The 70,312-nt window shown below is 51.4% G+C and overlaps 1 protein-coding gene across 3 annotated transcripts; it reads left to right on the plus strand.

Annotated features, from left to right (window-relative positions):
* Window positions 1-25,041: 25,041 nt before the first annotated feature.
* Window positions 25,042-59,021, plus strand: LOC105464422 (synaptogyrin 1). 3 transcript variants are annotated; one of them, XM_071080615.1, is made up of 4 exons: window positions 25,042-25,198; window positions 47,178-47,415; window positions 48,901-49,046; window positions 55,152-59,021. In XM_071080615.1, exons 1-4 carry the CDS (start codon window positions 25,100-25,102, stop codon window positions 55,371-55,373), a joined length of 705 nt encoding a protein of 234 aa, XP_070936716.1. In that variant the 5' UTR covers window positions 25,042-25,099; the 3' UTR covers window positions 55,374-59,021. The 3 variants fall into 3 exon arrangements, with proteins under 3 accessions (XP_070936716.1, XP_070936717.1, XP_070936718.1); XM_071080616.1 differs by having other exon boundaries at window positions 55,218-59,021; XM_071080617.1 differs by lacking the exon at window positions 55,152-59,021 and adding an exon at window positions 50,448-50,761.
* Window positions 59,022-70,312: the final 11,291 nt, after the last annotated feature.

Here is a 70,312-nt window from a genome sequence, read left to right on the forward strand (position 1 = left end):
TCACTGCAACCTCTGCCTCCCGGGTTCAAGCGATTCTCCTGCCTCAGCCTTCCAAGTAGCTGGGATTACAGGCACCCATCACCACGCCCAGGTAAATTTTTTTTGTATTTTAGTAGAGACCGGGTTTCACCATGTTGGCCGGGCTGGTCTCAACTCCTGACCTCAAGTGATACACCCGCCTAAGCCTCCCAAAGTGCATGGATTACAGGCGTGAACCACCGTGCCTGGCCCATCCCTGCCTTTCTTTACCTACGTCTGTCTTGGTAAATTATTTTACCACCAGAGACACCAGCCCCAGCCAGTTGCACAGGGGATGAAAGTTAATTTCTGTTCACCAATCCATTCATTCTCCCTGGTAATCCTTTATTGAGAGGCTCAGTAGAATTCCCCTTCTCCCCACTTCCATAACCTGTTTTGCCAGGATGGTAACAAGCTTCTGAACCCTGTTGGGCAAGGTAGAAATCACTCCGTGGTTCTCCCATGTACACATCAAGAAGATGTGTATGCCTTTTGTCCAATTAATCTGCCTTTTTTGGTTTCTTTGAGACAGCATGTTGCTCTGTCACTCAGGCTGGAGTGCAGTGGCGCTATCATGGTTCATTGTAACCACGAACTCCTGGGCTTAAGCAATCCTCCCACCTCAGCCTTCTGAGTAGCTGAGACCACGGTGCCCACCACCATGCCCAGCTAATTAAAAAAAAATTTTTTTTTTGGTAGAGCAAGGTCTCCCTCTGTTGCCCAGGCTGGTTTTGAACCCCTGGCCTAAAAGGATCCTCCCTGTTGGCCTCCCAAAGTTCTGGGATTACAAGTGTGAGCCACCGTACCCGGCATGATCTGCTTTCTGTGAGTTAATTCTTCAGGGAAACTTCATATGGGGAAGGGAGAGCATTCCCTTGTCCCCTGCAATACACACTTAATCCACAGGGTGTGTGCACAGTCCTCCTTACATATGTTAAGTACAGCCTAAAGGTTTTCCTTTTTTTTGAGACAGAGCCTCAGCCTCCCAAAGTGCTGGGATTACAGACGTGAGCCACGGTGCCCGCCCATGAAAAGATATTCAAGACACATCATTAACTTAAAAAAGCAAGTTAGGGAACAATACAAATGCTATGATCCCATTTATTTAAAAATTAGAGACATAGCTGTTTAGGAAAAAAAGGTGTTTCTTTCCCTACATTAGCTAAAGGAAAATACTGGCGTTTCCCCCCCTCCCCCCCATCTCTGTGCTGCACAAATACCTCTGGCCACTTCACTTCTTACACCAGATGGGGGAGCTAGTGGGGGCATTCTTCCTACATCAAGCGATTCTCCGGTCCTCTGCAGACACCAGCAGGGTGTACACTACAATTCAATTCCGTTCTATTAGCTGGGGCCTGGCGCGGTGGATCACACCTGTAATCCCAGTGCTTTGGGAGGTGGAGGCAGGAGGATTGCTTGAGGCTAGGAGCTCGAGACTTTGCCTCTAAAAAAAAAACTTCATAAAAACCCTGTCTCTAAAAAAAAAAAAAAAAAAAAAAAAAATTTATGGGCCGGGCACAGGGGCTCACGCCTGTAATCCCAACACTTTGGGAGGCCAAGGTGGGCGGATCACGAGGTTAGGAGTTCGAGACCAGCCTGGCCAACATGGAGGAAGCCTGTCTCTACTAAAACTACAAAATATATATATATATATTATTTTTATATAAATTTATATAAATATAAATATATATATATGTACTAGCCAGGCGTGATGGCGGGTGTCTGTAATCCCAGCTACTCGGGAGGCTGAAGCGGGAGAATCGCTTGAACCCGGGAGGCGGAGGTTGCAGTGAGCCGAGATCGCGCCACTGCACTCCAGCCTGGGCAACAAGAGCGAAACTCTGTCTCAAAAAAAAAAGACCATTTTGCCTTTTAGTGCGTACGCCTGAGCCCACTCACCCAACTACCCAACTCCGTTTTTTTGTTGTTGTTGTGATTGTGTTTTTTTTTTGTTTTGTTTTGCTTTTTTGTGAGATGGAATCTCGCTCTGTCACCCCGGCTGGAGTCCAGTGGCATGATCTCAGCTCACTGCAACCTCTGCCTCCTGGGTTCAAGCGATTCTCAGCCTCCCTAGTAGCTGGGATTACAGGAGCCTGCCACCACACCTGGCTAATTTCTGTATTTTTAGTAGAGACGGGGTTTCACCAGGTTGTCCGGGCTGGTCTTGAACTCCTGACCTCCTGATCCTCCGGCCTTGGCCTCCCAAATTGCTAGGATTACAGGCGTGAGCCACCATGCCCAGCCCCAACTCCTGAGATCTTATCGGGAAGCTGCTAGTTAACAGCTTCAGGTATTTTCTGTCTATTGGAAAACTGCCTTTTCTTGGTGCCACTGCAACCAAGGTTTTTTTTTTTTTTTTTTTTTTTTTTTTTAATTTTTGTTATCCCATACTTAAATACTAAACCAATTATTTTATTTTATTTTATTTATTTTTTGAGATGGAGTTTTGCTCTTGTCACCCAAGCTAGAGTGCAATGGCACAGTCTTGGCTCACTGTGACCTCCGTCTCCCGGGTTCAAGCGATTCTCTTGCCTCAACCTCCCTAGTAGGTGGGATTACAGGCACACACTACCACACCCGACTAATTTTTGTATTTTTAGTAGAGATGGGGTTTCACCATGTTGGTCAGGCTGGTCTCAACTCCTGACCTCAGGTGATCTGCCCACCTGGGCCTCCCCAGGTTCTGGGATTACAGGCGTGAGCCACCACACCCTACCATAAACCTGCTTGTCTTGTATTAAACTGCGTTTTGTTCTTGTAGTCTGTCCCAGCCCTAAAAGGGTTGAGATGGATCTCACTCTATTGCCCAGGCTGAAGTGCAGTGGTGCTGTGGCAGGCCAAACCTCCCTGATACTCACACAGAGAAGCCTGCATAGCACTCCAGTTACCCAGACAAATTTCCACAGTGCTGCTTTAACATTGAGCAAATAGTTAAACCTAGGGAAATCGGTGCCCAAATATCAAAGCTAGAAATGAAACATATGATCAATAGGAACCTTGCAGGGGCTTCTCCCTAACCTGGAGCACGTCAAAATAATAGACAGCCTTACATTCCTAGTGCCAGGACCTGACTTAGGTCAACTAAATCTGAGGTGAGTCAGGGTAACAGAGGCAGCTGTTTGAATGGATTCACCGGAGAGCCTAAGGCAGCTCTCCAGACCAAGCCGTAAAACAGATAACAAAGAAGGAATCACTCTGGTACCACAGTAGATAGGCTTTGAAGATACTTGGGCCCTCACAGCTTAATTGGACTTAAAAAACGTTTCTCTGGCCGGGCGCGGTGGCTCAAGCCTGTAATCCCAGCACTTTGGGAGGCTGAGACGGGCGGATCACGAGGTCAGGAGATCGAGACCATCCTGGCTAACACGGTGAAACTCCATCTCTACTAAAAAATACAAAAAACTAGCCGGGCGAAGTGGCGGGCGCCTGTGGTCCCAGCTACTCGGGAGGCTGAGGCAGGAGAATGGCGTGAACCCGGGAGGCGGAGCTTGCAGTGAGCTGAGATCCGGCCACTGCACTCCAGCCTGGGCGACAGAGCCAGACTCAGTCTCAAAAAAAAAAAAAAAAACGTTTCTCTGTCTCTGACCTAGTTGAAACAAAATTAGTTACCTGTAGACTTCCGCCAGTGCTATACTGCAGTTAGGCACATAACCCCAGCCTACATAAACACTAAGAAAATTGTAACACTTTGAGTTGTTCTGGTGGCATTATCTCCCACCTTCTCCCTGTATCCAGTTACAGCAAGAAATTCCCTTCTTTCCTAGTTTGTCTGCTTCCTGTTACTGGGCCCGAGAAAACGCAGCCAGACCCGGCCTGTTTCTGAGGACAGTGCAATCACAGCTCACTGCAGCCTCTACTTCCCAGGCTGAGGTGATCCTCCCACCACAGCTTCTCGAGCAGCTGAGACTACAGGCACAGACCATCGCGCCTGGCTAATTTTTTTTTTTTTTTTTTTTTTGAGACAGAATCTCACTCTGTCGCCCAGGCTGGAGTACAGTGGCATGATCTCGGCTCACTGCAATCTCTGCCTCCTGGATTCAAGCGATTGTCCTGCCTCAGCCTCCCAAGTAGCTGGGGTTACAGGCGCCTGCCACTACGCCCAGCTAATTTTTTGTATTTTTAGTAGAGACGGGGTTTCACTGTGTTGGCCAGGCTGGTCTCGAACTTCTAACCTTGTGATTCGCCCGCCTCAGCCTTCCAAAGTGTTGGGATTACAAGCGTGAGCCACTGCGCCCGGCCATTTTTTTTTTTTTTTTTTTTTTTGAGACGGAGTCTCGCTCTGTCACCCAGGCTGGAGTGCTGTGGCCGGATCTCAGCTCACTGCAAGCTCCGCCTCCCGGGTTCCCGCCATTCTCCTGCCTCAGCCTCCCGAGTAGCCGGGACTACAGGCGCCCGCCACCTCGCCCGGCTAGTTTTTTTTTTGTATTTTTTAGTAGAGACGGGGTTTCACCGTGTTAGCCAGGATGGTCTCGATCTCCTGACCTCGTGATCCGCCCGTCTCGGCCTCCCAAAGTGCTGGGATTACAGGCTTGAGCCACCGCGCCCGGCCTGCGCCCGGCCATTTTTAAATTTTTTGTAGAGATGGGGTCCCCCTATGTTGTCCAGGTTGGTCTCAAATTCCTGGGTTCAAGCAGTCCTCCCACCTCAGCCACCCATAGTGCTGACATTACGGGTGCGAGTCAATGTGCCTAGCCAACATTGTTACTTACTAGCGAAATATTTAAAAATAAAAATAAAAGTGAACTTCAAAGAAAATCCAAAACAAAGAAATCATCTGGGCTTTTTCAAAATATAGATACCACCCCAGCGCCTGCTGAGTCAGAAGCTGGGGGAAGAGGAAGCACAGGCGTTCTATAAAAGATTCCCAGGTAACTCAGATGGGCACGCCTGGTTAAGCACCATGCAGCTAGGGAGAGTTTGGGCAAATCGTTTAAACTTAATGTCCAAGTAATTGCGAACCAAATAGCTCTTCTGGGACATTAACAACTCACATTGGGAGACTTTGAGTGAGTCCTTTCCTATCTCTGGGCCTGAGTCCCTTCTGGAAAGTGAAGGGGCTGGATGAGAATCTCTTTAATGGATGGCCTGAGACTCCTTCCACGTACTTACCTTTTAGAATTCTGATGAGCTGTGTTTCTTTTTCTTTCTTTTTTCTTTTTTTGAGCCCGAGTCTTGCTCGGTCTCCCAGGATGGAGTGCAGTGGCGCGATCTCAGCTCACTGAAACCTCTGCCTCTCGGGTTCAAGAGATTCTCCAGCCTCAGCCTCCTGAGTAGCTGGGATTACAGGCGCACGCCACCACGCCTGGCTAATTTTTGTAATTCTTTAGTAGAGACGGGGTTTTGCCATGTTGGCCAGGCTGGTCTTGAACTCCTGACCTCAGGGGATCTGCCCAGACCGGTATGAGAGTACAGGAGGATTGTTTATTTTAGGTACGCACCAGCTCAGTGGGCTCACATCCAAAAAGCAGAGCCTAGATCAAAGACGCAGCAGGGTTTTTACAAGCTGGCTTACAAAAGTAAAGCAAAAGCAGCTAATCATACGATAGGTCACATAATCTATAGCATAGCATAACTTGTGGCCTTGCATAGCAGGTGGCCTTGTAGCTGCATTGAAAGAAAAACATGAACTGGCTAAATACAGACATTTGTAAAACATAATCATGCTTAAGAAACTAGGGAAAGGAGTAACAGTAAAAAAAATTTCTTTCTCTCTTTTTTTTCCTTCAACCTTACTCTGGAGAGGAGGTGTCTGGAGCACACTCCTCTGGCCTTGGCTTCTCAAACAGTGTTATCATATAACTGTCCTTGAAGTGCGCTTGCTGTTCTTTCCTTTCCTGGGCAGAGGAAAACGTGTTATTTTCCTTTTAACCCTTGCTTTGCCTGTTACTTTTCTTAGAGTGAATGAATGCATATTTGTTTTTAAATTTCTGCCTCAGTAGTATTGTTACGGGAAAGGGGTCCAGTCCAGATCCAGGCCCCAAGAGACGGTTCTTGGATCTTGTGCAAGAAAGAATTCAGGGTGAGTCCGCAGAGTAAGGTGAAAGCAAGTTTATTAAGAAAGTAGAGGAATAAAAGAATAGCTACACCATAGACAGAGCAGCCCCAAGGGCTGCTGATTGCCCATTTTTATGGTTATTTCTTGATTACATGCTAAACAAGGGGTAGATTATTCATACCTCCCTTTTTAAAATTTTTTATTTTTTACCTTTTATTTATTTATTTATTTAAGATGCAGTTTTGCTCTTTCACCCAGGCTGGAGTGAAATGGCACAATCTCGGCTCACTGCGATCTCCACCCTCCGGGTTCAAGCGATTCTCCTGCCTCAGCCTCCCAAGTAACTGGGATTATAGGCACCTGCCGCCATGCCCAGCTAATTTTTGTTTTTTGTTTTTTGTTTTTTTTTTTTGAGACGGAGTCTCGCTCTGCTGCCCAGGCTGGAGTGCAGTGGCCGGATCTCAGCTCACTGCAAGCTCCGCCTCCCGGGTTTACGCCATTCTCCTGCCTCAGCCTCCCGAGTAGCTGGGACTACAGGCGCCCGCCACCTCGCCCGGCTAGTTTTTTGTATTTTTTAGTAGAGACGGGGTTTCACCATGTTAGCCAGGATGGTCTTGATCTCCCGACCTCGTGATCCGCCCGTCTCGGCCTCCCAAAGTGCTGGGATTACAGGCTTGAGCCACCGCGCCCGGCCTGTATTTTTATTTATTTGTTCTTTTCGAGACAGAATTTCACTCTTTTTCCTCAGGCTGGAGTGCAGTGGTGCGATCTCAGCTCACCGCAACCTCCACCTCCTGGGTTCAAGCTATTCTCCTGCCTCAGCCTCCTGAGTAGCTGGGATTACAAGCATGCGCCACCAAGCCTGGCTAATTTTTGTATTTTTAGCACAGATGAGGTTTCTCCATGTTGGCCAGGCTGGTCTCAAACTCCCGACCTCAAGTGATCCGCCTGCCTCAGCCTCCCAAAGTGCTGGGAATACAGGCATGAGCCACCAAGCCTGGCCAATTTTTGTATTTTTAGTAGAGACAGGTTTTTGCCATGTTGGCCAAACTGATCTTGAACCCCTGACCTCAGGTGATCCACCCGCCTCCCAAAGTGCTAAGATTACAGGCGTGAGGCACTGCGCCCAGCCTGTTTTGTTTTTTTTTTTTTTTTTTGAGATAGAGTTTCACTGTTGTCACCCGGGCTGGAGTATAATGGTGCAATCTTGGCTCACTGCAACATCCGCCTCCCTGGTTCAAGCAATTCTTCTGCCTCAGCCTCCCAAGTAGCTGAGATTACAGGCGTGTGCCACCACACCAGTCTAATTTTGTTTTTTTTTTTTTTTTTTTTTTTTTTTGAGGCAGAGTCTTCACTCTGTCGCCCAGGCTGGAGTGCAGTGGCACCATCTCGGCTCACTGCAAGCTCCGCCTCCCAGGTTCGCGCCATTCTCCTGCCTCAGCCTCCCGAGTAGCTGGGACTACAGGCGCCCGCCACCGCGCCCGGCTAATTTTTTGTATTTTAGTAGAGACGGGGTTTCACCGTGTTAGCCAGGATGGTCTCGATCTCCTGACCTCGTGATCCGCCCGCCTCGGCCTCCCAAAGTGCAGGGATTACAGGCGTGAGCCACCGTGCCCGGCCTAATTTTGTATTCTTACTAGAGACAGAGTTTCACCATTTTGGCCAGGCTGGCCTCAAACTCCTGACCTCAGGTAATCTGCCCGCCTTGGCCTCCCAAAGTGCTGGAATTACAGGCGTGAATCACCATGCCTGGCCATGCCTCCCCTTTTTACATACCATATAGGGTAACTTCCTGTCGTTGCCATGGCATTTGTAAACTTTCACTGCGTTGGTGGGAGTATAGCAGTGAGGACCACCAGGGGTTACTTGCCATCTTGGTTTTGGTGGGATTTAGCCGGCTTCTTTACTGCAGCCTGTTTTATCAGCAAGTTCTTTATGACCTGTATCTTGTGCCATCCTCCTATCTCATCCTATGACTTAGAATGCCTTAATCATCTGGGAATGCAGCCCAGTAGGTGCCAGCCTCATTTTACCCAGCCCCCACTCAAGATGCAGTTGCTCTGGTTCGCACACCTCTGACAGTTTTGCCTTTGGAAGGTGGAGCCTTTGGGAGGCCCTTGTGTATGTAATTAGTGCCCCAGAGAGAGCTGCCTTGCTCGCTTCTACCGTGTGAGGATACAGTGGGAAGGCACCAGGTGGGAATTAGGAAATGGGCCTTAGTAGATGCTGAGTCTGCTGGGGCTTGATCTTTGACTTCCCAGCCTCCAGACCTGCAAGAAATACATTTTTGTTGCTTAGAACCCACCCAGTCTATAGTATTTTGTTATAGCAACCCAAACGGAATAAGATTGTTATTAAAAACAAGACACCCAATGACTGCCCTCCTGATAAACACAGAGGAAAAGCAGAAACTCATCCCTTTGTAATCTCCAATTGAGTCAGTCGAGGATTACCAAGAGATGCTAAAACCACTGAGTGAAATACAGGTGTTAACCACCGTGCCCGGTCAATACTCTATAATCCCAACACTTTGGAAGCCCAAAGCAGAAGGATTATTTGAAGCCAGGAATTCCAAACCAGCCTAGGTAACATAGAAGGCCCTGTTTCTACAAAAAAATACAAAAAATACAAAAAATGACCCAGGTGTGGTGGTGTGCACCTGTAGTCCTACCTACTGAGGAGATTGAGGTGAGAGGATTATTTGAGCCCAGGAATCTGAGGTTACAGTGAGCTATAATCATGCCATTGCACACCAGCCTGGGCAACAGAGTGAGACGCTGTCTATTAAAAAAAAATAATATAGGCCGGGCGCGGTGGCTCATGCCTGTAATCCCAGCACTTTGGGAGGCCGAGGCGGGCGGATCACGAGGTCAGGAGATCGAGACCATCCTGGCTAACACGGTGAAACCCCGTCTCTACTAAAAATGCAAAAAATTAGCCGGGCGAGGCGGCGGGCGCCTGTAGTCCCAGCTACTCGGGAGGCTGAGGCAGGAGAATGGCGTGAACCCGGGAGGCAGAGCTTGCAGTGAGCCGAGATCGCGCCATTGCACTCCAGCCTGGGCGACTAAGCGAGACTCTGTCTCAAAAAAAAAAAAAAAAAAAAATAATAATAATAATAATAATAATATATATATATCACTTTTAAAGTCAAAGTTGGACATGGGGAGAAAATTCTCACTTTAAATATAATGATGGAGGTAGGTTAAATGTGAAAGGATGGAAAAAGAAATATCGTGAAAACACTAGTTTTACAAAAGTGTTTACTAGTTTTAAAAAGTGTTGCACTCTTTTTAAGAGTGTGGCTGGACATGGGCTCACGCCTATAACCCAATCACTTTGGGAAGCCAAGTCAGGATTGCTTGAGCCCAGAAACTGGAGACCAGCCTGGACAACACAGTAGGACCTCATCTATTTTATTTTATTTTATCTTATTTTATTTTATTTTATTTATTTATTTTTAGACCGGGTCTCACTCTGTCACCCAGGCTAGAGTGCAGTAGTTGCGATCTCTGCCCACTGCAACCTCCACTTCCTGGGTTCAAGTGATTCTCGCACCTCACCTTCCCAAGTAGCTGGGATTACATGTGTGCCCCACCACACCCGGCTCATTTATATATATATATATATATATTTTTTTTTTTTTTTTGAGACAGAGTCTCACTCTGTTGCCCAGGCTGGAGTGCAGTGGCCGGATCTCAGCTCACTGCAAGCTCCGCCTCCCAGGTTAACGCCATTCTCCTGACTCAGCCTCACGAGTAGCTGGGACTACAGGCGCCCGCCACCTCGCCTGGCTAGTTTTTTGTATTTTTTAGTAGAGACGGGGTTTCACCATGTTAGCCAGGATGGTCTCGATCTCCTGACCTCGTGATCCGCCCGTCTTAGCCTCCCAAAGTGCTGGGATTACAGACTTGAGCCACTGCACCCAACCTTATTTTATTTTTTAATCCTTCTAAAAAATAAGGAAGAAAGAGTGGCTATATTAATATCAGGCAAACTAGGTCTCAGAACAAGTCAAATTAGCAGGCATAAACAGGGACACTACCTAACAACAAAAGGGTCAATTCACCATGAAGACATAACAATCCTAAATGTGTATGTGCTAACAACAGAGCTTCAAGATATATAAAGCAAAACACTGACAGAATTAAAAGGAAAAATGCACAAATCCACAGTTACAATGAGATGACAACACTCCTTTTATAGCAATTGATAGAAAAGTAGAAAAAAATACTAGCAAGAATATAGAAAAACTGAACACCATCAGCTACCAACTGGATCTGATGGGCGTTTACAGAATACTCCACAGTAAGTAGAATACACGTTACTTTCAAGTGCACAAGCAAAACAGAATACACATTGTTTTTATGTGCATATGCAATATTCACCGAAAATGGACCATGTCCTGCCTCATAAAACAAACTTCAACAAATTTATTTATTTATTTATTTTTGTGTTTTTTTTGGAGATGGAGTCTCACCCTGTCACCCAGGCTGGAGAACAGTGGTGTGATCTCAGCTCACTACAACGTCTGCCTCCCAGGTTCAAGCCATTCTCCTGTCTCAGCCTCCCAAGTAGCTGGGATTACAGGTGCATGCCACCATGCTAGGGTAATTTTTGTATTTTCATTAGAGACAGGGTTTTACCATGTTGGCCAGGCTGGTCTTGAACTCCTGACCTCAGCTGATCTACCCACCTCTGCCTCCCAAAGTGCTGGGATTACAGGCATGAGCCACTGGGCCCAGGCAACAAATTTTTTTTTTTTTTTTTTTTTTTTTTTTTTTTTTGAGACGGAGTCTCGCTCTGTCACCGAGGCTGGAGTGCAGTGGCCGGATCTCAGCTCACTGCAAGCTCCACCTCCCAGGTTTACGCCATTCTCCTGCCTCAGCCTCCCGAGTAGCTGGGACTACAGGCACCCGCCACCTCGCCCGGCTAGTTTTTTGTATTTTTTAGTAGAAACGGGGTTTCACCATGTTAGCCAGGGTGGTCTCGATCTCCTGACCTCGTGATCCACCCGTCTCGGCCTCCCAACGTGCTGGGATTACAGGCTTGAGCCACCGTGCCCGGCCAGGCAACAAATTTAAAATAACTGAAAATATATAAATAATGTCTTCCTACCAAATGTTAAAGCACCAGTTATCAGAGTGTGGGTTGCAGACTCCTAGGGTTCCTGAGATACTTTCAAGCAAACCGCAAAGTCAAAATTATCCTCACAATAATAGCAAGATATTATTTGTCTTTTTCCCTGAGTTGACATTTAAACTAATGATGAAAAATAATTATAGGTAAAATTTCTGGCTCTGTACTATGACAAGGCAGTGGCACAAACTCCATATGTGGTCATTATGTGCTTCACCTCCCTGCTCTAAAAGTAGAAAAAAAAAAAAAGACACTTTTACTTAAGAGTGTCCTTGAAGCCAGGAGTAGTGGGTCACAACTGTAATCTGTAATCCCAATCCATTGGGAGGCCAAGGCGGAAGGCTCACTTAAGGGCAGGATACCAGTCTGGTCAACATAGCAGACCCTGCCTCTACAAAAAAATTAAGAAATAAAAATTTAAAAATTAACCAGGCACGGTGGCACATGCCTGTGGTCCCAGCTACTCAGGTGGCTGAGGCTAGAGGATCGATTGAGCCCAGGATGTTGAGGCTGCAGTGAGCTGTGATAGCACCACTGCACTCCAGCCTGGGTGACAGAACGAGACCCGACTCTAAGAACAAAAAGAAAAAAAGAAGTTAAAATGGAGAAAATTTTAAAACCACAGATTGGCTATCAGTTGTTCTTTCAAATAAAAACGATGCTACATTTGGCTGGGCGCAGTGGTTCACACCTGTAATCCCAGATACTGCGCCTGTGGTCCCAGATACTCAGGAGGCTGAGGCAGGAGGATCGCTTGAGCCCAGGGAGGTTGTGGCTACAGTTAGCTGTGATTGTGCCACTGCACTCCAGCCTGGGCAACAGAGTGAGACCCTGTCTCAAAAACAAAACAACAAAATTACGTTACATTTTGAAAAAACCCAACTAGTTCAGCTCAAAAATCAAACAATTGCATCAGTGGATAATCAAGTTCACATCAACCGTTCAGTATGCCACCCAAGGAGGCATATGTGTGTTTCCCATTTTGTAACACAGATGTTAAAAAGTCCTGTTCCTGGCCAGGCAGAGTGGCACACGCCTGTAATCCCAGCACTTTGGGGAGCCAAGGCGGGCAGATCACCTGAGGTCAGGAGTTTGAGACCAGCCTGGCCAACATGGTGAAACCCCGTCTCTACTAAAAATACAAAAATTACCCAGGCATGGTGGCGGGCACCTGTAATCCCAGCTACTCGAGAGGCTGAGGCAGGAGAATTGCTTGAACCCGGGAGGCAGAGGTTTCAGTGAGCTGAGATCATGCCACTGCATTCCAGCCTGGGCAATAGAGTGAGACTCTTGTCTTTAAAAAAAAAAAAAAAATTAACCGGGCATGGTGGCATGTACCTGTAATCCCAGCTACTCAGGAGGCTGAGGCAGGAGAATCGCTTGAACTCAGGAGGTAGAGGTTGCAGTGAGTCGAGATCGTGCCACTGCACTCTAGTCTGGGAGACAGAGCAAGATCCATCTCAAAAAAAAAAAAAAAAGACCTGTTCCCAAGGTTGAGATTTAACTAATAAGTTTTATCGTTATATCAAGGACATCACCTCCATTTAATTTTTAATTTAAATTTTTTATTTTTTTTTAACACACAGGGCCTTGCTTTGTTGCCCAGGCTGGAGTGCAGCGGCGCAAACATGGCTCACAGCAGCCTCAAACCCTGGGTTCAAGCAATCTTTCCACCTCAGCTTCCCAAGAAGCTGGGACTACAGGCGTGTGACACCATGCCCAGCTAATTTTTTTTTTTTTTTAGTTTTTAAAATTTTTTTGTAGAAATGGGAGTCTTACTATATTGCTTAAGCTGGTCTCGAATTCCTGGGCTTAAGCAATCCTCCTGCCTCGGCCTCCCAAAGTTGTGGGATTAGAGGTGTGACCACTGCAGCCAGCCTTAATTTCTAATATGGTAAGTATTGATAGCTCTTTGGGGTTGTTCAATAATTTTTTTTTTTCTTTTTTTTTGAGATGCAGTCTCACACTGTTGCCGGACTGGAGTGCAATGGCATGATTTCGGCTCACTGCAACCTCCACCTCCTGGGTTCAAGAGATTCTCCTGCCTCAGTCTCATGAGTAGCTGGGATTACAGGCGCCCGCCACCACACCTGGCTAATTTTTTGTATTTTTAGTAGAGACAGGGTCTCTTCACTACCTGGTCTCGAACTCCTGACCTCGTGATCCACCTGCCTCAGCCTCCCAAAGTGCCGGGATTACAGGTGTGAGCCACCACGCCCGGCAATAATTTTTTAAGGTATAAAAATGTCCAGAGACCAACAAGCTCAAGAACCACTGCTTTAAATACCATAAATGATAGCAAACCATTTATATTATTTCAAAACTACTTTTTAAAAAATTTGACACAGAGCATAAGCTCCATGAGGCAGAGGTTTTTCTTTTTGTCTTGTTCATTGTGGAAACTAAGTCCCTAGAACAATGCCTGGAACATAGTGGGTGTTCAATAAATACTGATCGAATGAATAAATAATTATATTTTGGATTTTATCCATTCTGATACATGGACCTCAAACTCGTTCTACTGTTCAGTATTCTATTATTCCTGAAGATGAAAATATCACAATAACAATTCTCCTATTAATGAACATTCATGAACATTTGTTCATAATTTTTCATGGACATTTTTATACACAGATAAAGAGTTTCTTCAGGGTATATACCTAAGAATGAAACTGTAGTAAATAAATCTTCTGGCCGGGCGCGGTGGCTCATGCCTGTAATCATGGCACTTTGGGAGGCCAAGGCGGGTGGATGACAAGGTAAGAGGATCAAGACCATCCTGGCCAACATGATGAAACCCTGTCTCTACTAAAAACACAAAAATTAGCCGGGTGTGGTGGCATGCGCCTGTAGTCCCAGCTACTCAGGAGGCTGAGGCAGGAGAATCGTTTGAACGCGGGAGGTGGAGGTTGCAGTGAGCCAAGATCCCACCACTGCACTCCAGCCTGGGTGACAGAGTAAGGCTCCATTTCAAAAAAAAAAAAAAAAGTGGTCTCCGTTCTTTTCCACCAGCAGAGTTTGAAAGTTCCTCTTGCTCTACAGCCTCAGAATCTAACATTTTCACCCATATGGTGGGTAGAAAATGGTATCTCATGATGGTTTTATTTTTTATTTGCCTGACTACTAATAAGATTGAACACTTTGTCATGTGTTTACTGGCCATTCTTAGGCCCTGTCTTCTGAAATGCCTGTTCATTGGCCAGGCACGGTGGCTCGTGCCTGTAATCCCAGCACTTTGGGAGGCCGAGGCAGGCGCATTACTTGAGGTCTGGAGTTTGAGACCAGCCTGACCAGCCTGGTGATACCTTGTCTCTACTAAAAAGAAAAAAATACAAAAATTAACTGGGCATAGTGGCGTGCGCCTGTAGCCTGTAGTCCCAGCTAATCAGGAGGCTGACACAGGAGAATTGCTTGAACCCGGAGGCAGAGGTTGTAGTGAGCCGAGATCATGCCACTGCACTCCAGCCTGGGCGACAGAGCAAGAGCCTGTCAAAAAAAAAAAAAAAAAAGATTTGCACTCAATTATGTCTTCTCTATTCTCTATCACACGACCTTTCCTTGTCCCCACATCATAAAAATATTCTATCATTCCCTCTCCTCTCTCTTCTTTCTTTTCTCTCTTTCTTTGTTCACGGTAACCTGTCTCAAGGCATTACATCATTCTGATTACCCAGCTCATTCTTCAGCTCTATCCATCTTACTGTTTTCTCCTCCTATTGCATTCTTTATTTCAATGTTTATATTTTCCATTCTTAATATTTCTACTTGATTCTCTTTTATTATTTCATGTTCTTTTATTTATTTATTTATTTATTTATTTAGAGACAGAGTCTTGCTCTGTTGCCCAGGCTGGAGTGCAGTGGTACGGTCTCGGCTCACTGCAACCTCCATCTCCTGGGTTCAAGCAATTCTCCTGCCTCAGCCTCCTGATTAGCTGGGACTACAGGTGCCCGCCCCCATGCCCAGCTAATTTTTTTGTTTTGTTTTGTTTGTTTTTTAATTTGAGACGGAGTCTCGCTCTGTCACCCAGGCTGGAGTGCAGTGGCCGGATCTCAGCTCACTGCAAGCTCCGCCTCCTGGGTTTACGCCATTCTCCTGCCTCAGCCTCCCAAGTAGCTGGGACTACAGACGCCTGCCACCTCGCCCGGCTAGATTTTTGTATTTTTTAGTAGAGACGGGGTTTCACCGTGTTAGCCAGGATGGTCTGGATCTCCTGACCTCGTGATCCGCCCGTCTCGGCCTCCCAAAGTGCTGGGATTACAGGCTTGAGCCACCGCGCCCGGCCTTTTTTTTTTTTTGAGACAAAGTCTCACTCTGTTGCCCAGGCTGGAGTGCAGTGGCACGATCTTGGCTCACTGCAACCTCTGCCTCCCGGGTTCAAGCGATTCTCCTGCCTCAGCCTCCGGAGTAGCTGGGATTACAGGTGCATGCCACCATGTCCGGCTAATTTTTTGTGTTTTTAGTAGCGACGGGGTTTCACCATGTTGGCCAGGCTGGTCTCAAACTCCTGACCTCAGGTAATCCGCCCGCCTCAGTCTCCCAGAGTGCTGGGATTACAGGCGTTAACCACTGTGCCTGGCCTTCTCTATTTTTTTTTAAAGGAATGTTTTTAATGTTTCCATTGAGTATACTCATTCTGCAGGAATTTTGTAGATAATCTTTATTAAGTTGAGGATTATTTTTAGCTTAGTAAGAGCTTTTACACTGAGTGTACTGATTTTACTAAGTACTTTTACTGCATTTACTAAGATGATCATATAGTTTTTCCCTTCGAATCTATTCATATGATAAATTATATTTATAGATTTCCTAATAATGAACCAAAACGCATTTCTAGGATAAACTCAATTTGTTTATAATGTATTATATTTTTATACATTCCAGGATTAAGTTTGCTAATATTTCCTCAGCATTGTTTGCACTGACATTCATGAGTGAGATTGGTCTGAACTTTTTCTTAATTTAAACTAGGATAAAACTAGGAAAATATTCCTTTTTTTTTTTTTTTTTTTTTTTGAGACACTTTGTTGTTTAGGCTGGTTTCAAATTCTTGGGCTCAACTGATCCTCCCGCCTCAGCCTCCCAAAGTGCTGGGATTACAGGCATCCACCGTGCCATGCCAAGACTATTAAAATTTCAAGGTACTAGGGAGCAACAGTTGTTAGGGAAGCTGTGCCTTCAGGACGCACTCATTTCTCTGGGTTCGTGCCTTCCTGCCTTCCTGCCTTTTTGTTGTCCATTCATTTTTTTCCCTAGCATTTACAGTTTTCAGCTATCTAGACTTCCATATGGCTAGTCTTGTTCTTTTTTTTTTCTTCATAAAGATTCTTTCTTTGAGGATTCCAAACATTTATTTTAGTCTTTTATCTTTCTATAAATTCATCTCATCTGCAGTTACTTCATTTTCTTTTTCTTTTTTCTTTTTTTGAGGTGGAGTTTTACTCTGTTGCCCAGGGTAGAGTCCAGTGGGACGGTCTCGGCTCACTGCAACCTCCATCTCCTGGGTTCAAGCAATTCTCCTGCCTCAGGCTTCCGAGTAGCTGGGACTACAGGTGCCCGCCACCACGCCCGGCTAATTTTTGTATTTTTAGTGGAAATGGGGTTTCATCACGTTGGCCAGGCTGGTCTCAAACTCCTGACCCCAGGTGATCCGCCCACCTTGGCCTCCCAAAGTGCTAGGATTACAGACGTGAGCCACCATGCCAGGCCTGCAGTTACTTCATTTTCTGCTTATTGTGATTGGTGAATTTGCTGCCTCTCAATTTCAACAAGGCTTCTGAAGTTTGGGTTGCAGCCTCATTTGCAATGGCAGGGTTTTGTTTTTCTTTACCCTTTCCCTTCCCTGTGTGCTCACCCTCCCCCTCCAGCCGAGTTACTCCTGCTTCCACCAGGCTTCCAGGAACCCATCTCACAATGATGTCTATGGCCCCTTCCCATGGGCACACTGGGGACACTGCAGCCTCAGTGGCAGATTCAGAGGGAGGTTTGTTTCAGCATCCTGTGGGCTGCCGAAATGTGTCCTTCCCTCGCTGAACCAAGCACTTTGTCTAAGCCAGAGTCCCAGGCAGAGATCCCCTGCAGTTTTATTTTTTGCTTCCATTCCCGGTAGTGGACCGCCACCCCTGTTGCTGGCTTCAGGCAGGAGGCTGACTTGGCTTCTGTCTCTTGTGGAGCATTTTAATCTCATTACCCTAAAAAAGCTGAAGATTTGGTGGCTGTGTGGACCCAGTACCCAAGTGCCCATGGCTTCAGCCATTTCCCTGCTTTCATCTCCATAGAGTTGCTCATTTTTGAGCATGGCTTCGTCTGTTTAGTTTTGCCTTATGTTTTATCTGCAATTGCTTTGGGTAACATGCAGAAGTTTCTGTTGACTTATTAGGCTTGTTATGTATTCCATTGCAAATGACAAATTACTTTAACACTTAGTGGCTCAAAACAACAGTCATTATATATATACACACGCACATATATATATATTTAAGGCAGAGTCTCACTCTGTCACCCAGGCTGGAGCGCAGTGTCATGACCTCGGCTCACTGTAACCTCTGCCTCCCAGGTTCTAGCAATTCTCCTGTCTCAGCCTCCTAAGTAGCTAGGACAACAGGTCCTGCCACTATGCCTAGCTAATTGTTTGTGTTTTTAGTAGAGACGGAGTTTCACCATATTGGCCGGGCTGGTCTCAAACTCCTGACCTCAAATCATCCACTGGCCTCAGCCTCCCAAAGTGCTGGGATTATAGGCATGAGCCACTGTGCCCTGCCTGTATATTATATTATATGATATTCTATTCTATTATAGTCATGATACGCTTCATTTGGGCAAGGCTTAGCTGGGTGATTCTTCTCTTCAAAGTGCAATCAACTGAGGTCACTTTTTGGATTCAGTTGGTTACACGAGTTAGTCCTGGGAGCTCAAGATGCTGGTGCTGATGGCTGGAAGGCTGGAATCCCCTGGGCCTCTTGGCCAGAGTATTTACATGAGGTCTTGGTGGTCTCAAGACTTCTTTCATGACAGCTCAGGACTCAGGTTCATGGTAACCTGTCTCAAGGCATCATTCTGATTACCAAGAGATGATTTCCAAGAGATGAAAATTGAAAGCAAATATTTTCTTAATGCCTGGGCCAGGAAAATGGCCCAATGTTGCTCGGTTAATCAATCACAAGCCTCCCCATATTCAAAGGGAGGAGTTTCAAGGAATTTGTGGCCATATGTCACCTGCTACCCTTGCTTATTATTATCCACCCCCCACCCCCCAGGACTTTGAGATCCTTTAGGGCAGAGACCATGTGTAATGTCACTGTTGGATCCCAAGGGTCTTCAATGACCTGGCTCAAGTGATGTAGGCTTGCCACCAACTAGATCCTGTGTGTACTCCCTTCATCCCTTCTTTGAAAAAAGAAGGCCGGGCGCGGTGGCTCAGGCCTGTAATACCAGCATTTTGGGAGGCCGAGACGGGCGGATCACGAGGTCAGGAGATCGAGACCATCCTGGCTAACACAGTGAAACCCCGAGTGAGCCGAGATCCGGCCACTGCACTCCAGCCTGGGCGACAGAGCAAGACTCCGTCTCAAAAAAAAAAAGAAAAAGAAAAAGAAAAAGGAGTAGGATTGCTGGGTCATATGGCACATTCTTCAGTCAACTGAAACACACTGCCAAGCAGCTCTCCAACTAGGTACCACTGGTCAATGTTTATTATTATTATTATTATATGTTTGTTTTTTTGAGAGGGAGTCTCGCTCTGTCGCCCAGGCTGGCATGCAGTAGTACAATCTCTGCTCACTGTAACCTCCACCTCCCAGGTTCAAGTGATTCTCTTGCCTCAGCCTCCCAAGTAGCTGGGAGTACAGGTGCACACCACCACACCCAGCTAATTTTTGTATTTTTAGTAGAGACGAGGTTTTGCCATGTTGGCCAGGCAGGTCTGGAACTCCTGACCTCAGGTGATCCGCCCACCTCGGCTTCCCAAAGTGTTGGGATTACAGGCGTGAGCCATCGCACCCAGCCCCGTTGGTCAATTTTGAAGATTATCATTATGCTGGGACTGGTGGCTTACTCCTCTAGTCCTAGCAATTTGGGAGGCTGAAGAGGGCCAACCCCTTGAGCTCAGGAATTCAAGACCAGCCCTGGCAACATGGCGAGACCCCATCTCTACAAAAAATAGAAATTAAAAAATTAGCTGAGTGTAGTGGCACACACCTGTAGTGCCAGCTACTTGGGAGACAGAGGTGGGAGGATCGCTTGAGCCCAGAAGGTTGAGGCACCATTGAGCCGTGATCACACTACCGCACTCCAGTCTGGGTGACATTGAGATCCTGTCTCAAAGAGAAAGAAAGAAAGAAATAAAAAGATTATAATCATGCTGTGGCTCATGCACTCAAATATGGTGAATGCATCTCCCTTCTGTTCAGGTAACTCCAACTTCACATACAGAAAACAGAACTAGCACCTTGGATGCCAAAATAGCCTCAAGAGGGCAGGAGAGAGGGAGCAAAGGCCCATTGCAATTGGGCTGGGGCTGGGAATTCGAACTACAGGGCAAGGTGCAGGCAGCTCCGTGTTTGGAAAAGCTTGTCCTGCAAAGACCAGCCTGACTTTCTCCTTTGGTCTCAACGCTAACACAGAACACGCAATTCCAGATGGCAGAGGAGGAAGTTTCTACAATTTGCAATGACATAAAGTATATTTATATACTTCGCAATGGTATAAAGTAGAGGTTCATGGGTGAGCCTGAGAACCTATCCACCATTCATAGCTTTGTGTTTCAAAGAAAATGCCTACATACCTTGTTATTCTGTTAAAGAAAAAATTATTCAACGATATGTGTTAAAGCACGATCAGAAAAACTTTACGCAAGACCATCGTTATAGACACAGGAACCACTGCAGTGAAGTCTTGCAATGGGATCGAGAGACTGGGCTTAACTCCAAACATGGCCAAGTGTGGGGGCCAATGGACGGAAAATTACTAAGAGGAAGCATCAGCGGTAAGGAGGATACTGGCTAAACTGACCTAACGGGATTCTTGCTGAAGACAAGCCCGGGTAATCAGACATCACCTGGAGTGGAGGATGAGAAACCCGATCAGATATGGAGGTGATCCCACATGGAGGATGAGGGGTTCTGGCTAAACTGACTTAGGAGGGTTCTTTGCTACAACTAGATTTTACAAGGAAGTGCATAGGTGGGCTTAACAGAAGATCCAGAAGCCTGACTAAAGTTTGGCAACGCAAAGAATCTTTGTCAGTACATACCCACCTTGAAAACCAACCGTGACGGTGCGGCTAATAACATTTACTGAGCCCATTCTTTGTATCAGGCACCATTCTAAGCATGTCTTATGCATTCTCTCATTTAATCTCAGCAATAATCCTCCGAGGCAGGTACTATGCTTATTTCTATTTTCCAGATGAGGGAACAGGCTCAGAAAAGTGAAGCTGTTTGTCCAAGGTTACACAGTGAGTGAGGATAAGGGAAGCCAAGGCTTCCATTGGTCCCCCCAAAATATCTGAATCTGAAACTCAGGATGCTAAACAGCATGCTTTCTGAGATTTAATGTATTAGTATGATCAAATCTTAGGGGCAGAGGGTTAGGGACAGTCCAATTATTCAGCCATATACCCCATGGCTAAGACAAAGCCTAATGCAGGGTGGACTTCAAATAAAGGTTTATTGAATTAATAAATGAAGGAGGCTGGGCGTGGTGGCTCACACCTGTAATCCCAGCACACTGGGAGGCCAAGGCAGGCGGATCATGAGGTCAGGAGTTTGAGACCAGTCTGGCCAACATAGTGAAACCCTGTCTCTACTAAAAATACAAAAAATTAGCCAGGTGTGATGGTGTGCACCTGTAATCCCAACTACTCGGGAAGCTGAGGCGGGAGAATCGTGTGAACCCAGGAGGCGGAGGTTGCAGTGAGCTGAGATTGTGCCATTGCACTCCAGCCTGGGTGACAGTGTGAGACTCCATCTCAAAAAAAGTAATAATAATAAATAAATAAATAAATGAAGGGATATTGTCCCTGAAAGACCAGCCTGAGCAACATAGCGAGACTTCATCTCTACAAAAAAAATAAAATAAAATAAGTAAGCTCAGTGGCACGAGTCTGTAGTCCCAGCTACTGGGGAAGCTGAGGCAGGAAGATGGCTTGAGCCCCCGGATTCAAGGCTTCAGTTAGCTATGATTGCGTCACTGCACTCCAGCCTGGACAACAGAGCAAGACCCTGTCTCCAAAAAACAAGGTGTAACTTAATGCAGTGAAAATCACCTCTTGTATGGATAGCTCTGCAAGGTTTTTGTTTGTTTGTTTGGAGACAGAATCTCGTTCAATCGCCCAGGCTGGAGTGCAGTGGCACAATCTCGGCTCACTACAACCTCTGCCTTCTGGTCAGTTCAGGCGATTCTTGTGCCTCAGCCTCCTGAGTAGCTGGAATTATAGGCACACACCACCACGCCTGGCTAATTTTTGTATTTTTTGTAGAGATAGGGTTTCACTATGGTGGAGAGGCTAGTCTCCAACTCCTGGCCTCAAGTGATTTACCTGCCATGGCCTCCCAAAGTGCTGGGATTACAGGCGTGAGCAACTGCACCTGGCCTATTCTGCAAGTTTTGATAAACAATTTTTTTTTTTGAGGTGGAGTCTTGCTCTGTCACCAGGCAGGAGTGCAGTGGCCCCATCTCAGCTCACTGCAACCTCTGCCTCCTGGGTTCAAGTGATTCCCCCGCCTCAGCCTCCCGAGTAGCCGGGACTACAGGCGTACACCGTCATGCCCAGCTAATTTTTTTTTTTTTTTTTTTTTTGAGACAGAGTCTCGCTCTGTCACCTGGGCTGAAATGCAGTGGCTCGATCTCAGCTCACTGCAACCTCCACCTCCCGGGTTCAAGCGATTCTCCTGCCTCAAGCCTCCAGAGTAGCTGAGATTAAACAGGCACCCGCCACTACGCCCAGCTAATGTATTGTATTTTTAGTGGAGACAGAGTTTCACCATATTGGACAGGCTGGTCTTGAACTCCTGACCTCGTGATTCGCATGCCTCGGCCTCCCAAAGTGTTGGGATTACAGGCTTGAGCCACCACGCTTGGTCACTAATTTTTGTATTTCAGTAGAGACGGGGTTTCACCATGTTAGCCAGGATGGTCTCAATCTCCTGACCTCATGATCAGCCCACCTTGGTCTCCCAAAGTGCTGGGATTACAGGCATGAGCCACCACGCCTGGCTGACAAACTTTTTTAAATTTTATTAATAAAACATGTTTTATTAATAAAATAAATTGACAATTTTATTGTGTAACCAGTCCCATAAACAAGACATGGAATGATTCTATCATGCCTCTAAATTTCCCCATGCCTCTTAGTAGTAAATCTCTGCCCACCAATCCCCTGGCAACCACTGATCTTTTTTCTGTCCTTAACAGTTTTGCCTTTGCAAAAATGTCACATAAAGGGAATCCTGCAGTCTCTAGACATTTGAGTCTGGCATCATTCACTTTGCATAATACATTTGAGGGTCACCCATATTGATGAGTGTATCCACTGTTCGTTGCTTTTTATTCCTGAGTAGTGTTTATTCCTGAGTAGTGTACCACAGTTTGTACCCTCCCCACTTGAGAAGCATTTGGGTTGTTTCCAGGTTTGGGTTATTACAAATAAAACTGCTCTAAATATTTCTGTTCAGGATTGGGCTCGGTGGCTCATGCTTATAATCCCAACACTTTGGGAGGCCAAGGCGGGCGGATCACCTGAGGTCAGAAGCTCAAGACCAGCCTGGCCAACATGGTGAAACCCCATCTCTACTAAAAATACAAAAATTAGCCAGGCATGGCAGCGGGCACCTGTAATCCCAGTTACTCATGAGGCTGAGGCAGGAGAATCACTTGAACCAGGAGGTGGAGGTTGCAGTGAGCCAAGATCGCACCACTGTGCCTCCCATAGTGCTCGATTAAACTTCTGTACATGGTCTCGATCTCCTGACCTCATGATCCGCCCGTTTCAGCCTCCCAAAGTGCTGGGATTACAGGCATGAGCCACCGCAGATGTGGGGCATCTTTTCATGTGCTGAGTTGCCATGTGTGTATTTTCTTTGGTGAGGTGTATAACTATTCAAATCTTTTGCTCATTTTTTAAAAAGTGGGTCCTCTCCTTATTTTTGAGTTTGAACGTTCTTTATTTGGGATGCAAGTTCTTTATATCTATGCTTTGCAAATATTTTCTCCCAGACTATCGTTTGTCTTTTCATACATTCTTTTAACAATGTCTTTTAAAGAGCAGAAGTTCTTAATTTTGATAAAGTCCAGTTTATCAATTGTTTATTTTATGAATCATGTTTTTCATGTTGTATCTAAGAACTCTTTACCTAAGGTCACAATGTGCTTTTTTTTTGAAATGGAGTCTCACTCTGTCCAAGTTGCTTACTGCAACTTCCACCTCCTGGGTTCAAGCGATTCTCCTTCCTCAGCCTTCCGAGTAGCTAGGACTACAGGTGTGTGCCGCCATGCCAGGCTCATTTGTGTATTTTTAGTAGAGATGGGGTTTCACCATGTTGGCCGGGATGGTCTTGATCTCTTGACTTCATGATCTGCCCGCCTGAGCCTCCCAAAGTGCTGGGATTACAGGCGTGAGCCACCGCGCCCGGGCTTCTCTTGTGCTTTCTTCTAAAAGTTTTATATAGTCATAGTAGCACCTTATAAGTGTGCTGGATTAAATGCAGAAATGTGTGTAAAGCCCTTAGAACAAGGCCTGGTAAAGACTAAACAATCAACTGAGTCTTAGATGGATATTGCCTATGTAATGTTTATAAGGAACACCCTCAGGCCCAGCACACATTTCCTCCACACAGATATTGTGTCCTGTCATCACAGAATGGCAGGATGCTAGAGAAGCAAAAGCCTCTACCCATATCCTCATCCAGCCTGCTCCTGGAACCAGTGAAGGTAACTGAAGACATAGAGAGGCCACAGAGCTACAGGGCAGCAGGAGAGCCAGCCCTGGAAGGTGGCCCTTCCCCTGCAGGGAGCACTCCTCCATCTAGCCTCTGTTTCCGTGAAACCTGGAGGTCTAGCCCAAGCTGTGATGGGCTGATGGGGACTAGGCTCTGTTTACTGAGCACCTACTGTATGCCAGGCCCTTGGGTAAGGCACTGAATAAGTTAGACAACACCTGGGCCTCGGGAGCTCACGGACTAGCAGAGGAAGAGGCCATGAACAAACGATTGCGTAATTAATTGATGGATTCAGGAAAGGGGCAACGTTCTGGGGTAGGAGGGGATGGGGAAGAGGAAGTCTCAGCTGCCGCCTCTGTGCCAGGCCCCTCCAGGCTGGGGGTGGGAGGGTGCGCGGGCACAGGGACACAGATGACGTCATCGTAAGAGGCAGGGGAAAGGTGGTCCTGGGAGGTGGGGGCTGCTCTGGAGGGCTCTAAGAGGGTCATTCACTCGTGGTTCATTCATTCATTTGAGAAATACTCATGCGGCGCCTACTGTGTACCAAGCACCCCCTAAGAAGGACGAACACGGTTCCTGCCCTCTCACTATGTTTGGGGCCAAAGCGGCAGGAAACAGCCAAACAAATCAAGCATGAAGATGGTTTCAGCAGAGTCGACGGCTCGGAGGGGCTGCGACCGGGGCAGGGGACCGGGGATACGGAGCAGGGACACGGCCCGCACTTGATGCACACGCACCGCCCTCCCCCAACACTTTGCATGCAAAGAGGTCACCGCACTGGCTGCGAGCGCGCCCTGCGCCCCGGGCCGCCGCACGCGCGCCCCCGCGCCCGAGGTCGCGCGCCCGCCCAGCCCCCCCGCCCGCGCCCCGCGAGCTGCGCCCGCCGCGCACGACGCCCCCTCGCGGGAGCCCTGGGCCGCCGGCCGCGCGCTCAGGGGAGGGGGCGGGGGCGCCGCGCACGCGCACGGGCCGGCGGCGCGCGCCGAGCGGGGGGCACCGCGCGGGTGCAGCCACGATGGAAGGGGGTGCGTACGGAGCGGGCAAAGCCGGGGGCGCCTTCGACCCCTATACCCTGGTCCGGCAGCCGCACACCATCCTGCGCGTCGTGTCTTGGGTAAGGACGGACTGGCCGGCGGCTCCGCCAGGCCGGGGTGGGGGTGTGGGCAAGGGCGGCGCGCCCGGACAGACCCGGACCCCACCGGGCCCCCGGCGGCGGCGCGGCGGCACGGCGGCGGGCGAGGAGCTGTCCTGCCTGCGGAGCCCGCTGCCGCTGCTCCTCCTTCCTGGGCCCCGGGCGGGCGGGAGCCCTGGCGCTCGCGGGAGACACCGCTCCCGCTCCCGGAGCCCTGGTTTCCTGGGGCCCCCCGGTCCGTGCGCCCCCCTTCCCGCCCGGATTGCTGTGACCTCCAGGCGGCGGCTATGCAGCTAAAGGCTCGGATTGTGCGCGGCCGCCACCGCGGGGACGGAGCCGGGGTTTAAGGTGGCCTTTTTAGAGGGTGGATCAGGGCGTGGACCATCTCGCTGGGGTGCACGCCGCGCCTGCGATGGACGTTGGAGGAGGAGAGGGTAGGGAACCGGGTTCGTATTGCCTAGCCCGGCCCGTGTGGAGCGATGAGTCGGGAGCTGGGTACCTCTTTTCCACCCTGGAACTGCCTCTCCTTCTCGCGTGACCTTGGGAGCCACCCAGGAAATGTTCTCGAGAAATGAGGACTTCAATTCCAAGGTGGGGAGTGCCATCTCCTCTCTCATGCCTCAGTTTCCCGATTTATAGATAAGGTGGGAGGAGCCTTCTTGAGGCCCCCTTGGGCTCTGACATTTCATGAACCGGTAACACCCCTCCCACTCAGCATGCACCTGGATGCCCATGGCGGGTGTCTGGGAGAAAGGTCTGCTCCCACAGTGAAGAGGCCAGGGTGGCCTCCAGTCCAGCTGAGGGGCAGGGTCCTCAGTGCGGAGGGCTGAGTGGGACTCTTGTTCAGTCCGGTGGTCAGGGGGAGGATGGGTCAGAGACAGGGAGCACAGAGGGAGGAGTTCAGGTGCCTTGAGTGTCACCCCATGGAAAGAAGCCCTGCTGGGGTCTGAAGAGGGGGTTCCTGGGGCTCCCTGGGGTTGGCTGGCTGTAACCCAGAAACCCCCACTCTAGGTTCTGGCCTCTCCAGGCCTGGGGCCCATTCCTGATGGGCTCAGACTAGAAGGGCTTGGACTGGGGATGCTGGGCAGGGGCACTGTCAGGGACCCCAGGGGCTACCCCAAGGCCAACTGTGACCTCAGGGTGCTCAAGCTCCCTCGTTTCCTTGGTTTTCAGGGTCTGGTTGGTAGGATGGCTTGGGTATGTATCCCTGGCCTGCCAAGGATGACCCCATTTAAAGCCTTTTCTTCTCAAATGCCATCAGATGGGAGCTCTTTGAGGGCAGGAAAGCCTAATTCCTTTAGCCTTTATGTCAGCACCTGCACAGAACCTGGCACCCCAGCACATCTGTGAGTGTTTGTGGCTCTGAATTCATTAATCTGTGCCAGTCTCCTGCTCCCCAGATGCCCCGACAGACCCTTGGCAAAGGTGGGAGCCCTGGGGGGCACCTGCCGGATCAGGCCGGTGGGCTGTGTTCACTGCTTCAGTCTGCCTGCCCCTGGGCCTCTGGCCTGGAAGGGCGAAGCCGCTGGCTTTGTGAGGGGGCGTGGACATTCTGTCTGTTTGGGTCATTTCTGCCTGTGATACCTTCATTTAGCAAAGCTTTATTGAATCTGCTGGTCCCTGAGGGAAGGCAGCGTGACTCAGAAGCAGCCCTTGTTCTCAGGAAGCCACCGTCACACTGGGAAGTGAGCCAGGTGCCCCTAGGCAGAGGCCACAAGAGCCAGGAGAGGGGTCTCCCTGCTGTGGAATCAAATTTCATGGTGAAGGTAATGTCAGATTGGGCCTGGTGGGATGAGGGTTTACACGTGTGCACATCCAGGGGCGAGGACGTGGAAAGCAGGAGGAAGGATCAGCCCCTCTGAGCATCCGTGGGGTGCAAGACCACACATAGCCACCCAGCTGGTTCCCCAACACTAGAGGAAGCTGAGGCTCAGCAAGGCCAAGTGCCTGGCCCAAGGTCACTAAGCATGTAAGTGGCAGACGAGCATTTGAGCCTAGGTCTTCCTGTCTCCAAAGCATAGTTCTCCCCCTGGGACAGGGAAGAGTCCAGAATCCTGGAGTGTCAGGATTGGAAAGGACACAAAGGTCACGTGTGCCAACCAATGCTCAAACAACGCCGCAACCTCCCAACCCCGCTCACACACGTGGATACAAGGCGCTCACTACTTTTGTCGAACCAAGAGATAGGCTGATTGACACCTTTAAAAGTAGCTTTTTTTCCTGATCAAAGTAACACCTGCCAATTATTGGAAAGTATAAAATTCACGTGTGATGGTTGCATGGTAGGAATGTACTTAACACCACTGAAATGGTGAAGATGGCAAGTTGTATGTTACGTGTATTTTCCCACAACAGAAAAAGTTTGGTGGGGGGTGGTAATCATGTGATACCACCACTTAGGGAGGGCTGCAGTGAATATGGGGCTGTTTCCTTCTGGTCTTTTAGAGACTGTGTGGTGTGCTGAGCCATTTAAACACATCAGGAGCTGCGGGGGATGCAGCCAGTGCCTGCTCTTGGGCCTCACAACACAGGGCAGAGCAAGTGAAGACTGACCTCCAGGACTAGGATGACCCGTTTATCCTGGTGTGCTGGAACTTCCTGCCTTTAGCATTCCGAGAGGCCCTCAATCCAGACAAACAGGGACAATTAGTCACCCTGTCCAGGACTCCTGGACAACCCAGACCTCTACCACAGCCCTGGAGGGGCCCTACCAGTATGTGCATGTGGACCTGTGATTTTTTTTTTTTTTTCTTTTTTTGAGACGAAGTCTTGCTCTGTCCTCCAGGCTGGAGTGCAATGGTTTGATCTCGGCTCATTGCAACCTCCGCCTCCCAGGTTCAGGCAACTCTCCTGCCTCGGCCTCCCAAGTAGCTGGGATTACAGGCACACACCACCACGCCCAGCTAATTTTTGTACTTTTAGTAGAGATGGGGTTTCACCATGTTGGCCAGGCTAGTTTCGAACTCCTGACCTCAGGTGATCCACCCGCCTTGGCCTCCCAACATGCTGGAATTATAGGTGTGAGCCACCACACCCTGCCTAGACCTGGGATTTTTGTAAAATTTGTAAGAGAAAGATTTTTTTTTTCCTGCTGCTTTTCCAAAAGAGGGCCTCCAAATCATGTAAGCTTCAGGGCCTCACCAACCTGGACCTACCCTGGAACCCAAGCCCTCCGTCCCTGGGTCAGCCTGCGCAGAAGCAGCGCCTCCGGGACCTGGCTTGTCTCTTTTTAATTTTTTTAGAGACAGGATCTTGCTGTGTTGCCCAGGCTGGTCTCAGACTCCTGGGCTCAAGTGATCCTCCCACCTCAGCCTTCTGAGTAGCTGGGATGACGAGGCGAGGCGTGGGCCACTGCATCCGGCATGGCTTGTCTCTCGACTAAGGCTTTCTCACCTCTTGGTGTCATTGCCCCGGTGGCAGATCAGCTGCCACTCCTGGCACCCCCAGGCCACAGCTGTGACCTTCAGTAAGCGTCCCCTCCCCACCCTCTGTGCCTCAGTCTTCCCACTCGAACTGGTCTGGGCTGGGGCAGAAGTGCCTGATCTGTTGCGCTGTGACTGCAGCCTGTCAGTGACTCATTTCTTTGTTCTAAAGCCAGATGGGAAAAAGAGGAGTTACAGCAAGGAGCTAAACTGATTCAATAGAAAGGACCACCTTTTATTTAGAGTTTATATTCTTTTTTGCAGGGGGCTAAAATGGACTATAGGGAATGAATGTCAGTACTGGTAGATGAGTTTTTTGTTTTTGTTTTTTTTGAGATGGAGTCTTTCTCTGTCGCCCAGGCTTTGGCTCACTGCAACCTCTGCCTCCCGGTTTCAAGTGATTCTCCTGCCTCAGCCTCCTGAATAGCTGCGATTACAGGCACCTGCCACCACGCCCAGCTACTTTTTTAATTTTTAGTAGAGACAGGGTTTCGCCCTCTTGGCCAGGCTGGTCTCAAACTCCTGACCTAGTGATCCACCGGCCTCGGCCTCCCGAAGTGCTGGGATTCCAGGCGGGAGCTGCCGCGCCCAGTCCATGTTTCTTTAGTTCTCCATTTTGACAAAATGAAAATGATAAAATGTTTGAAATGTTGCCATTTTCAGGGTTCATTTTTTAAGGGCTTTGGCTGTAATACCACATGGTTCTGTAAATGGAGTGGGTATCTTCCCCGCCATTTTACAGATGACAGAATTAAGGCTCAGCCTGGAGAAGTGACTTGTGCTAGCTCAAGGCCTGGGCTTGTCAGAGCCTTGGTTTGAACCCGGCCTACCGGGTTCCACGTTCTATGTACTCCCTGTGGCTTCCCTGCCTGGATCTCCATGACACCAAGGGGTGGCCTGAGGGAGGTGGCTTTGTACCCCTGGTTTTATCCACCCCCCACCCCCCCCATCATCTCAAGTGAACACTGAATAAAAAAAGCTGAACTTGGCCAGGTGAGGTGCCTTACGCTTATAATCCCAGCACTTTGGGAGGCCAAGGCGGGCGGACCACTTGAGGTGGAGAGAGGGGCTGTGAGCAGATCAAGGGTATTTCAGAAGCTCGTGTAGAAGCTTGGTTTGGAGAGGGCTCTGTGGCTGGAAATGTATGGTCACATCCAGCCTGTCCTCTCCCAGTACCGGGCACAGCCCTGTCACCTAGACAGGAGGGTGGACCCGTGGCCCTCATTTGGCATTTATTGCTGACCACCCTGCAGTGTTTCTCGCCTTTTCACCTCCTGTGGCTGGCTCCTCTGCTGCTTCTTCTCTCTCAGGTCTAGGACAGGGTCAGCTGCAAGGAGACCCCCAGGAGGTGATAGATTTCTGCTGTGTCTTGGGCACTTCCTCATGTCCAGGGACAGCCCAGGGGCAGCCTGGTGAGCCTGAGAAAGCCTGGGGCATCAGGGGCAGGGCCATCAGAGTGGGACCTTGGAAAATCCCTACCTCTTTCAGCCTCAGTTGCCTCACCTGTAACATGGGATTGAAGGGCCTGGGTTTGGGGAGGCTGCGAGGGCTTATGAAAATTCTAATTTTGGCTGGGTGCAGTGGCTCATGCCTGTAATCCCAGCACTTTGGGAGGTGGAGGCAGGTGGATCACCTGAGGTCAGGAGTTCAAGAGCAGCCTGGCCAACATGGTGAAACCCTGTCTCTACTAAAAATACAAAAATACAAAAAATTAGCCAGGCGTGGTGGCGGGTGCCTGTAGTCCTAGCTACTTGGGAGGCTGAGGCACGAGAGTCACTTAAGCCCTAGAGGCAGAAGTTGCAGTGAGCCGAGAACATGCCATTGCACTCCAGCCTGGGCTAAAAGAGTGAAACTCCATTTCAAAATAAATAAATAAATAAAAATAAAGGAAAAGAAAATGCAAGTTTTTTTGGTTTGTGTTTTTTTTCTTCAGATTGGAGGGCAGTGGCACGATCTTAGCTCACTGCAGCCTCTGCCTCCCAAGTTCAAGCAATTCTCCTGCCTCAGACTCCAGGGTAGGTGGGATTACAGGCGTGTGCCACCGTACTGGACTAATTTTTGTATTTTTAGTAGAGACAGGGTTTCATCATGCTGGCCAGGCTGGTCTTGAACTCCCGACCTCAAGTGTTCTGCCCGCCCCAGCCTCCCAAAGTGCTGGGATTGCAGGTGTGAGCCACCTCACCCAGCCTGAACGCAAGTTTAAAAGGCCTGCTGGGCCGGGCGCGGTGGCTCAAGCCTGTAATCCCAGCACTTTGGGAGGCCGAGACGGGCGGATCACGAGGTCAGGAGATCAAGACCATCCTGGCTAACATGGTGAAACCCCATCTCTACTAAAAAATACAAAAAACTAGCCGGGCGAGGTGGCGGGCGCCTGTAGTCCCAGCTACTCGGGAGGCTGAGGCAGGAGAATGGCGTGAACCCGGGAGGCGGAGCTTGCAGTGAGCTGAGATCCGGCCACTGCACTCCAGCCTGGGCGACAGAGCGAGACTCCGTCTCAAAAAAAAAAAAAAAAAGGCCTGCTGTACATCTGCTGTGGTTGGTTTTGTTATCCCCTCCTTAGATGAGAAGCTGAGGCCCAGAGAGGTTAACTGGAGTCGCTGGGATGGGAACCCATAGCTCCTGCTCCAGGGAGTCCCCAGCCATGTGGGGAGTCCCACATGAGCAGCACGTGCAAAGCTGTTGGGCGGGCCTGAGCCCCAGAGAGAAAAAACAGAGGCTGGGAGAGGAAGGGAAGAGAGGAGGAGAAGCCAGGAGGGGGAGGGAGGGAGGAAGGGAGAGGCAGATGGCAGGGCTGTTGGAGGGAGCCACACTTGGCACCCAGACCGGAAGAACCAGCTGTCAGGTGGGAGGGGAGGCAGAGCAGGCGCTGGGGAGTGCCTTGGCCTGGAGACCTGAGGCTGCGTTCTACACCCTGTCTGCCTGTGATTGGCTGTGTGACTGGAGCGAGAGGCCGATGCTGTCCTGGCCTGAGTTTCCCCATCTGTCAAATGGGAAGAGGATAGTTGGATTGCTCTGGTGGTTCCCAACCTTTCCACCCTTGAAGAACCTCAGTCTTGCTCCTAGTGGACTCCAGGTTGGGAACTTTGGATCGGTCAGTCTTTAGAGAAGTGATGTTGGGGCCAGGCGTGGTGGCTCAAGCTTGTAATCCCAGCACTTTGGGAGGCCGAGGCAGTTGACTCACTTGACATTAGGCTGGTTTGAGACCAGCCCGGCCAACATGGTGAAACCCTGCCTTTACTAAAAATACAAAAATTAGCCGGGTGTGGTGGTGCCTAGGATTATGCTTGTAATCCTAGCTACTCGGGAGACTGAGGCACGAGAATCACTTGAACCGCGAGGTGGAGGTTGCAGTGAGCCGAGATCCTGCCACTGCTTTCCAGCCAGGGCAACAGAGTGAGACTCTGTTTCAAAAAAAAAAAAAGTGATGTTTGGAGCCATCCCCTCATGCTTTGCGGGGGCCTGCAGCAGAGGGGAGCCTGGGCCCCAGGTCTATCCATGGGAGCAGAGCAGACGGCGTCAGCTGGAGCCTGGAAGGGCAGTCATGCCCTGTGTTTTGGGAGAACCTTCCCTTCCAGGGATGGAGATTTGCTCAGCTCTCTGCTGCTGATGGAGCAGGGGCCAGGTGAAGGGGACTGGGAGGGAGGGGCGGCTGTGTAGCTGGGACAGCCCCAAGCTGTCCGACCCAAGCTGCAATAATGCAGGAACTTTAACAAGCTGGGGCTCCTCCAGTACCTCACAGTCCAGGGGGCAAGAGTTCCTGAGCCTTCAGCCCCTTCTAGAATGTCCCTGACACCTTTCGTAAATTGCACTGTTACCTGGCCTCCCCCAGACCCTGCTTCCTGCAGCCTGCTCAGTGGGGGCCTCTTTATCCCTCAGACCCTCCCTCGCTGGGCCTACAGGTCGAGGGTCCTTCTGGTTCCTGAGGCCACTTCCAGGCCATTGTCCCTCAGCTTTGAATCTCACACCAACACTGGATCGCCCACTCCCCTTCATGATGAGCCGGCTCCAGGCCACTTTGCCCGTTCTTCAAAGATGCCTACCCAGGTCCGGCGCGGTGGCTTACGCCTGTAATCCCAGTACTTTGGGAGGCCGAGGCGGGCGGATCACGAGGTCAGGAGATCGAGACCATCCTGGCTAACACAGTGAAGCCCTGTCTCTACCAAAAAAAAAAAACAAAAACAAAAACAAAAACAAAAAAAACTAGCTGGGCGTGGCAGCGGGCGCCTGTAATCCCAGCTACCCGGGAGGCTGAGGCAGGAAAATGGCGTCAACCCGGGAGGTAGAGCTTGCAGTGAGCCAAGATCGCACCACTGCACTCCAGCCTGGGCGACAAAGCAAGACTCCGTTTAAAATAAAATAAAATAAAAATAAAATAAAATAAAATAAAATAAAAATAAAAAGATGCCCACCCTGGCTCGGTGTCAGCCCTCTCCAGCACTACTCCTGCTCCAGTCCTGGTCATTGGAGTGTTTATTTCTGTGACCCTTCCCACACCCTTGCCTCCTCTCCCCGCGTGGTCTTGTCCGCCAGCCTCAGCCACTGTCACAAGCTGGACCCTAGCTAAGCCTTGCCCTGCTTTCCCAGTAGCCTCTCGCACTTCCTGATCCTTCTTCCAGGCGTCTCCTCCAACCTTCCTACCTTTCCACCTCCCTCTCCCTCCCCTGATCCTAGGTCCTTGGGCCTGGGGCCTCTGAACCGCTGATCTTCCCCTGTGCACTGGCCCTCACCACCCCTTGGTCCCTGCTGTCCCCCTTCCCACCTCCCGGTGGCCACGTGCTGCAGCTCCAGCCCTTCTGTGCATCACACTCACCTGGCACAGCTCTGGTTAAATTCGGTCCTAGGCGTCTTCACACCTGCCCAGCTCCTCCTAGACTATCTCCCCTGTTCTGGTGGCCCAGGCCAGCCTGGCTGCAGCCTAGTGAGCCTGTTTCTCTCACCTACTCGTGGACACATGTCCATCAATTCTCTCTCCCTCTTTCTCTCCTCCACCCTCAGTTTCGCCCTCTCTACTCTTGGCTCTTCCGCATCAGCTTGCAAATGTGCGTGATTCCCCATCTCAGGAAGACACTCCCTCACCCATTTCTCTGGTCCTTCAGAAGAGTTGTCACCGTCTCCAGGGTTTCTTCTGCAGTCTCCCACACGCACTCCCCACGGGCTCTCTCTCCCCCCCTCGCCATCTTCCCAGGCTCATTCCTGACCTTCACATTGCCAGTCTCACGGCCGACTGTTATTGATGGATCTCTCAGCAGCATCTGGCAGCTGTGAGGGGTTTATGCATCCTCCCTTGAATCCAAACAGCCGCAGAATGTGGACACCCTCACCCCGCTTGTCCCTCTTTAATATACATGCTGAGCACGGGCCGGATGAGGTGCCTGGTCTGCAGGGACGGCTGACAGTCTAGTGGAGGGAAATGTGACAGAAACCTGTTAAAATATGGAGATGAGCACAGATCCTTAGAGAGGGACAGGCAGGTGACACCAGCATTGAGTCAGTGTTGAGAGGGCAGGAGCCAGCCGGGCAGAGAAGGGGGAAGGAGGAAGAGCGAGGGCAAAGGCTGAAAGGCCTGGCAGAGCAGAGACAAGGCTGTCGCCCCTGCTGGGGGGTATGCTTGGAGGGCAAGAACTGTATCTGTCATAGCCCCAGGGCTATGTTGGTTCCAGGCATCTCCTAAGGGCCCCACCTATGAATGGATGAGGCGGGAACTGCACTGATCAGTCTTCCTCCTAGCCACTGTTCTCCTTCAGGTGTCCCAACTGGCCTTTAGGGCCCTGCCTCCCCGTGAAGCCTTCCTGGATTCTCCCAAGCTTGCGCTCCCCTCCCTGCTTCCCTTGGGCTCTGTGGGGATGACTGACAGAAATCTCAAAACGGGGAGCTTTCCCCTTCTGTGCCTTTCTTCACTGGAAGGTGAGGCAGGGCCTGGGACCAGATTATTTCCCTGATGACCTGGAATTTGCACAGCAGGAGAGAAACCAAACAACATCAGGCATGCAGGGACCGGCAGGGTAGAGGCAGGCACTGGGATGAGGAAAAGCAGACAGAACTGGATAGGTTAACCCTGCCCTTTTTCTTTTTCTTTTCTTTTTTCTTTTTCTTTTCTTTTTTTTTTTTTTTTTTTTTTGAGATAAAGTCTTACTCTGTCGACCAGGCTGGAGTACTGTGGCACGATCCCAACTCACTGAAACCTCCACCTCCTGGGTTCAACCGATTCTCCTGCCTCAGCCTCCCAAGTAGCTGAGATTACAGGCATCCACCACTATGCCTGGCTAATTTTTTTTTTTTTTTTGTATTTTTAGTAGAGATGAGGTCTCACCATGTTGGCCAGGCTGATCTCGAACTCCTGACCTCAAGTCATCCACCCGTCTTTGCCTCCCAAAGTGCTGGGATTACAGGCATGGGCCACCACGCCTGGCCAACCCTGCCCTTCTTACCAACTGAGAGACCTCACAGAGCCTCAGTGGCCACATCTATAAAATGGGTACAACAGTGCCTACCCCAGAAGTCTTGGGGCATGTAAATAAGGTCTAGCCCTGAAGGGCTCTGCAGTGTTTGGTTGGCATTTACACCCCTTTCCAGGTGGTGATGTTGCTCCCCTCTCCCACCTCTTCTACGCCTCTGAAAGGGCAGAGGTGATAAGACGTGGGGTGAAGAAGGCCCTGGGGGGTACAGAATTATGGGGATGGCGGTCCAGCTACTTCTGCCACTGATAGTAAGGCCCTGGGCCAGTCAAGCGAGCCCTCTCTGGGTCTTCATTTCCTCCTTTCTCTCCTTTTTTTTTTTTTTTTTTGTACAGACGAGGTCTCACTATGTTCCCTAGGCTGGTCTCAAACTCCTGGGTTCAAGTGATTCTCCTGCCTCGGCCTCCTGCGTAGCTGGGATTACAGTCATGAGCCACCGTGCCCAGCCAATTTCCCCCTTTTTCATGAGGCTCCAAGGGCCCCTTGAGGTTACTCAGCCAGAGGAGAGGAACATGGGGCATACTGGAAAGAGGGAGGGCCGGGCAGATCACGCAGGCCCAGCCTCAGCACCGTGGGGAGGCTGGGGTCTTCTCACCCAGGCCCTGCCCAGCGGAGCCCACTCCACCCCCACCGTCCAGCACTCCGAGGGGACGGCTTGCAGAGATTACGCCTAATCCCCAACAGGTCACTTCCAAGGCTGCACAACCCGGTGTGAGGCAGGGGTGGAGGAGGGGCCCGGAGCCCCACCTGCCCCACCCCCACCTATTCCCCCAGGCGAGGCTCTTCAGGAAACCAAGGGGCTGCTCAACACCCATCATGTGTCCATGCGGCTTCAGCCGTTTTCCTCACATGACCCTGGGGGGAGGCAAGGCCCCGTTCCTGTGAAGGGGGGCCCTTGGCAGTCTGACTCATTTCTCAAAGCGTGACCACTCCTTTCTTCCCTCAGCCTTTCCCAGGAGGCAGGATGGATGCCTGCACCAGGACAAGGGCAGGAAGGCTGGGTTCAGCTTGTGGGGAGAAGACTTGGCAGCCCCCTTTCCAGGGAGTGAGCTCCCTGTGCACAGGGGTGTGCAAGTGGAGGTGCCAGCCAAGGATGCTGAGGAGGGGATAATTCTCCTGCCCGCCATGTGCCACCCAGGCCTCTCTATCAGACCTCCCCTCGAAGCCTTTCCTGACCCTCTCCCTGGGTCTGGGGGAGAGACATACACCCAACCACTGAACCACCAAATAGCAGAGAAGTTATATAGTTACCGAGAAGTTAAATGTTACCGAGAACTTTTAGCACTGGAGAATACTTGAGATCTGGAGTCTGGTCTGGAAGGCTTCTCTGGGGAGGTGTCTTTTGCATTGTAGATGTGGATGTTGAGGAACCAGCTGAGGGAAGATCTGAACAAATACAGGCATCCCAGGCCGAGGAAAGAGCGAGTGTGAAGGCCCTGAGGCAGGAATGAACTCAGGAGGGCTTGGGAGGGAAGTATTGGGAAGCTTCAGAGGCAGGCAGGAGCCCTGGGGTGTGGTGGGAGAAGGTCTTTACCCAGGCAGGGGTCGGTGGGTGAGCATCGATCCAAGAGTCTAGAGCTGGGGGGTGACATGTCCTGACTTAGGTTTAAGGGGATTGTCTGGCTGCTATGAGGGGACAGAGTGTAGGGGTGCAAGTGGACATATGGGCTGCTGTCATTGCCTGGAGAGGGGTGACAGTGGCCGGCTCCCGGGTGGAGGGACTTGACAGTTTCGGGAGGAGGCTGAAGCTGCTGGCCCGAATGTCAGACTGGTTGGAGGGGTCGAGTATGAGCCCAGGACTAGGGCCCAGCAGCTGGTGCTGAGGAGGCTGAGAGAGCCTGGGATACTGGAGGAAGGACTCGTGGCCCAAGCAGGGGGACCTCAGGGCCATTCTAGGGTGATGGACTTTATCTTCAGCCTGCAGAAAGACTGTTGAAGTTTGGAGTGGCTGAGATCCCCCTGGCTGCTGCCTGGGGACTGCCTGAAGGAGTCTGGAGAGGAGGCTGTGGTGGTGTCAGCACCTGGGCATGGGCGGGGCCAGCTGCCTGGCTGCCTGTGCTGCAGGGCAGGGACCAGGGCTCCCCCGAGCCACCCAGCTCAGGGATGTTCCTGCGCAGGGCAAAGTAGACAGTTCTGTTTGGAGCTGGGAGGACAGAGTGCCATGGGCTCCAGATGTCATCTGTCTGCAGCTTATCTGGGGAAAGCCAGCATTTGTCTAAAGACGTTTAAAACCAGGCCCCTAGGAGGTTCCTGGCAACGTAACAGTGATCTCAGCCACCCCCATGCTGGCTGGGCACAGCTCGCCCTGAGCTTTCGTTAGCCAACGCCCTGCAGTGGGTCCTAGGCACACCCTGGGTGGTCTGTCTGCAGAGGGGAGATACCATCTCCCCTCAAGTAAAGTGAGCCCAGTGTCCTTTTGCACTGCGGGACACAGGGCTCAGGACCAGCAGGTGTGCCTCCTTGGTCTCATGTTGACCTTAGAGTTTGGGATTCTGGAATTCGATCCTTCATGGGTAGGCAACTGGACACAGAGGTCGTGGGTGAGCTGGAGGAGCAGGCCCGGATGTGAGACAGGTTCCCCATTTACCTGCTGTGGGCCAGCCAGAGGCAGGGTCTCTCTGAGCCTTAGCCTCCCTGACTGTGAAATGCTCTAAGTATAAGACTGCTTTGTGGGGATGATTTCAGGTTTGTTTTTTCTTTGCAGATTTTTATGAGGATTAAAAGAGATGATTTGGGTGCCTTCTTCCACTGGCGCCAGCTCCGAGAAGGCTGTGGGCTGGTTCAGAGTCACAGGGTGGAGACAGACTTGTAAACAGGTCCTGGTCAGGAGTGCCCAAGGCTCAGGGTGGGAAAGAGTGACTGGAAAGTGGGGTGTCCCTGCAGGTGTCTGGGAGTCACTATATCCCAGCAGTGTTCAGAGGGCAAAGAGGAGTTCACTCCCATTGAAGATGGGGAAGGTAGGAGGGCAGCTGCAGAGCTGTCAGACAGCCTGAGGACACCACCCACCCTCAGCCCTCTGGGGTGGCTACATAGGGTGGGAAGGGGGACAGATGAGACCAGCGTAGACCACAAAGGGCTTGGTGCTTCCGGGGTCTCTGTTTCTATGTGTCTCTGAATCCAGTAGCCAAGGATCCTGAAATCCAAGATTCTGAGATTCCTTCTGATTTGTTTTTCTGAGTTTGACATAGATCTCCACCAAGCGCCATCTGGAATCCGTTTTTAAAAAAGACTCAGGATTGGATTTTAAAGAGGGCGGAAAAAAAACCAAAGAGGCTTGGCAGGTTTACCTTGTGCCTTTTTTTAGCGTTTGCTTTAGCTCGAGGGAAGCTTGTTTTCCCTCTGCTTACTGGTGACCTGGGTCCTCCCTTGACCATCACCCCTCCGTCCTCTCCTGTTTCTGGGAGAGGCTCTGCCTCTGGCTCTGCCTGTGAAGACCTGTCTCCCTTCCCTGCAGCAGATCCACTTGTTGAATGAATTTCCCCCGGTGCTGTGGCTGCTGTGGCCAGTGTGGAATTTCATTCTGGTTTCATTTCCGGTTCTCCAGTGGCTCCTTGCGTCTGCTCTGCGTGCTCCTTGCTGTCCCTGCAGATCTGGCCTTAGCAAGTGACCCAGGGATGCTGCCTGGCACAGGGCACCAGCTTTGGATCCAGAGAGACTCAGGTTCAAGCCTCAACTCCACTCCTGCCCAGTTGCGAGGACTGGGCAGGTCCCTAGAAGCAGCTCTAGAATGGGAATAAGAATATTGAGCTGGTAGAGTCGAGAGCATCCATTTCTGGGCACACAGCAGGCCCTGGGCAAGTCTCTGTTCCTCCTCCCATGTACTGTGAGTGGCTGAGGAGCAGAAACCTGAGGCTCGAGTCGTGCTTTGGGGGAGCTCCCACTCGGGGTAGGGGACAGCAGCTAAATGGAGAAGTTAAACCCTTGACATAGAGGGCAGCTGACAGTCTTGCAGGGGGTTCAGGAGACTGCAAGCGACTGGTTCTGTGTCCTCAGCGATGTTCATTCTCTTCCCCGAGCCTCAGTTTCCCCACTTGTGGACCAGCAGGCTGTAAGGGTGTGGCATTTGCAGGGAACGGCTCTGCTTCCCATTATCATTATTGAGCCTAAACTCCACGACTTCCTCCCCCATCTGCTCTTTTCTTTTCTTTTTCTTTTTTTTCTTTTTCTTTCTTTTTTTTTTTTTTTTAACCACACCTGGCTAATTTTTGTATTTTTAGTAGAGACGGAGTTTTACCATGTTGATCAGGCTGGTCTCGAACTCCTGACCTCAAGCAATCTGCCCACCTCAGCCTCCCAAAGTGTTGGGATTACATGAGCCACCGTGCTCAGCCCCTTCTTCTTCTTCTTCTTTTTTTTTTTTGAGACAGAGTGTCCCTCTGTCCCCCAGGCTGGAGTATAGTGGTGCGATCAGAGCTTACTGTAACCTTCACCTCCTGGGCTCAGGCAATCCTCCGGCCTCAGCCTCTGCCTGGCTAATTTTTGTATTTTGGGTAGAGATGGGGTTTCACCATGTTGCCCAGGTTGGTCTCAAACTCCTGGGCCTACCCAGGAGTGATCACTCACCCTCAAGTGATCCACCTACCTCGGCTTCCCAAAGTGCTGGGATCACAGACGTGCGCCACCGTCCCCAGGTTTTTCACTCCTCCTCTCACGCCCCACGTCGGCTGTGTCTGCAGATGCTGGTGGCTCTCCTTTCAGAATATATTCAGGCCGGTCACGGTGGCTCACGCTTGTAATCCCAGCACTTTGGGAGGCCAAGGCGGGCAGATTTCCTGAGGTCAGGAGTTCGAGACCAACCTGGCCAACATGGTGAAAACCCATGTTTACCAAAAATATAAAAATTAGCTGGGCGCAGTAGTGCACACCTGTATTCCCAGCTACTCAGGAGGCTGAGGCAGGAGAATCACTTGAACCCAGGAGGCGGAAGTTGCAGTGAGCCGAGATTGCGCCCCTGCACTCCAGTCTGGGCGACAGAACAAGACTCCATCTCAAATACATACATACATACATATATATATATTCAGCACCCACCACTTCTCCCCAGCTCCACTGCCTGCACCAGCCCCAGGCCCATCCCTCACCTGGATGCTGCCGTAGCTCCTGGCTGGGCTGCTTGTGTCACCTTTACCACCAGTCTTTCCTCTCCATAGCAACCGGCCTGATTCTTCTTAAACCTAAGTCACATCAAGTCACTCAGCTGCTCTTCAGCCTGCAGTGTCTCCTGAACTCACCCTGGCTGTCGAGGCCAGCCCGTCCTCCTCGCCAGCCTCGCCTCTTGGTGTCTCCCTCACTTGCTCAGCTCCCACCATGCGGACCTCTGTGCCGCTCCTGAACACACCCAGCTTACTCGCACCCAGGGCCTTGGCACCTGTGACTGCTTCTTCCCTGGGCTCAGGTCCCTCACTGAGTCAGGCTTCTGCTCAAAGTTCGCTGCATCAGAGACCTCCCTGGACCACCAGTCCACCTCCTCTTGCTCTGCTTCATTCTTCGTGACGCTTGTCTCCCTCGGTGAGAACAGGGACCTCACACATCTTGTTCCCAACTGTGTCCTCAGCCTCTTGCACAGGTCTGGTACCTACTAGGTACTCAGAAAATGTCGAGTGAACGAACCGCTGATGTCAAGCCCCAGAAGAGGCCTCCCAGGCCCCAGGGCAGGGCAGGCAGCTCACTCACTCCACTCCAGCAAACAAATAGCAAAATAGGTTGTAGCTCAGCCTGTAGCATGCGGTAGGGACAGTCAGTCTTCCAGCGAGGAAAACATGGAAAGGGGCCTGGGGCATGCAAAGGTGGGGAGGCAGGTGGTAGGGGGAGTGAAAGGAGGTGAGACCCCAGGAGTTGTGGGCAGGGCCAGTGCATGAAGGGCCTTGACCCCATCCCTAAAAGCTTGGATTGTAGGCCATGCGAGGTGGCTCACGCCTGTAATCCTAGCACTTTGGGAGGCCGAGGCGGGCAAATCACCTGAGATCAGGAGTTCAAGACCAGCCTGGCCAACATGGCACAACCCTGTCTCTACTAAAAATACAAAAATTAGCTGGGTATGGTGACGCATGCCTGTAATCCCAGCTACTTGAGAGGCTGAGGCAGGAGAATGGCTCGAACCCGGGAGGCAAAGGTTGCAGTGAGCCAAGGTCACACCACTGCACTCCAGCCTGCGCAACAGAGTGAGACCCTGTCTCAAAAAAAAAAAAAAAAGTCCCCAGCACAGCCCACCAGGCCTTGTCCCGCTGCCTGTCCCATGTACTTAGTTCCCGGGTCACTGCTCCAACCACATTCCTTCTCACCTCACCGTGCAAAACCTTTTCCTGCCTTCGGCCTTTGCACTTTCTGTTCTTGTGCCAGGAACATGCTTTCCCCAGATCTTTGCAGGCCTGGATCATTCTTGTCTCCACCCAGAAGCCCTGCTTCAGGGCCCTTTTCCCTGGCCACCACTGCTCCCTCCCAGCGTTTGCTAGGGACCGCCATTGCCTCTGTGATCTGTTCCAGAGTTTAGTGACAGTCTAGCCTTCTGGGGCTGCTTACTCCTGGCTAACACGGTGAAACCCCATCTCCACTAAAAATACAGAAAATTAGTCGGGTATGGTGGCGTGTGCCTGTGGTCCCAGCTACTTGGGAGGCTGAGGCAGGAGAATCCCTTGAACCCAGGTTCAAGCACGCTTGCCCTTCCTTGCATGCATGACCTCACTGATTCCTCACAATGCATCGTTGGTTTCGGTGCTATTGTTGCCCCCACTTGACAGATGCAGAAACGGAGGCTCAAGAGGTTAAGTCAGTGGCCTTAGGTCACCCCACTGGTCAAGTGGCCATGCCGGGATTCAGTGGGCCCAGGTCATCTGAGTCAGAGTCCTGCTCCCCACACAATCTGCTCCCACAGCAGGGTCTCTTGGACTGAATTACCGCCTGGTGCCCCTCCCAGCGCAGTGCCAGGAGCTGAGAAACTTGTGACCTGTGATGAATGCCTGACTGAGGCAGGTGTCTGCTGGGACCATGGGGCCCTGCCCGGTCCCTCCGACGCTGTTTTGCTCTTGCTCTGCACCCTCTTGGGGACACATCCTTTCCAGCACTTTCCTCCTGGCCTCTCTGAGGACTCCCTGCCTCTGTCACCCAGGAGAGCCTAGTCTTAATGGTTCCTCCTCTGCTGTCCTGAGGGCCCAGGCTTCTGCCTGCCTGTTTCCCCTCCCACCTCCTCTCTGTCTTTGGGGAGCCTGATACTGTTCTGGTTTTGGAAGGAGATCCACAGTTATTTTCAGCGGTGGCAGCAGTGGGGTATCCTCCAGCCCCCGGGAGCACGTGTCTGTTAGTAAGTGTTCGAGAGGGGCCTTCCTGGTGTCATTCCTCTTTTCTGGGGCCTCTAGAGAGGAAATGAACGTTATGAAAAGCTCTGCTCTGGGTACTTGCTCTAATTCTCCCATCAGCCCCAGAGGGGATGTTAATTTTTACGGAGGACCAGTCTGAGGCTTGGAGAGGCTAAGTCACTTGCCCGAGGCTACCCAGCATAAGCAGCAGGCCTTGGATTTGAATTGGCAGGTCTGTATGATTCCTCAGTGTCTGAAGTCTCTTTCTGATCAGGAGGCTTTTCTGTTCTGGTTTGGTGGCATCTGGTGACATCCAGGACTGGGCCTCAGATTCCCCACCTGACAGTTTTCTGGTAGGAGCCTTGGACTTGTTACAGTACATCAGTGCAAGGGGTTGTGTGACTAGCAGTCCATGGAGTTGTGCAGTCCACGGCCCAGGCAGCTGGCCATGTACTGCACATCTCCCAGTGTTCAGAGTCTGCCTTGCTTGTCTTGGTTTGTCAGTAACTCAGGAGCCCCTTTGACCATGGCTCTGAAGTCCTGACTTCAAGGGCGCTCCCCACTATGCCTCTGAGCACCAGACTTGAGACTGAGTCGAGCCACCTGATCCCCAGTCACACTGAGGCTACCCTCCCGGCCTTCCTCCCTGCTGGCCCTCTGCCTGATCCCTTGGGTCTCTGGGAGTAAATTCCACCCCTTCCTCAGGGCCCACCTGAGGCTGAGAGTCAGCTTGGCCAGGTGGAAAAGAACACAGGTCTGGGCATCAGGAGACCTGGGTTCAACTTCAGCCTCTGCTGCTGACAACAGTGCCACCTTCTCTTTCTGAGCCTTAGTTTTTCTACTCTGCCAATTGGGGACAGTATAAATAGCTCTCTCCACTCAAGGGGTGATGGCTGCAGAGCCTGTGAGAGGCAGAGCTGTGGGCCCCGATGCCCTCATGGGTCTGAAGTCTCATGGTCATGGGGTCTTCCCAAATCAGAATTGGCAAATGGTGGCTCACGGGCCACCACTGCCCACCTCTGTGCCCATGGCTGAATCAGAACACAGCTTCAGAATCCTTTTTTTTTTTTTTTTACTGTGGCCAGATTAGCATAACATACCTTTTTAATGTTGTATAATTCAGTGTACATTTTTTTCTTTTTTATAATTTATAATTTATTTATTGTAGAGATGGGGTTTTGCTATATTGCCCAGACTGGTCTCAAACTCCCAAGCTCAAGCAATCCTCCCACCTCAGTCCCCCAACTAGTTGGGATCACAGGTGCATGCCACCGTACTCAGCTAATTTTTTTTTTTTTTTTTTTTTTTTTTTTTTTTTTGAGACGGAGTCTCACTCTGTCGCGCAGGGCTGGAGTACAGTGATGCAATCTTGGCTCACTGCAACCTTCACCTCACAGGTTCAAGCGATTCCTCTGCCTCAGCCTCCCGAGTAGCTGGGACCACAGGCACATGCCACCACGCCCGGCTAATTTTCTGTATTTTTAGTGGAGATGGGGTTTCACCATGTTAGCCAGAATGGTCTTGATCTCCTGACCTCATGACCCGCCCGCCTCGGCCTCTCAAAGTGCTGGGATTACAAGTGTGAGCCACTGCGCCCTGCCCATACCCAGCTAATTTTGGTATTTTTTGTAGAGATGTGGTTTTACAATGTTGCCCAGGCTGGCTGTTCCTTTTTATGGCTGGAAAATTGTCCAATGTATGGATGTACTACACTGTGTGCCCCCGTTCATCTGCTGGGCACGTTCAGGTCAGAATCCCCCTTAACACAAAGCATCCTAACCCAGTGGTCTCTAACCTTTTTTTTTTTTTTTTTTTTTTTAGGCAGTGTCTTGCTCTGTCACCCAGGCTGGAGTGCAATGACACGATCTTGGCTCACTGCAACCTCCAACTCCCGGGTTCAAGCCATTCTCCTGTCACAGGCTTCCAAGTAGCTGGGATTACAGGCATGTGCCACCATGCCCAGCTGATTTTTTGTATTTTTAGTAGAGACAGGGTTTCACTGTGTTAGCCAGGCTAGTCTCGAACTCCTGACCTCAAGTGATCTACCCATCGTGGTCTCCCAAAGTGCTGGGATTATGGACGTGAGCCACAGCACCTGACCAGTCTCTAAACTTTTAATCATGTCTTCCTTTCAGGAAAAATGTTTGCACCAATCCTCCCATTCAATATAGATTTATTGGTTTTATATATGCTGCTACTGTACTAATATATCCTGTGCATTATAAAATCCCTGTAAACTATAGACATCTTAAAGAGGTAAGATAATATTAAGAATGCTTCTCATATTTTTCCCATACCCGTCCTGGAATCATTACCCATCCTGGGCATCAGCCATGGAAGAAAATGTATTCAACTCACATTGAAATTGTAGTTTCTGAGGCCAGGCGTGGTGGCTGACTCCTATAATCCCAGCACTTTGGGAGGCCGAGGTGGGCAGATCACCTGAGGTCGAGAGTTTGAGACCAGCCTGACCAACACGGAGAAACCCCATCTCTACTAAAAATACAAAATTAGCCAGGTGTAGTGGTGCATGCCTGTAATCCCGGCTACTTGGGAGGCTGAGGCAGGAGAATCGCTTGAATCCAGGAGGCAGAGGTTGTGGTGAACTGAGTTTGCACCATTGCACTCCAGCCTGGGCAACAAGAGCGAAAGTCCATCTCAAAAAAAAAAAAAAAAAAAAAGCAATTATAGTTTCTGGCAGGGCATGGTGGCTCACGCCTGTAATTCCAGCATTTTGGGAGGGTGGGGCCGGTAGATCACTTGAGGTTAGGAGTTCAAAACCAGCCTGGCCAATATGGCGAAACTCCATCTCTACTAAAAATATAAAAAATTAGCCAGGCATGGTGGCGAACACCTACAGTCCCAGCTACTTGGGAGGCTGAGGCTGGTCTTGAACTCCTGGACTCAAGTGATCCTCCTTTCTCAGCCTCCCAAAGTGCTGAGATTACACACGTGAGACACCACGCCCAGCCAAAAAGCATGAACTTTAGAGTCAGGTACCCTGGATTTGAAGCCAAGCTCTGTCACTGACCAGTTGTGTGACTTTGAGTGTGTTAACAATAGCTGAGCCTTAACTGTCTTATCTGCAAAATACTGATGGTGCAGGGTGTATTGGCAAGCTATTGTTGCATAATAAATTGCCCTACAACATAAGGCTTAAAACAAGAAATATTTGTTATCTGACAGTTCCTGTGGGTGAGGAACCTGCTTAGCTGGTGCCACTGCCTCAGGGTCTCTCACAGGCTATAATCACAGCATCAGGTAGGGCTGTGGTTTCATCTGAAGGCTCAACTGAGGGTAGATCCTTTTGTTTGTTTGTTTGTTTTTTTGAGATGCAGTCTCACTCTGTTGCCCAAGCTGGAGTGCAGTGGCATGATCTTGGCTCACTGCAACCTCCACCTCCCAGGTTCAAGTGATTCTCCTGCCTCAGCCTCCCAAGTAGCTGGGACCACAGGCATGTGCCACCACGCCCAGCTAATGTTTTGTATTTTTAGTAAAGACGGGATTTCACCATGTTAGCCAGGATGGTCTCAATCTCCTGACCTCGTGATTTGCCTGCCTCGGCCTCCCGAAGTGCTGGGATTACAGGCATGAGAGACACCGCGCCCGGCCTTTTTTTTTTTTTTTTTTTTTTTTTTGAGATGGAGTTTCACTCTCTCACCCACATTGGAATGCAGTGGCACAATCTTGGCTCACTGCAACCTCCACCCAGGCCCAGCAAACAATTCTCCTGGGTTCAAGCAATTCTCCTGCCTCAGCCTCCCAAGTAACTGGGATTACAGGCGCCTGCCACCATGCCCGGCTAATTTTTGTATTTTAGTAAAGATGGGGTTTCACCATGTTGGCCAGGCTGTGTTTCAAATTCCTGACCTCGTGATCCACCTGCCTCTGCCTCCCAAAGTGCTGGGATTACAGGTGTGAGCCACACACCTGGCCCGAGAGGTTTTTGTTTTTGTTTTGTTTGTTTGTTTGTTTGTTTGTTTTGAGACAGAGCCTCTCTCTGTCACCCAGGCTGGAGTGTAGTGGCATGATCACGGCTCACTAAAACCTCCGCCTCCTGGGCTTAAGAGATCCTCCCTCTCATCTTCCCTGGTACCTGGGACTGCAGGCACGCACCACCATACCTGGGTAATTTTCGTATTTTTTAGTAGACGCGGGGTTTTGCCATGTTGCCCAGGCTGGTCTCCAACTGCTGAGCTCAAGTGATCCTCCTGCTTTGGCCTCCCAAAGTGCTGGGATTACAGGCATGAGCCACCGCCCCAGCCCACTGTTATTTTTTCATTCATCACTCCATCCACTTGCCGGGTCTGGGTAGGGGCCTGAGACCCCAGACCAGCCCACAGCTCTGCAGAGGGAAGGGGAACACAAGATGGGGCCGGGCACATGCCAGCATCTGGACGAGTCAGCCTGGGGGTGGGGGCTGGACAGGTTCACAGCCCAGGAGGGCCTATGGCTCCTCGTTATTTGGGGTGGGTCCAGTCCCAGGATATTTTGGTGTCAGTGCCCGGGAAGACCTTTAAGACCTGGCTGAGGGGTGGTGGAAGAGGCCACATCTATGGTCAGAGGGTCCTCAGTGCCTGTGGCTAAGGAAGTGATTGACACCCACCTGCGTTGCGTGACCCACGCAAGTTGCCCTCCCTCTCTGGGGACCCCCTTCTGAAATGCCTGCTTAACCCGGGCCTTGTAGCTCACGGAGGGCCAGGCAGCAGGCGAGGGTGGCAGGCTCCCTGTCCCCTGGGTGGTGTCAGGCAGGGCTCTGCCCAGGTCTAAGGTGTAGCCCCGCCCCCGACAGCTGTTCTCCATAGTGGTGTTCGGCTCCATCGTGAACGAGGGCTACCTCAACAGCGCCTCCGAGGGAGAAGAGTTCTGCATCTACAACCGCAACCCCAACGCCTGCAGCTATGGCGTGGCCGTGGGCGTGCTAGCTTTCCTCACCTGCCTGCTGTACCTGGCCCTGGACGTGTACTTCCCACAGATCAGCAGCGTCAAGGACCGCAAGAAAGCCGTCTTGTCCGACATCGGTGTCTCGGGTGAGCCCCACCCAGCGGGTACCCCCTGCACAGAGTCTGCCGAGGACTGTCCCGGCCATAGGAGGCGGCTGCCACCTTTCTTCCCATTTTCCAGATGAGGAAATGAGGTGCAGGCGGGTGAAGGGGCAGACTCAGGGTCACATGGCTGGCAGCAGGAAGGATGGGACCAGGACAGGGCCCGGGACTCCAAAATAACCCATGCTGCCCACAGGCAGGGGTGCGTGGATGGGATTCTAGTTCCTTCTAGTCTAAGGGACCCATGGATGCCACTGGGCATGTCCCAGCCCCCATGGCTTGGCCTGTGTTTCAGTGGCCTCTTCTGTGCCACCTCCCCGGGGCAGCCTCATGAGGACTAAGCAAGGCGGTGACTGGGTACCCACTGCACAGCAGGGGCCCTGGAGCCTCAGCCTCCCCACCCCTCCCAGCCCGACCTTGGCAGGACCAGGGCCTGGACCTGTAGAGCCACCCTGACCTGCTGCCCTTTGCCCTTCAGAAGCAGCCTTTGGCAGAGGCACCCTGACCTCTGCCCCGTGAGTTCCAGGAATCTGATTGGTGGATGCTCTCAGGGGTCAGAACCCCAGGCTTCAGCCTCACTGTTCTGAGGCTTGGGTCCCTGGACTGGGACCAACCCCTAGTTCTAAGCCTGGAGCTCTCAGGATAAGCCAGGCTGAAGGCAGGTCATGAGGCCTAGTTTTAGAAGGAACTAGAATTGAATGAATGGTTCTCAAACTTCCGCAGAGCCTCAGGGTTCCCTGGCAGTGCCTCTGGGAGGTGGGCTGGGCCCCAGGTGGGTACCCCACCTGCTTGGCAGATACACCCCTTGTCCTGAGCAGGTCTGGGCTTCTCTGGGGAGACCTGGGCACTCACAGGAGATTGTGTGGCCATGAGGCTCCCACTGCTGACGCCCCCAGGCTCGGCTCTCAGTGGGCCCCTCACTAACCCTGGGGCTCTGTGTGGTCGCAGCACATTAGAAGTCGAAGCCCACCCAACCAAGCTGCCATCCTTGCCCCAGCCTCGTCCTTGTCCGCACACCTCATTTGTCTGGCAGCCTGGGGGTTGGGGTCTTCCTGCCTGCAGAGCTGCAGGCATCGGGGGTGGACCGGGGGGCCCACGTCAGGCGTGTTGCTAGAGATGGGGGTTTGGCAGAGGCTGCAGAAACGCGGCCTGAGTTGATTGCCTTCTCTCTCTGTCTCTCCCTCCATCCTCCCCTCTCACTGCCCATGGCTCTCCTCTGTCTGGCCCTGACCCTGCCCTGTCTGTGGCCTCTTCCCCGCTGTATCTGGCTGGCTTCCCTCTTCTCGCCTGCATCTTCTCTTGGCTCCCCTCTCTCTTCCCCTGCCCCCCTTGCTTCTCCCTTTGGGGGTGGGGGAGCATGGGAGATATGCTCTTGAATGTCCCCGTGTTCCTTGGCTTCCCCATTTTCTCACCACTCACCCTCTACCCCATGTATGGCACTGCCCGTTCTGCCCGGCGCGGGGCCCCCAGCCTTCTGGGCTTTCCTCTGGTTCGTGGGCTTCTGCTACCTGGCCAACCAGTGGCAGGTCTCCAAGCCCAAGGACAATCCGCTGAACGAAGGGACGGACGCAGCCCGGGCCGCCATCGCCTTCTCCTTTTTCTCCATCTTCACCTGGGTGAGTACAGCCACCGCCTACCAGCCCACACTCGCCCCCTTTCCCCACTGAGCCCCTGGACTGCTGGCCTTTCACTAGCCCCGGGCCCGCTCTGCCTCCGGGAACCCACACCACCCTCGCTCCCTCTTCTGCCTGCCTGTCTCTGCGGCGCCCACAGCGGTGCTGCCTCCCTCAGCAAGGAGGCTGCAGCCCAGTCACTGGAGATGGCAGACCCTCACTGGTGCAGAGCAGCCTTCCTGGGCGTCACGGACCACCCCCCCAAAACCACTCTGGGTGGATGAGGTGTTTATTATCCGCTTTCACAGATGAGAAAGCAGAGGCCTAGACAGGAAGGTGAGGCTTGCAGGGTTTGAGGCTAGGGAAGCCCCGCCTAGGAGTTAGGAGACCTGGTTCCCATTGGGGCTGCCTCTAATTTTTCCTAGCTTCTGTCTTCCCGTCCGTAAAACGAGGGGATAGGATCTGGGGGAAACAGGTGTCGACATCAGATGCACATGGGCCAGGCAGGACCTGAGGGCCATGAGCGGGCCAGGTGACACATGCGTGCGTTCTAAGAGGGTACCTCTGCTCGGCTGCCAAACAGGAATAGGGCCATAGAGAGGGCAAAAGTCTGAATTTTTACATTAAATCTGATCTTGACGTGTTGGAAGTTTATTCAGGTTTAAACAATACATTGTGTGTGTCAAACAAAGCATGTCTCTGGCCCAGCAGGCCGTGGGCTGGCAGACTGGAGGGCCAGGCAGCACAGCAGCTCGGCCGGCCCCTCTTTCCTGCTGGTCTGGGTCATCTCTGTTTCTTCTCTCCTAATCACCCTTCTGTAGAGATCTAGGGTCACCTCACCTCCATAGTCCCATCCCAAGAGCCCTCCCCATAACCCACAGCTGCCTCCCCTCTGGGCCGGCCAGCAGCTCTGGGCCCAGCCTCCTGGAAGGAGACCCTTGGGGCTACATACAGGCCACCAGCCCTCCCTGTTTCCCCCATCCTCCTGGGCTTGCCCTGCGGTGACTTCTCTTTCTTTTTGAGGGCCCCTGGATATCCATTTTTGGGGGGTATACCCATCTCCCCAACAATATTAAAAGATAGCAGTTGGAAGGGGAGACCCGTGGTTCAGGCCCTAGTGGGCCAGCCTTGGCTGCCCCAGCCCTCGGTGTCCTCAGGACTGGGTAGGAAGAACCTGGTGACCCCAGGGGATCTCAATCCAGAGAAGGCGCCCCAGGAGTGGGGACCACCCAGCCTATGGGAGGAGCTTAGGGGCGGGCCTTACAGAGGAGTAGTGGATGATTTCTAGCCGTGGGTCTGAAGTACCTGACTGACAGGTGCCTGCCTGGCCCCCTGAAGCCAGCCTCCCTCCTGGTACCTCTCCAGCGCTTCCCCACCGGCCTCACCCCTGCTCTCTCCTGGCAGAGCCTGACCGCAGCCCTGGCCGTGCGGAGATTCAAGGACCTAAGCTTCCAGGAGGAGTACAGCACACTGTTCCCTGCCTCAGCACAGCCGTAGGCCTCCCCGGCTTGCAGAGGCCGGCATCCTTGTATCACCCCTGGCGGTGAGGTGGCAGGAGCAGCCTAGTGCCAGAAATGTCCAAGATGCCAGGGCATGCAGGGCAGTGGAAGGCTGGCTTGAGGAACGGATTCAGGTTCTCCACTGACTCATTCGTTCCTTCACTGCCTCCTTCGTTTATTCTTCATGCGTTCTTTCATTCAGTAAACATTTATTGAGCAGCTGTTTTGTGCCTAGTGATGAATTAGGTGGGGTCCTTGGCTCCAGGAGCCCACAGGCTGGGGAGGAGAAAACAAACACATCAAAATCTCTTCCAAATGGACAGCCGTGGGCATTTACCAGGTTGGTGGTGGCCCCATACATGGGCTGCCCGGAGGCATTCATGGCCCCCGTTGCTGAGCTGTGGGTGCAGAGCAATAGCCTCTCCCTTCACCGCGGTGTGAAGAGTGACCTCACTGTCCTCAGGGTGAGCGGCCTGGCCGAGGATGTCAGAGGACTCCTGGTCTGGCTCTGTCCTCGTGTGCTGTGTGACCCTGACAAACCCCTGCCCCTTTCTGAGCCTTAGTCCACTTACCTGAAATGAGGGGTGATAATGGACAAACCTCTCAAGGCTGTTGTGCCAATGAAACAAAGGCCAGCACAGGGCTTAGGACAAGCATGCTCAATAAATGTAAGCTCTTTCGTTCATTCATTCACTCATTCATTCATTCATTCATTCATTCTTCTCTCCAGAGAGTCAGGGGCACCTCCAGAATCTCTACTTTGAGAGTAATTCTCAGGTGATCAATCCCTGTTCCTCCAAAAGATTTTGGTTTCTGGTTCTACACAGGTTTCCTCCTTGGGGCCCCCAGCTGCCTGGGCAGGAACTCACCCATTCCTCCGCTCTCTGGAGGAGTTGAGGAGGTTGGTGGAGCACAGACAGTTCCCCAAAGCAATGCCTCAACCCTGCCAGGGCCTGAGCACACCGAGAGTGAGCTTCCTGGCACTGGAGGCATCCCAGTGCAGACGCAAACTGCCTGCTGCACGCTGGAGATGCTGCAGAGAGGGCACCTGCACTGAGAAAGTGGGGCCAGGGGACCACCAGGTCCCTGGGCTCAGCACAACTCCCATCCTCCCTCTGCAGCCCAGGCCAGCGGGGGCCCAGGCCTCTCCTTTGCTGCTGTCTTGTGGCAGCCCCTTAAACTGGTTGCCCAAATGAAGCTGTGACTTAGTGAGGGCGGAGAGCTGGCCACAGAGACAGTATGAGTGCCTACAGCCAGAGGCTCCTCGCTACAAGGGTCAATAGGGGTCATCTGCTCCAGCCCTCTGCCTCTGGACAGGAAACCAGCCTGGACAGTAGAGCCAGGGAGCTCGGGGAGAACCGAGTCTACAGACATTGCTCTCAAGGTTCATTCAGTCTGTCCCAGTGGGCTGGCCAGGGCTCAAGTGTACCCTCAGGGGGCTTTTCACCTCTCCTGCTTCTTCAGGCTCTGGCATCTGAGCCCCCAGCAGCCAGGACCTCATACCAACATAGTGGGAAACCCCAGAGGGCCACACCTTATCCCTTAGCCTAATTTCTTTTTTTTTTTTGAGATGGAGTCTCGCTCTGTCGCCCAGGCTGGAGTGCGGTGGCCGGATCTCAGCTCACTGCAAGCTCCGCCTCCTGGGTTTACGCCATTCTCCTGCCTCAGCCTCCCGAGTAGCTGGGACTACAGGCGCCCGCCACCTCGCCCGGCTAGTTTTTTGTATTTTTTAGTAGAGACGGGGTTTCACCGGGTTAGCCAGGATGGTCTCGATCTCCTGACCTCGTGATCCGCCCGACTCGGCCTCCCAAAGTGCTGGGATTACAGGCTTGAGCCACCGTGCCCGGCCATAATTTCTTTAGACCTGGTCTGCCTTTCCCAAGGCGCTGGCACTTTGCTTTAAAAATCCACCTCCCAGAAAGGGCTGCCCCTCAGAACTTTGGTCAATGAGTACAATCAAAATGTAATGTCCTAGCTGGGTGTGGTGGCTCATGCCTGTGATTCCAGCACTTTGGGTGGCCAAGGCGGGTGGATCACCTGAGGTCAGGAGTTCGAGACCAGCCTGGCCAACACGGCAAAACCCTATCTCTACTGAAAATACAAAAATTATCTTCGGGTGGTGGGTGGGCGCCTGTAATCCCAGCTACTCGGGAGGCTGAGGTAGGAGAATCACTTGAACCCGGGAGGCAGAGGTTGCAGTGAGCCGAGATTGCGCCATTGCACCCCAGCCTGGGTGACAGAGCGAGACTCTGTCTCAAAAAAAAAAAAGGAAAGGAAATGCCCAGTCACTGGGTTTCTGGAACTTTGTGGAATAAAACACTAGGTATGTTCACTCTCTAACTCTTCACCAAGTGACTCTTTTAGGTTGTTGGTTGACTTAGTTCCTTGTCAGGGGCCAATCAAAGGGAAGGAGGTGAGGGTGCCCTGACCTGGGAAGGGGAAGGGGTAGGACCCCATGTTTAGGGATGGGTTCTAGCAGTAACTCTGCCACGGCGCTTCCGTTTCTAGGCCTCAATCTTCCCAGCCCTCCAGGGGTCTGGAGAGTATCAGCACATTCCCATCACAGGCAGATTCCCTGGGCCGGGAAAGTTTCTGGAGAAGGCTTTTGCAATAAACCTCTAAGCTGGTTTTCTAATGACAAGTTTGATTTACTTAAACTTTGACTTAGCTCAGTGTGGTCAGTGTCATTGTCCTTAATAACAACGTAATTGCTTTTATTGAAAAATAACTTCCTAACCATGCATGTGTGCTGTAGACAAGTCTTTCCCAATCTGAGATCTGTGGAGGAAAAAAAGGGGCGGGGAGAGCTTCAGGCCAGGCGCAGTCACGTTGAATAGTCAGGGCTCTGCCAAGTTGGATGATCCTGAAACTTGTTTCACTCTATTTAACTCAGTTTCTCACTTAGAATTAGGTTTAGCAGCAGGTGACAGAAATCCCAAACAACAGTGATTTCAACCAAGTCCAAGACTGAGGAAGTGGTCCAAGGCTGGCATAGTGGCTCCAGAGGTCTTCAGTGACCCAGGCATCTTTCCTTTTTTTTTTTTAGAGACACGGTCTCACTCTGTTGCCCAGGCTGGATCATAGCTCACTGCAGCCTCAAACCCATAGGCTCAGGCAATCCTCCCACCTCAGCCTCCTGAGTAGCTGGGACTACAGGCGAGCACCACTATGCCCGGCTAATTTGTTTTTTGTGGATTTTTTTGGTAGAGATGGGGTCTTGCTATGTTGCCCAAGCTGGCCTTTTGTTTTGAGAGAAAGTCTCACTCTGTCGCCCAGGCTGGAGTGCAGTGGTGCTGTCTCAGGACACTGCAACCTCCGCCTCCTGGGTTCAAGTGATTCTCCTGCCTCACCTCCCGAGTAGCTGGGATTACAGGCACTCACCACCATACCTGGCTAATTTTTTTATTTTTAGTAGAGATGGGGTTTCACCATGTTGGCCAGGCTGGTCTCGAACTCCTTGACCTCAAGTGATCCACCCACCTCGGCCTCCCAAACTGCTGGGATTGCAGGCATGAGCCTTTGCGCCTGGCCTCTCCTGCTTTCAATAAGGAGGTCAGATTGTTATTGTGCCTGCTGTTTTTCAAGTGCCTTTAACTCAACATAGTCAATATGCCAGAGATGCATATTTTAGCCCAGGCTGGTTTTGATCTCCTGGCCTCAAGCGATCCTCCCACCTTGGCCTGTCAAAGTTGTGGGGTTACAGGCATGAGCCGCCTGGCCCCCAGGCATCTTTCATTCCTACAGGCTTGGCGCATGGTCTTTGTGGTCCCTTTTAGCAACTAGAGTTCCAGCCATCACATCTGCATTCCAGACATCAGGTCAGAGGGTGGGACAAAGAACATGAGGGTATCCCATTGGCCAAAATGTAGTCACATGGCCATGCCTAGCTGCAAGAGAGACAAAAGAATGGCTCCTAGGAGATGCCAACAGTCCTTCGTCCCGCTGAGAAGCTTTTTTTTTTTTTTTTTTTGAGACGGAGTCTCGCTCTGTCGCCCAGGCTGGAGTGCAGTGGCCGGATCTCAGCTCACTGCAAGCTCCGCCTCCCGGGTTCACGCCATTCTTCTGCCTCAGCCTCCTGAGTAGCTGGGACTACAGGCGCCCGCCACCACGCCCGGCTAGTTTTTTGTATTTTTTTAGTAGAGACGGGGTTTCACCGTGTTAGCCAGGATGGTCTCGATCTCCCGACCTCGAGATCTGCCCGTCTCAGCCTCCCAAAGTGCTGGGATTACAGGCTTGAGCCACCGCGCCCAGCGAGAAGCTTTTTTTAAGGAGGCTGTTGTGAGCCTTTGAGCCATCTTAACACTCCATAATGGAGATCTAGAAATTTTGGTAGCCCAGACTGACCTCTGGGATTGGGAGACAGGGGCAGGTGACTTCTGGGCTACTTTCTGGCTGGACGATACGGTTTTGGGCATTTCCGGGGATGGCTGTGGGAACAGCCTTCTTTCTCCACAGCCAAGCTTGGTCTCATGTTTGGTGCTTTGAAGATCTTTAACCCTCTCCTGCCTGTGTCCTATGAACTAACCACCACTAACCCAGTGCCCTTGTCTGTCTCTCCCGTAACCACCCCCTCCCACCTGTCCTTGTCCCCGCCGGCCCTCGTCCCTAGGCGGGCCAGGCCATGCTGGCCTTCCAGCGGTACCAGATTGGCGCCGACTCGGCCCTCTTCTCCCAGGACTACATGGACCCCAGCCAGGACTCCAGCATGCCTTACGCGCCCTACGTGGAGCCCAACACCGGGCCGGATCCCGCCGGTATGGGCGGCACCTACCAGCAGCCGGCCAACGCCTTCGACACCGAGCCCCAGGGCTACCAGTCGCAGGGCTACTGAGCCACAGTGACCGCCTGCCCCCGCCCCCTCTCCCATCTGTCCCCTCCCTCCACACCCAGCCCCTGCTCCCTCCCAAGCTGCCCTGCCCAGCACCTCATCAGCCTCTGCCGTGTCCCACTGAGGTCCAGGGTAGCTCGGGGCAGGGCTGGGGCAGTCCAGTGTTGGGGACTGTCTACATGTGTGCAAGTATATCCCAGGGCATGTGCCCCACAGGGGCCTAGAGGGTGGGGGCCAGGGGTATTTGCATTCATACATTGTGTCATCAGGCATTCCTTGAGCACCTGCTGAGCATCCGGCCTGTGCTGGGCATGGGTGGCGAAATTGGCCACAACGGCCTCTGGAAAGGGGAGCAGTGAGCTAGTGGAGGAAGCCCTGGTGGTACCAGAGGCCAGAATGGTGGGAAAGACAGACCCAGATAATGCTGGGAAGTGTGGCTACACTGTGGCTTGGTCACAGGGTGAGTGTGAACACCCACAGGACACTGGGGGCTGTCACCCTGCTCTGGCAGTCCTGCTAAGAGTGTCAGGGCTGTCTCCATTTTATGGTTGAGGAAACTGAAGTCTGGAGAGGTCAAGATTACTTGCCCAGAGTCACTCAGGCAGCTAGTGATAGAGGTGGGGCCAAGCCCAGGCTGTCCAACTGCAGACCACGTGCTCTTCCCTGGCCACCCACCTCCCCCCATCCCCACGCTTGGGGCTTCCCTGCTCAGTGTTGCTGTCATTCTGGGAGGCCTTGGGGCCCTCAGCCCCTTGAGACACCCTGATTCTGCTGCAAGTCAAGGGCCCGCTCTGCCCCAGCTGTTCCTCCTCCCCTGGGGACAGCCCCACCTCCAGGTCCCTCCGCCCACATCCCCCCGGTACTACCCCTGGCCCTTGGCCTCTTCCGAGAGGGCTCGCCCCAGGTGCTGCTCTGTGCCCTGCATGTCCCACAGACGCTTGTTCCAGGGGGCTCCAGCAAACCCCTTCGTGGTCTCTCAGAGGACTGATCGCTGTCCTTGCCTCTAGGAGGGCTCACTAAGCCCTCACCTAGGGCTGGGTGGTCAACAAGGCACAGATCAGGGTGTGACTGGCCCAAGGTCACGGTGAGTGAGTGGCAAAGCTGGGCCTAACGCCCGGGTTTCTTGGCCCCAGCTGCCCAGCAGGTGCCTCAATTCCCTGCCCTTGTGACCTCCCAGGAAACAGAACTGGTCTGGGATGCTATGTCACCTCTCCTCTCATCTGGGGTCAGTCAGGGTTCGGGGGCTGTAGCAGCCAAGGGCATGAGAGGTGTTTCCTTGGCCTTCTAGAAGGCCCACTGCAGAGCCAGCCTCCCTATGGGAGGCAGAGCAGCAAGGACAGTGGTTTTAGAATCAGGCAAGTCAGCTCCTGGGCTGCAGCTGTGGGGAGACACTGCCCCCAGGATGACACAGGCAAGAGCCCCTGAGGCATGGGAGGCCCAGGGAAGACCACGGGCTGTGGGGGAGAGGGTGGCAGGTGACCCAAAGGCACAAAAAGGTCTGTGGGGTCTGAGGAGGTCATAATCTCTTCTGAGTGGGGACAGGTTGATTCTTGCACAAGGTGGGCTCTTCACTGAACTGTAAGAGACAGGGAGGTGTAGGAGAGCACTGGGGGCCCATCCCCCTGTCCACCCAGTGTCCACTGGCCCACCCCTCAGGGAGCAGAGTAGAGCAGGTGGTGGATGGGCCCGGAGCTGGGTGTTTCCACCACCATCCCCCCATCCCCGATCCAAGAATCCTAAGAGGCAGGTGATCCCTCACCTGCTTACTCATTCAGCAGTTATCCAGCCCCTGCGCTGGCGATACCAAGGGCATGGGTGGTCCCTGCTTCAATGGCCCTAAAGCCTGGCCAGAGTTAAGGGAAAGAGGAGGAAGTCCTAAGCAGAGAAGTAGTACCATTGTCCCCATTTAACAGAAGGGAAACTGAGGCTCGGCAAGTATAGGCAAGTTGGCAGTGGAACACAGATCTAAACTCAGGTCTGTCCAAGTCCTCCCAAGGGACAGCAATGATGGAGAGGACCCCAGGCAGCTGAGTGACAGCTAGTTGTTGCTGACTTCATTTTCTAATCTGGGGAAGGGGCTCTGTCCACAGTCCCACCCCTGCCAGGTGGCCCAAATGGGACAAGCATGGGGGCAGGTTATCTGCTGGCCTAAAGAGTGAAACCTATACCAGGCCATAGGCGAGGGTGTGAGTGAGTGCAGGAGTGTTTATGGCAGAGTGAAGTTCTGTGCCCACCACAAGACGCTGTGAGATGTTCTGACCCTCCCCTGCTGATGGGCACTAGGAGACCTCAGGGTGCTGCCCATCTGTTTCTCCTTGGGTGCCAGCCAGCTGCTGGTGATCCTTAGCTGGAGGGCAGGGTACCAGGTAAGCTTAACTCCATCCTGGGTGTTTGTTACAGGCCCTGCCTGCCACCCTAGGCGGGGAAAGTTGTCAAGACTCCTGCCAAGAATGGGGGTTGCTGAGTCATCTCACGAAGAATCCCTCACTCTTCCCGAGTTCAGCCCAGAAGCACTCCCAGGCATGATCTTCCCCATCAGGCTGGACTCTGGCAGGGACCTGCCCAGGATGGAGATGAGAGAGGGTGAGAGACGGAGGGTGGGATCTGGATGGGACCCAGGGCTCCTGACTCTGCCCTGGAAGGTTCATGGGGAAGCTCGCTCCTTCTGTTGGCAGAGGACAGCCCCTGGGGGACCCCAGGCCCAACTCTGTCTGGTATCCCTTTTCTTCCCAGCTGCCCTCCCGTGCTTCTCCCTTGCTCCCAAAGCTTTCCTTGGAGAAGGGCCCTGCTGCAGCTGGACCCTGCAGGGTGGCTCCCTCCTCCCCATCAAGCACAAGAGAGGGCCCAGGAAAAAAAGATTTCGCATAAGTGTAGAGTTGCAAGGACCCTTAGAGTTGGCAGATTCTGGGATAGGGAGACAGCGACTTGTCCAAGGTCAAGCACGCAGAGAGAGAGAGGTTCAGGAGCCAGGTCTTCTGCCTTCTGAGTTGGCTCATCCTGGGCAGGCACAGACTGTCCTGCCTGCACAGCTCCTGATCCACCTGGGGGTGTCGCAGTTGAGGGGCTAATTCCCAGGGGACTGACGTTAGTTCCTCACTCCATCCTTCCCTGATGATTCTTGATCTTTGAAGCCTCGGGGATCCCAGGTTTCCCCATGTAACCAAGAGCCCCTGCCTGTTAGCCCTGGGGGACCCCTAACCTTGGCCCAAGACCCCTCTGATTCTCTAAGGAGCACGAAAGGGGGAATGCCCCTCCCAGGAGTTTATGGGAGAAGGGACTGGGCCAGCTGCCTCCCAGCGATGCACTTGACCTGACACTCCCCATGCCCTGGTACGCACAGCCCTTGTCGGTGCCCTGGCCCCTCCCGCAGCGTTACTGCCTGTGTATAGTATAAATATATATATTTTCTATATATAAAATGTATAATATAAGGCTCCACAAATATATCTGTGTGTGTGTGTGTGTGTGTGTGCGGTGAAGGGCGGTCCCCATCCTGGGCCCCCACTCTAGGCCCCCCACCACCTGGTTAAGTCTCGAGTGAATCCAGTGGCCCTGTGGCACCCTCCTTTATGACATCCATCCATCTGTGGTGAACCAAGTGAAGGTGGTGACTTCTGGTGACATAATAATAAAGTGAAGACTCAGAACCCACCAGCGATTGCCAGCGTGTCACCGTGTTTCTTTGTTCTTCATTCTGCATTTGGCTTGGATGGTCCATCCCATTTGTCTCCCCAGACAGGCCATGTCTTACTTGGTTATTATTGTTTGTTAATTTTTCATTACACAATGAACCTATGAATATATTATCTTTTTAAAAAGTAAAATTGGCCAGGCACTGTGGCTCATGCCTGTAATCCCAACACTTTGGGAGGCCCAGGGAACTCCTAACCCAGGTGGATCACCTGAGGTTAGGAGTTCGAGACCAGCCTGACCGACATGGTGAAAACCTGTCTCTACTAAAAATACAAAAAAAAAAAAAAATTAGCCGGGCGTTGGTGGCAGATGCCTGTAATCCCAGCTACTTGGGAGGCTGAGGAAGGAGAATCACTTGAACCTGGGAGGCAGAGGTTGCAGTGAGCTGAGATCGCGCCATTGCACTCCAGCCTGGGCATCAAGAGCAAAAATCCGTCTTAAAAAAAAAAAAAAAAAAGGAGGCCGGGCGCGGTGGCTCACGCCTGTAATCCCAGCACTTTGGGAGGCCGAGGCGGGTGGATCACAAGGTCAGGAGATCGAGACTATCCTGGCTAACACGGTGAAACCCCATCTCTACTGAAAATACCAAATACACAAAAAATTAGCTGGGCGTGGTGGCGGGCGCCTGTAGTCCCAGCTACTCGGGAGGCTGAGACAGGAGAATGGTGTGAACCCAGGAGGCGGAGCTTGCAACCTTAAGTGTGCACATGTCCACATATATGCCCCATCACCATTTCCTATCCTGGTTCCTTCCCGAACCCCCCAGGAGTAAACAGGATTAGGTGCTTGGCCTCATTCCTTCCAGACCATTTCCATACTTTTACATACACATGTTTTACAAGACATGGTTTTTAAATTTACTGGCCTTCAGTTGGCTGTCATGACTCACACCTGTAATCCCAGCACTTTGGGAGGCCAAGGTGGGAGGGTTGCTTGAGCCTAGGAGTTCGAGACTAGCCTGGTCAACATAGTGAGACCCCATGTCTAAACAAAACAAAACAAAAAATTAACCTGGGCACAGTGGCTCATGCATGTAATCCCAGCACTTTGGGCAGCTGAGGTGGGTGGATCACGAGATCAAGAGATTGAGACCATCCTGGCCAACATGGTAAAACCTTGTCTCTACTAAAAATACAAAATTAGCCGGGCGTGTGGCACGCGCCTGTGATCCCAGCTACTTGGGAGACTGAGCCGGGAGAATTGCTTGAACCCAGGAGGCGGAGGTTGTGGTGAGCCGAGATCATGCCATTGCACTGCAGGCCTGGGCAACAAGAGTGAAACTCTATCTCGAAAAAAAAAAAAATTAGCTAGGTATGGTGGCCAGCACCTCTAGTCCCAGTTACTCAGGAGAGGCTGAGGCAGGAGAATCACTTGAACTCGAGAGGCAGAGGTTGCAGTGAGCCAAGATCACACCACTGCACTCCAGCCTAGCGACAGAGTAAGACTCCATCTCAAAAAAAAAAAAAAAAAAAAAAAAAAAAAAAAAATTAAATTTAGTGGCCCTGAGCTGGCAAAAAATTTACCCGGAGCCTGTAAAGTACCAGAAACTTGCTAGGCGCTGTGAGTCCAACACCAAAGGATGACACCAAATGGTGTCAACTAAACATGCAAGCAAGAATATCAATTGTGCTAAGTGCTGGAGTGGATTGGAGAGATTATGAGATGCAATTTAGACCACCCCTACTAAATCGACCATCACCAGTCGAGCAGGTGACCCTCGACTGGAGCGCTCTCCATGAGCAGTGGTTGGAGGTGAGCAGGCAGGCTGGTGAGTTATCGAAGCTGGTGAGTTCTGCAGGTAGGACCTGGGACTCAGGGGTCCTCGGCTGAGAAAGAGCTTGGAAGTGGTGGAAGGCAGGTGCAGTGCACGCACAGAAGGGAAAGGCAAATGAGGAAGGACAGGCCAGAAGGTACTCATGGATCCCACAGTGTAGGGCCTGGAGGCCTCTGTAAAGCCACGAAGGGTGGGTGACCACAACAGTGCATGCTCTCAAAAGGCCACTCTGCTGGTCAGATGGCAGTCAAGAGACAGAAAGGTCACCATGACTGTGAGAGAATGGAGAAGTCCAGATGTATTTGATGAAGGCACAAATCTGCAAATGAACCGAGGCCAGGTGCAGTGGCTCAGGCCCATAATCTTAATACTTTGGAAGGCCAAGGCGGGCGAATCACCTGAAGTCGGGAGTTCGAGACCAGCCTGACCAACATGGAGAAACCCTGTCTTTACTAAAAATACAAAAATTACCCGGGCGTGGTGGTGCATGCCTGTAATCCCAGCTACTCGGGAGGCCGAGACAGAAGAATCGCTTGAACCCAGGGGGAAGAGGTTGCGGTGAGCCGAGATCGCGCCACTGCACTCCAGCCTGCGACAGAGCGAGGCTCTGTCTCAAAAAAAAAAAAAAAAAAAAAAAATTCCCACGAGAAAAGGCTCTGGAGCCCAGGCCCGGTGGGAGGAGCAAGTGGGCGTGGCCTCGACATGGCCTGTCGGTCAAGGTACTGGCTCTGCCGCGGCCTGGAGAGGGGCGGGAGAGAGAGATGCTAAGCCAATCGGATTGTGGTCATGGGGGTGGGCGGAGTCAGCAGGAGGTCCGAGGAGCAGCGGGTTCCGAGGGAAGGAGCGCGGCGGGGCGGGTGAGGGATTCCGGGGTCCGTTCAAGGACACCCAGGAGGCCCCCCTTTAGGAGGGCCGGAGGGCTGTGGCTGCCTGCAACCCGATGAGCCCGAGCGACGCTGAAGGCCGACCCTGAGGCCGCTGCCCAGCGAGAGGAGCCGACCCTTGGGGGACAGCGGTGTCGGGTTCCAAGCCGGGCTGCTGGGGCTGGTCAGGCCGCCCGCCCTGCTTGACCCCTCTCACCTGATGACCCCCCCTTCCCCAGTCCTCAAGGAGGCGAAACGTCATTGTGGTCCGCAGAGGGCAGGCCGCGTGTGCGGAGTAGCTGTCATCCCTTACCGGCCACGCCCGCCTCCCTGTCCACTTCCCATTGCGGTTCAGGTGTTCGATCCACTCTGCGGCACCAAAGGCCCGACACGTGCCTCCCCTGCCCAGAGACCCCAAACACCGAAACTCATCCGAAGGACACACACTTGCCGCCTGTCGACGCTGAAGACCGACTCCCAGGTGGAGAGAACAGCTCCTCAAAAGGGATGGGGGATGTACTGGGGAGTCGGTCCCGTGGAGCATGTCAGCGACCCGCTCCACGCTGCGATGTGGTCCTTAAGAAGTTGGGGCCAGGCACTGCAGCTAACGCCTGTAATCCCAGCACTTTGGGAGCCTAGGTGGGCGGATCACCTGAGGTCAGGAGTTCAAGACCAGCCTGGCCAATATGGTAAAACCCCGACTCTACTAAAAATACAAAAATTAGCCGGGCATGGTAGCAGGCGCCTGTAATCCCAGCTACTAACGAGTCTGAGGTAGGATAATTGCTTGAACCCGGGAGGCGGAGGTTGCAGTGAGCAGAGATCCAACACCACTGCACTCCAGCCTGGGTGACAGAGAGAGACTACATCTCAAAAAAAAAAAAAAGAGAGGGAGAGAAGTTAGGGCCGGGCACGGTGGCTCATGCTTGTAATCCCAACACTTTGAGAGTCCAAAGCTCAAGAACAGCATCTCTACTAAAAATACAAAAATTAGCCGGGCATGGTGTCAGGCACCTGTAATCCCAGCTACTTGGGAGTCTGAGGCAGGAGAATCGCTTGAACCCAGGAGGCAGAGGTTGCAGTGAGCAGAGAGGGTGCCACTGCACTCCAGCCTGGGCGACAGGCTGAGCACTCTCTCAGCCTGGAGCAAGACTCCATCTAAAAATAAATTAATAAATAAGTTAGGGCTGGGCGCGGTGGCTCACACCTGTAATCCCAGCACTTTGGGAGGCCAAAGTGGGTGGATCACATGAGGCTAGAAGTTTGAGAACAACGTCTTTACTAAAAATACAAAAATTGACCAGGTGTGGTGGCCTGAACCTGTGGTCCCAGCTACTTGGGAGGCTGAGTGGACAAGATCTCCAAGAAGTCAAGGGTGCAGTGAGCCGTGATCACCACCACTGCAATCCAGCCTGGGTGACAGACTGAGACCCTTTTTCAAAAAAAAAAAAAAGTTATAATGTAATGGAATGGCCTTCATTGGACTTAAGGGAAGTCATTAAACCCTGAAAGGGTTTTAACTAACTCAGGACAATTTGGAGAAATATGAAAACTATTTCAAAGAAATACTAGGTTTCAGAATCAGGGCTGCTGCATGATTTGCAGGACCCAGTACAAAATGAAAGTTCAGGGCCTCTTGTTCAAAAAGCAATATTAAAAAATAGTGCAATTTGGTCGTGTGCAGTGGCTCACACCTGTAATCCCAGCACTTTGGGAGGCCGAGGCGGGCAGATCACGAGGTCAGGAGATCGAGACCGTCCTGGCTAACACGATGAAATCCCATATCTAATATATATATATAAAAAAAATACGGCCGGGTGCGGTGGCTCAAGCCTGTAATCCCAGCACTTTGGGAGGCCGAGACGGGCGAATCACGAGGTCAGGAGATTGAGACCATCCTGGCTAACACAGTGAAACCCCATCTCTACTAAAAAATACAAAAAACTAGCTGGGCGAGGTGGCGGGCGCCTGTAGTCCCAGCTACTCGGGAGGCTAAGGCAGGAGAATGGCATAAAACTGGGAGGCGGAGCTTGAAGTGAGCTGAGATCCGGCCACTGCACTCCAGCCTGGGCAACAGAGCGAGACTCCGCCTCAAAAAAAAAAAAAAAAATACGAAAAGTTAGCCGGGCGTGGTGGCCAGCGCCTGTAGTCTCAGCTACTCGGGAGGCTGAGGCAGGAGAATGGTGTGAACCTGGGAGGCAGAGCTTGCAGTGAGCCGAGATCACACCACTGCACTCCAGCCTGGGCGACAGAGCGAGACTCCATCTCAAAAAAAAACAGAGTGCAATTTTTGACCGTGTGCAGTGGCTCTTGCCTGTAATCCCAGCACTCTGGGAGACTGAGGAGGGCAGATCACTTGAGACCCAGAGTTTGAGACAAGCCTGGCCAACATGACACAAATCCATCTCTACTTAAAAAAAAAAAAAAAAAAAAAAAATTTAGCAGGGCATGGTGGCACATGCCTGTAATTCCAGCTACTTGGGAGGCTGAGGCAGGAGAATTGCTTAGACCCCGGGTGCGGAGGTTGCAGTGAAACCGAGATCTTGCCATTGCACTCCAGCTTGGGCAACAAAAGCGAGACTCCCACTCAAATAATAATAATAGGCTGGGCATGGTGGCTCATGCCTGTAATCCCAGCACTTTGGGAGGCCGAGATGGGTGGATTGCCTGAGGTCAGGAGTTCGAGACCAGCCTGGCCAACATGGTGAAACCTCCTCTCTACTAAAAATACAAAAAAAAATTTAGCTGAGCTTGGTGGCGTGCGCCTGTAATCCCAGCTACTTGGGAGGCTGAGGCAGGAGAATTGCTTGAACCAGGGAGGTGGACGTTGCAGTGAGCCAAGATCACACCATTGCACTCCAGCCTGGGTGACAGGGCGAGACTCCGTCTCAAAATATATATATATAAATAATAATAATAATAATAATATTTTGGTGTCATTTTATATAACACAAAAAATAATGCCTTACTAATACGATTTCTTGATTGGTCATATGAATTTTTTTGGCTCATTCTTTTTGTGAGTTCATTTATTAGGTTATTGAAATTTATACTTAGGACAACTTCATTTTCCACTGAAAGCTACAACAGCCACTTTTGGCAAAGGCAAGATTGCAAATAATTTTTTATACTTTTTATTTTGGGAAGGCTCCTTCTGCCAAGGCAATTGTTGCTGTAGCTGCTGAGAGTATTTTATATGCTGTCACAGTAGAAGAAATTCATGATTTTAAAGAATTTTTTAAAAATATTTAACTCTTCATATTGGCCAGGCACGGTGGCTCACACCTGTAATCCCAGCACTTTAGGAAACTGGGGCAGGCGGATCACCTGAGACCAGGAGTTCCAGATCAGCCTGGCCAACAAGGTGAAACCCCATCTCTGCTAAAAATACAAAAATTACCCAGCCATGGTGGTGCGCACCTGTGATCCCAGCTACTCAGGAGACTGAGGCAGGAGAATGGCTTGAACCGAGGAGGCAGAGGTTGCAGTGAGCCAAGATTGTGCCACTGCACTCCAGCCTGGGCGAGAGTGAGACTCTGTTTAAAAAAAAAAAAAAAAAAAAAAAAAAAGATTTAACTGTTCATATAAATCAGTTTCATATGTGTCTGATTTAATTTTAAATGTAAACTTATAGAACGATGTTTTAATGTTTTCTTTGACATTTTCTATAACTTGTGAAGGTTGTACAAGAAACTGAAAGTTACTTCATGATTTCTATATACTTTTAATGATCTGTTTATACATTTGATTGCTGGGTCTTTGATTAAAAGGAAAACTTAGTTTTAAAACTGTCTTTAGAGTAAGCTTCACATAAAATAGAATTATTTTCTGTAGAATATGATATCTATACATTTAATTTCTATTTATAAGACTGGATATTTGCAATATTGCAGCAGGCTTTTTTGTTTGTTTGTCTTTGTTTGTTTGTTTGTTGAGACTGAATCTTGCTCTGTTGTCCAAGCTAAAGTGAAGTGATGTGATCTCGCCTCCATGTAACCTCCACTTCCCAGGTTTAAGCAACTCTCGTCTCTCAGCCTCCCAAGTACTGGGATTGCAGGCATGAGCCACTGTGCCTGGCCTGCAGCAATTTTCAAAACCAGATATTCTTTTTTTTTTTTTTTTGCTAGCATCCCCACGGATGCCAGGGCGAAAACCAAAAATTCTAAACTCTTTGAAGAATCCTAACAGCTCCCTGACATGCTTTAATACAACGTCCATGTGTATGTGTCCATGTTGTAATAACTTACTGACAAGGTTTACTGCCTGACTGCTGGCAGTACTTGTCCCAGCATTTAGGCTGTGAGCTATATTTGTGCAGATGTTACAGGCACGGGCTGTTCCATGTGGAATCTCTTCTTCTACCACGGAGCCCGTGATGGCATGGAGCCGTGACACCCCCACCAGTTTCTTCTGCTGCTGCCACCAATCTGGGCACAGATCCTGGCCCCCGCTGTCCCCACACAGCCCCACAGTGTCGCAAACTGTCCAGCCATTTGGGTGCACACAGGGTGGCCAGGCCAATTGCTAGGCAACTCTGCTGCCCACCGCCTGTCATCCTTGCTGGTCTGAGCCTGCTGGCACATATGCTTCTTTGTCTCACTGGACTTCCTTTATAAAACACAAGTTCAAATATAAAATGACAAAGAATTTCAAGGTGGCGAAATTCAAACAGAAATTAATGCAGAGCATTCAAACAAATGCTAGGCCTATTCTGAGAGCAGGGCGCTGTGTGACTGCACGGGTCCCACGTCCATGAGTGCAGTCCTGCTCAGCACACTAATTCTGGCCCCTCTCTATCTCCCTTTATTTTATTCTGACTCTTTTTTCTTCTCCTTTTAGTCTCCTTGTCAATTAGATAGCTACACTTGACTATGGGCCCGAGCTATGCTGTATACTTTGTAAAGCATTGTCTAGTTGACTTCTTTTCTTTTTCCTTTTCTTTCTCTTTTTTTTTTTTTTGTTATTGTTTTTTGAGACAGAGTCTCACTCTGTCACCCAGGCTGGAGTACAATGGCGCAATCCAGGCTGGAGTGCAGTAGCGCAGTCTCAGCTCACTGCAACCTCCACCTCCCAGGTTCAAACAATTCTCCTGCCTCAGCCTCCCGAGTAGCTGGGATTACAGGCGTGTGCCACCACGCCCAGCTAATTTTTGTATTTTTGGTAGAGACAGGGTTTTGCCATGTTGGCCAGGCTGGTTTCAAACTCCTGACCTCAGGTGATCTGTCCCCTTGGCCTCCCAAAGTGCTGGGATGACAGGCATGAGCCACTGTGCCCGGCCTTGTTCACTTCTTTCAACACCTGTGATAGGGGCACTAAGATGCTCCCATTTTACAGATGAGGAGCTGGGCCAGAGAGGAGAAGTGACCCAGCACAGTTATACCTGTGCAGGGCCTGACTTGACCAGTAGTGTGTCCAGCTTTAAAACCCATGGTCTTAAGCCTCTTTGCTGCCTTTTGTTAAACTATTTTTATACATTTGCAGTCACTCACATATCCTTAAAGCCTGTTTTTGATGTGAAAATTCCCCCAGCTGTGCATGCTTCTGGATCAGCAAAGGCTTCGGCTTTGGTTACCCATCTGTTGTCTGTGCTTATCCAGCGCTGGGGTCTTCCCAAACCCTGTCCCAATTATGTGACCTAGAAATGTGACTTCAAATGTGTGAGAGATCTCATGCAAAATTGAATGCGCTTTTCCTCAAGGGTTTTCAAAAGTTACATCGCTGGACAGGATGCCTCACTTCTGTAATCCCAGCACTTTGGGAGGCTGAGGTGGGCAGATCACTTGAACTTGGGAGGCAGAGCTTGCAGGAAGCCGAGATCACAGCGCTGCACTCCAGCCTAGGTGACAGAGTGAGACCCTGTCTCAAAAAAAAAAAAAAAAAAGTTACATCGATTGAACAGTAGCAGGGATTGTGCCCTCAGTGTCAATGTGGAGGACTCCGAGGTTCATCCTCTGTCCACACTTGCTTCCTTGGTGGCCCATCTGGCCTTACAGCTTTAAATATCCGCTGTTTCCCAGCACTTTGGGAGGCCGAGACGGGCGGATCACGAGGTCGGGAGATCGAGACCATCCTGGCTAACATGGTGAAACCCCGTCTCTACTAAAAAATACAAAAAACTAGCCGGGCGAGGTGGCGGGCGCCTGTAGTCCCAGCTACTGGGGAGGCTGAGGCAGGAGAATGGCGGGAACCCGGGAGGCGGAGCTTGCAGTGAGCTGAGATCCGGCCACTGCACTCCAGCCTGGGCAGCAGAGCGAGACTCCATCTCAAAAAAAATAAATAAATAAATAAATATCCGCTGTATTCTGACCGTTCTCAAGTGTACACCCCCCAGGTCAGCTACTTGTATATCCAACTGCCTTTACTCTGAGATATCTAGTTGACATCTCCCGTGAGGACCCCAGGGATCTGCCTTGCTACTTCTCTCATCCCATAGCTTGCCACCCTGCCCCGTGCTTCAGCCACGCTGGCCTCCTTGCTGTTCCTAGAACACACCTAGTACATTCCTGCCTCAGGGGCTTTGTACTTGCTGTCACCTCTGCCTGAAATGCTCTCCCTGCTCCACCCCAGATCTCTGGGGGAGATCTGAAACCTTTGCAATGGGTTCCTCCCTGGTCATGCCTTTTAAAAAGGCACCCCTGACCAGGCACAGTGGCTCATATGTGTTTTTGTTTTGAGACAGAGTCTCGCTCTGTCGCCCAGGCTGGAGTGCAGTGGCAGGATCTCGGTTCGCTGCAAGCTCCATCTCCTGGGTTCACACCATTCTCCTGCCTCAGCCTCCCGAGTAGCTGGGACTACAGGCATCCGTCACCACGCTCGGCTAATTTTTTGTATTTTTTAGTAGAGACAGTGTTTGGCTGTGTTAGCCAGGATGGTCTCCATCTCCTGACCTCGTGATTCGCCCGCCTCCGCCTCCCAAAGGCTGGGATTACAGGTATGAGCCACCACCCCCGGCCAAGTGGCTCATATTTGTAATCCTAGCACTTTGGGAGGCTGAGGCGGTCAGATCAGTTGAGCCCAAGAGTTTGAGACCAGCCTAGGCAACATGGCAAAACCCTGCCTCTACAAAAACCAAAATGGAAAATTAGCCAGGTGTGGTGACACACCTGTAGTCCCAGCTACTCGGGAGACTGAAGTGGGAGAATCACCTGAGCCTGGGAGGTCGAGGCTTCAGTGAGTTGTGGTTGCGTCACTGCACTCCAGCCTGGGTGACAGAGTGAGACTCCGTCTCAAAAAAAAAAAAAAAAAAAAATTAGCCGGGCGTGGTTTGTGTGCATGTAATCCTAGCAACTTCGGAGGCTGAGGCAGGAGACTGACTTGAACCCAGGAGGTGGAGGTTGTGGTGAGCTGAGATCGTGCCATTGCACTCCAGCCTGGGTGACAAGAGCAAGACTCCATCTCAAAAAAAAAAAAAAAAAGGCAGCCCACCTCCACTTTGTTTTCCTCCATAGCACTTGTCATCACCTGACATACTTACTTATTACCTATCTCTCCTCACCAAATGTGGAAGTCTCATAAGGGCAGTGCTCTTGTCACTGCTTACCTGGGATGTACTAAGTGCTCTATTGAGGACTGTCAAATTAATGCATGAATCTTCCCACCAAATCTCCTCCTTTCTCTGTGCTCATCATCTAAGTAAAAGGCACCATCATCTCCCAGTCACCCCTCTGGGTATTATCCCAGATTTGTCCCTCTTTTCAAAAACCCAAGCATACGCCAGATCTTATTGACTTAACATCCTAAATATTTCTTAAACCATCCCTTCTGTCACTGCCTTCGTTCTCCCCTTCCACAGCAGATGCCTCAAATGCCTAGAGTAACATGCTGCTTTGCACACTGTGAATGTTTCAGCGTCCCCTCTGCACCCCCCGCGCTCTGTCTGCCTGCCAGGCCCAGACCTGTCCCTCCTCTAGTGGCCCTGTCTCAGCAGATCCTCCACCACTGGGCCAATGGCCTGCGCCAGGAACCTGGGAGTCATCCTCCACTCCCCTTTCTTCAGCTTCCAATCAACTGCCAGAGTCTTTCTACTTGACCTATTTGGATAGTTTTGAAAACTGTCCATTTCTTTTATCCTCATGGCCACCACCCTGGTCCAGGCCACCTCCTTCTCTCTGGGTTATCCCAGCAGGCTCCTAATACTGGTCTCCCTGCCTCCTTTCTGACTCATTGGGATCTCTCTGAAACACGAATATGATCATGTGACTCTCCCACTTAAATGAATCCCTACCATTACAAGATAAAGCCAGTTGCTTCTGGTGCACCCATATCCCTCCCTGATTTGTCCTCCTCAGCTTCGGCCACAATCTATTTCTGCTTTGCCAGATCCCCCTTCACTTTGACCACGTGATCCCTTGGCCTGAGATGCCCTTCCTATCTTCTCTGCCCGCTCGATCCCTCTGCCCTCCTAGACCCAGCTGGAAAGTCACCTCCCCTATGAAGTCTTCCCTGACCACCCCCATCAGCAGAATTAACTGCCCCCTCTCTTGGGCTTCTGGCTCCACTCAGTTTGTCCCAGGCCCGATGAGCAATGATATCTTGGTGAAGGTGATTACTGGCCGAAAAGCAGTTGGGGCACCCAATGGCGCAGCCTTCAGAAGCACCTTCTGTGTTTTTGG

Source organism: Macaca nemestrina, chromosome 15 (assembly GCF_043159975.1).
Source record: "Macaca nemestrina isolate mMacNem1 chromosome 15, mMacNem.hap1, whole genome shotgun sequence".
Taxonomy (NCBI): Eukaryota; Metazoa; Chordata; class Mammalia; order Primates; family Cercopithecidae; genus Macaca; species Macaca nemestrina.

Bases quoted from the DNA above. Each gene is read 5' to 3' on its own strand.
- LOC105464422 (XM_071080615.1), top strand. From the start codon at position 25,100: ATGGAAGGGGGTGCGTACGGAGCGGGCAAAGCCGGGGGCGCCTTCGAC. The intron at 25,199-47,177 runs GTAAGGACGGAC...CGCCCCCGACAG, and splicing joins TCCTGCGCGTCGTGTCTTGG to CTGTTCTCCATAGTGGTGTT. The intron at 49,047-55,151 runs GTGAGTACAGCC...CCTCGTCCCTAG, and splicing joins TTTTCTCCATCTTCACCTGG to GCGGGCCAGGCCATGCTGGC.